We start from the raw sequence: 72,089 nt of genomic DNA, 5'->3' as shown, positions 1-72,089 counted from the left end.
GGACACACTGGAGTTACTATGTGGAAAACCTCACATCATTTACTATAATAAGCCCCACATGAATCTTCAACTTATTCATCCGTTTTGGTTATCTATTATTGCATAACAAATTACCCCAAAATAGTGGTATAAAACAACTATAATAATTTATTTTGCTTTTAGGTTTTCACCATTGAGTAGGATATTTGCTTTGGATTTTTCATATATGGCTTTTAATATGCTGAGGTAATTTTCTTCTAGTCCTAGTTTGTTGAGTATTTTTATCATAAAATGGTGTTGAATTTTTTAAAAAGATTTTATTAATATTTTAGAGAGAGAACATGAGTGGAGGGAACGGTAGAGAGAGAGGGGAAGAGAGAATCTCAAGCCAACTCCGCACTGAGCGGGGAGCCCGACACAGGGCTCAATCCCATGACCCTGAGATCATGACCTGAGCAGAAACCAAGAGTCAGACGCTCAACCGACTGAGCCACCCAGGAGCCCCAAAAGGGTGTGGAATTTCTTTTCAAATGCTTTTCAAATGCTTTTCCTGCATCAACTGAGATAATCAGGTGGGTTTTTTCCCTTCATCTTGTCAATATGGTATATTACACTGATTGATTTCACATACTGAACCATCCCTGCACCCTAAGAATAAACTCCACTTGGACATGGAGTATAATCCTTTTAATATGCTGCTGAATTCAGTTTTGCTAGTATTTTGTTGAGGATTTTTACAGTGATGCTCCTAAGAGGTATTGGTCTGTAGTTGTCTTGTAGGTTCTTTGTCTGGCATTAGTATCAGAATTTTGGGTAGTGTTTGGTTTGGTAGTGTTTCCTTCTCTTCAATTTTTTGGAAAAGTTTGAGAAAGATTCATGTTAGAAGAAGATCAATTTTGCCTTTTAAAGAAGTGGAGAATATCATTTTGGACTGCCTTGAGTATGCAAAACTGAAATAAAGGGGGGAAAATACCTTTTAGGCAGTCAAATGTACCCTGTCCTTCTAGTTTTTTTCTGTTTCAGTGTAAATGGGCCAGGCTCAAATTAGGACAACACTTTCTCTCTGAGGGCATCATGGCTGAGAGGATTCTCTTCCTCACTCCTTTCTAAAAATCAGCTCCAGTGTCATTTCTTCACCTTAACAAAAAGTTAACTCCTACATTAATTATCCACCTTGCCTCAGACTGGACACTGAGGGGATTTGGTCATTCCCAAAGTTCAAATAAAACTCAAAAGATAAAAAAATAACCTCTTTGAGAAAACTCAGAAAAAATTGAGAATAAGACTTCTGGAAATTATCAGACTGTAGCTTATTTCTAAATGCCCCTGGGTTGGGGCGCCTGGGTGGCTCAGTTGGTTAAGCGACTGCCTTCGGCTCAGGTCATGATCCTGGAGTCCCTGGATCGAGTCCCACATTGAGTCCCACATCGAGTCCCACATCGGGCTCCCTGCTCGGCAGGGAGTCTGCTTCTCCCTCTGACCCTCCTCCCTCTCATGCTCTCTGTCTCTCATTTTCTCTCTCTGAAATAAATAAATAAAATCTTTAAAAAAAAATAATAAATGCCCCTGGGTTATGTGAGATATCCCTATAGAGTTATAAAAACTCCTCATATACTTGGTTAAGCCAGCTAGAGTTGGATTTTGGTTAGTTGCAGTAAGAATCTTAGCTAATACACTGTTGAATTTGTTGAGACCTGACATTGACTATGGCTTGGTTCAGTGCACCATTTACACAGTGACCTTGTGTAAATATTTAGAATACTTTGGCTATAGTTCTCCCTTTCTGTTGCTTTTTTTTTTTTAAATAATAGTTTTATTGGGACATAATTGACATGCCATGAAATTCACCCTTTTCAAGTGTACAATTAAGTGGGTTTTAGTGGGGCGCCTGGGTGGCTCAGTTGGTTAAGCAACTGCCTTCGGCTCAGGTCATGATCCTGGAGTCCCGGGATCGAGTCCCGCATCGGGCTCCCTGCTCGGCAGGGAGTCTGCTTCTCCCTCTGACCCTCCTCCCTCTCATGCTCTCTGTCTCTCATTCTCTCTGTCTCAAATAAATAAATAAAATCTTAAAAAAAAAAAAGTGGGTTTTAGTGTAGTCACAAAGTTGTGCAACCATAGCCACAATCATTTTTAGAATATTTTCATTACCCCAGGAAGAAACTCCATACCTTTTATCCATAACCCCTAATCCATCTCCCCCATCCCTAGGCAATCACTAATCTACTTCCGTCTTTATAGATTTGTTTATTTAGCCATTTAGGACCATATAAGATATGGTACTTTTTGTCTCACTTCTTTCACTTAGGAGTACTATTTTCAGTTTTCATCCATGTGTTGTAGCATGTATTAGGACTTCATTCCTTTTTATTGCTGAATAATATTCCATTATAAGGGGGGCGCCTGGGTGGCTCAGTTGGTTAAGCGACTGCCTTCGGCTCAGGTCATGATCCTGGAGCCCTGGGATCGGGTCCCGCATCGGGCTCCCTGCTCGGCAGGGAGTCTGCTTCTCCCTCTGACCCTCCCCCCCTCATGCTCTCTCTCATTCTCTCTCTCAAATAAAAAAAAAAATTCCATTATAAGGATATACCACATTTTTTTTATCCATTTCTCAGTTTATGGGCATTAGGGTGCTTTTGATTATTTTGGCTATTGTGAATAATGCTGCTATAAAGTTTCATACATAAGATTTTATGTAGACATGTATTTTTTTTTAAGATTTTATTTATTTATTTGAGAGAGAGAATGAGAGAGAGAGAGCATGAGAGGGGGGAGGGTCAGGGGGAGAAGCAGACTCCCTGCCAAGCAGGGAGCCCGATGCGGGACTTGATCCCAGGACTCCAGGATCATGACCTGAGCCGAAGGCAGTCGCTTAACCAACTGAGCCACCCAGGCGCCCCTGTAGACATGTATTTTTAATTCTTTTGGATATACACCTAAGAATGGAATTGCTGATTGTCAAATTGTTCTGGTCCTCCAGGTCATGTTTGCCTCTGTTTTTACTTCATATTCCTGGCTTTGGTAGGAGATTTTGTCTTGCCCAACTTCAGACATTGGTCCGTGGCCTGTTGCCTTTTTAGAGTTTCCATTATTTTCTCATGTGTTTTGTATATTCACATTTTGTCTACCTAAGGAGATCAGAAGCCACTTACATTTATCCCCCAAAACTTAGAGCCAGAATCAAAGTAGGGCCATTTATTGAGCAGTGATAGTAGACAATATAATGTACAAATGGGCTCTTCATGCTCAATGTGCATGATATTGGTGAGGTTATATTTGTAGGAAAGGAGTATGACATTTAGAGATAATTGACATTCTAATTATATTTAGCCTTCCAATCCATGAACATTGTGTATTTTTCTCTCTAGGTTGTCTTTGATATCTTTCGTGAGCACTTTGTAATGTTACTGTTATTAATTTTTATTTTAATTCCATTACGGTCAGAAAACATCTTTTGTATGATTTCAGTTCTTTTTATGGTAGTTGATAGTGTTTTTAAATTATATATTCTTGTCAATTTTCTGTCTGCTTGTTCTATTGGTAACTGAGAAGAGTGTTGAAGGCTCCATAATTGTGCATTTTCCACATATTCTTTCAATTCTATCATTTTTGCTTTTATTTTGAAACTCTCTTGTTAAGTACATGCACCTTTAGGAATGTTATGTCTTCTTGGTGAATCAACTCTTTTATCATTATGTAATATACCTCTTTATTTCTGGTAAGTTTCTTTGCTTTGAAGTCTATTTTGTCTGATATTAATACAGCCACTCCAGCTTTCTTTTGATTGTTTACATGGCGCACCTTTTTCCATCCTTTTACTTAAGGATGATCTTAAGTAATCATATCATTTCACCACCACCATATCATTTCACTTAAAGTAAGTTTTTAGTAGACAGCATACAGTCAGGTCTTCTGATTTTATTAAATCTGACAATCATGTCTTTTAGTAAGTGTGTTTGACCATTTACATGTAGTATAATTATTGATATATTTGGATTTAGGTCTATTCTACTTACTTTCCATTTGTGACTTCTTCTGTTTTCTCCTTTCCTGCTTTTTCTTTGGATTATTTGATTTTTTAAAGGATTCCATTTTAATCAAATCCATTATTTTTGTTTTTGTTTTGCTGCATCCCTTTGTACTTTTTTTTTTTTTTAGTGCTTGTCCTAGGAATTACAATACATACTTAACTTTCACAATATTCTTAAGAATTAGTATTTACCACTTCAAGCAGAATGGAGAAACCTTACCACCATATAAGTCTCTTACCCTCCTTTATGTTGTAGTTGTCACATATAACACATTTATATATACATTGAAAACCCTACCAGACAATATTGTAATTTTTGCTTTCAACTATCACATATACTTTAATGAAGAGGAGAAAATAATGTACTATATTTTCCCAGACTTACCATTTCTATTGTTCTTCCTCCATTCCTGAAGTTTGAAATTTCCATCTAGTATCAACCTCCTTATACCTAAAAAAATTCCTTTAGCATTTCTTTTAGAGAAAATTTGCTGGAAACAAATTCTCTTAGTTTTCTTTTACTAGTGAATGTCTTTATTTTACCTTGCTTTCTGAAGGACGTTTTCATTGGACACAGAATCCTGGGTTGACAGTTCTTTTCTTTCAGCACAGTGAAGTCTTTGTTCCAGTGCCTTCTGACCTTTACCTCTACAGATTTCTAATAGGAAATCTGAAGTTTTAAAAATAATTATTCTTCTATAGGGGTGCCTGAGTGGCACAGTCAGTTAAGTGTCCGACTCTTGGTTTTGGCTCAGGTCATGATCTCAGGGTTGTGAGATCAAACCCCACATTGGGCTCCATGCTATTCACAGAGTGTGCTTCAGACTCTGTCTCCCTCTGCCCCTCCCCATTGTGGGCACTCTCTCTCTGTGTCTCTAAAATAAATAAATAAATCTTAAAAAATAATTATTCTCCTATATGTAATGCATTGTTTTTCTCTAATAACTTCAAGATTTTATTTTTATTTTTATTTTTTAAAGATTTTATTTATTTTCTTTGTCAGAGAGAGAGACAGAACACAAGCAGGGGGAGAGGCAGGCAGAGGGAGAAGCAGGCTCCCCGCTGAGCAAGGAGCCTGATGTGGGACTCGATCCCAGGACCCTGGGATCATGACCTGAGCCAAAGGCAGTCGCTTAACCGACTGAGCCACCCAGGCGTCCCAACTTCAAGATTTTAAATTTGTGTTTGGTTTTCAGTAGTTTGACTATAATGTGTCTCGGCATGGATTTCTTTGAGTTTAACCTTTTGGGGTTGGTGGGGTTTCTTGATTCTGTATATTTATGCTTTTCACCAAATTTGAGAAGTTTTCAGCCATTGTTTCCTCAATTTAACTTTTGCAACACACACTTTCTCCTCTCCTTCTGAGACTCCAGTGATACAAATGTGAGATGTTTTTATATTGTCCCAAAGGTTCACTATGGCTCTGTTCATTTTCATCCCCCCTTCCAATGTTTTGTTTCTCTTTTTTTCAGATTGCATAATTTCTATTGCTCAGTCTTCAAGTTCATTGACACTTTCCTCTGTTATCTCCATTTTGCTATTGGATCCATCTGGTGAATTTTTAATTTTGGTTATTATATTTTTCAGTTCTCAAATATCTGTTGCATTTATTTGCTTTATTGAAGTATAGTTGACATAAAATGTTACATTGGTTTCAGGTGTATGACATAGTGATTTGACAACTCTATATGTTATATTATGCTCACCACAAGTGTAGCTACCATCTGTCACCATACAATGCTACTACAATATCATTGACTGTATTCCCTATGCTGTGCCTTTCATTCATTCCCATGATTTATTCATTCTGTGATGGAGAACCTGTACCTCCCACTCCCCTTCACCCCTTTTTGCCCAGCCTGCATGGCCCTCCCCTCTGTCAACCACCAGTTTATTCTCTGTATTTATAGTTCTGTTCCTGCTTTGTTTTGCTTTTTAGATTCCATATATAAGTCAAATCATATGATATTTGTCTTTATCAGTCTCTTATTTCACTTAGTTTAATACCCTCTGGGGCCATCCATGTTGTTGCAGATGGCAAGATCTCATTCCTTTTAAGGCTGTGTAATATTCCATTGTATGTAATTACCACTTCTTCTTTATCTATTCATCTATCAATGGGCACTTAGGTTGCTTCCATATCTTGGCTATTGAAATGCTACAGTAAAAATAGGGGTGTGAATTGGTGTTTTTGTTTTCTTTGGGTATTTCTATTTTTAATTTTTTGAGGAATCTCCATTTTGTTTTGCACATTGGTTGCACCAATTATTTTCCCACCAACAGTGCATGAGGGTTCCTTTTCCTCCATATCCTCACCAACACTAGTTATTTCTTGTCTTTTTGATACTAGCCATTTGGAAAGTGTAAAGTGATATCTCCTTTGGTTTCAATTTGCATTTCTCTGATGATTAGTGATGTTGAGCATCTTTTCATTTGTCTGTTGACCATCTGTATCATTGGGTTCATTTGTACACCTTCTATTTCTCTGCTGAGATTTTTTACCTTTCCATCCATTTCAACAATGTTCACCCTACTTCTTGGAGTATGGTTATTTATAATAGTTGCTTGAAAGCATTTGTTTGATACTGGGTCATCTCAGAGTTGGCTTCTGTTGGTTGTCTTTTCCCTGGTGAATTGTTGAGATTTTCCTGGCTCTTCTATGTTGAATAATTTTATTTTATTTTTATTTTTTTTAAGATTTTATTTATTTGACAGAGAGAGACACAGTGAGAGAGGGAACACAAGCAGGGGGAGTGGGAGAGGGAGAAGCAGGCTTCCCGCAGAGCATGGAGCCCGATGTGGGGCTCGATCCCAGGACCCTAGGATCATGACCTGAGCCGAAGGCAGGTGCTTAACGACTGAGCCACCCAGGCACCTTATGTTGAATAATTTTAGATAGTATCATAGACATTTTGAAAAATATATTATGAAACTGTGTTTCGTTTAAATCCTATGGAGAATTTTTATTTTTCAATTATTATTATTGTTGTTGTTTAGTAGGAAATCAACCTGATCAGGTTCAGGATATAAGTTATAACTCACCTTCTGTCATTTCAGTGTAAGTTCATAGTTTAAAGTTTTTTGTGGTGCTATTTGGATCAATCCTTCTCATGTACCACCCAGGGACCAGTCTGCTTCCTGAGCAGTGATTTACCCCATAGTACATTTCTCAAAGCCTTGCTATTCTATTTAATATCAGATCTATGCATCCACAGCTATATGAGTATAAGCCAAGGAGCTCATGCAGAACTTTTGTTTAGCTCCCTCTTCTCCACAATCTCCCTACATTCTCCAGCATGCGGGGAATCCTCCTTTTGACACCCTGGCTAGAAAGTTGGTGCTTTATTCTTCCAGCTTCCCATAGTTAGATTTGCCTCTGGGACTGAGGAATTGCAGGCTCATTAGAGAAAAAATCAACAGGAATTCCTGCACACTCTCTCTTCAGACCAGGGTTCCTCTAATCAGACAGAGGTATTCCCTTATCTCAGATTTTAGATATCTCAGATTTTAGATATCTGTATGACTTCCACTGCCTACACTAACCACCACCACAGGATTGCAACTCAAGACTGGGGATTGCCTGAGGGTGTGGACAGGAGAAAAAGAAAAAAGAATATTTTCTCCACTCTCTTTGACCCATGAAAGTCTTAATTCCATCCCTTTATCCAGAAAGAGAGGGCTTCTCTTGAAACTTGCTGTCTACAACTGGTGCATAGTTCTGGGATTTGGGCTGCCTTTGCATTCAGGCTGGTAGATACAGGAGAAGAAAAATCAGGAAACTTATTGCTGAATTAGTAGTACTTTTTAAAAAAAGATTTATTTACTTTGGGGTGCCTGGGTGGCTCGGTTAAGTGTCTGCCTTCAGCTCAGGTCGTGGTCCCAGGGTGGTCCCAGGGTCCACCAAGAAGGCCCCCTGCATTAGGGTCCTTCTCAGTGGGGAGCCTGCCTCTCCCTCTGCCCCTTCCCACACTCGCATGCTCTCTCTCTTTCTCAAATAAATAAATAATAAACAAATTAATAATTTTTAAAAAGATTTATTTACTTATTTCAAGGGAGAGAGAGAGAGCATGAGCAGAGGGAGAGAATCTCCAAGCAGAGCCCCCACCCCCCCACCCCACCACTGAGCATGGAACCTGAGCTGGGGCTCAGTCCCACAACCCACAAGACCATGACCTGAGCCGAAACCAAGAGTCATAAGCTCAACTGACCGAGCCACCCAGGGACCCCAGATTAGTAATACTTTCAGTTTTGGTTTTCTTCATCAATTTGTCTGCTATTATTCACTTTTTTAGAGCCTTCAGTCACACCATGCGTTCTCTCTGTGTTTCTTAGTTGCATTCAGTGGGAGAGCTGAGAGAGTGTGCTTATTCCATCTTAACTAGATGGTTAAATTTATGGTTTCTTCTAGAAGCTTTATAACTTTATCTTTTTAAATGTACACAATTCATCTTAAAATAATTTTTGTATCAAATGAGGTAAAAGTCAAGGTTCACTTTTTCCATATAGGTAACCACTTGTGTCAGCACCATTTGTTGAAAAGAGTTGTTTCCCCATTAAATTTCTTTGATACCTTGGTAAAAAACCAATTGACCATATAAGAGTGGGTCTATTATTGGATTATGTTATCACCTACTGACATATTTTTTATGTCAATACCATATTGTCAGTGATTACTGCAGCTTCAAAGTATATCTTGAAACCAGGAAGTATATAAGTCCTCAAAATGTCTACTTTTTTATCAAGATTGTATTGACTATTTTATTTATATTTCCATGTAAATTTCAGAATCAAGTATTCAGTTTCTTTTCTTTTTTTTTTTTTTAAGATTTTATTTATTTATTTGAGAGAGAGAGAATGAGAGAGAGCACATAAGAGGGGGGAGGGTCAGAGGGAGAAGCAGACTCCCTGCCGAGCAGGGAGCCCGATGCGGGACTCGATCCAGGGACTCCAGGATCATGACCTGAGCCGAAGGCAGTCGCTTAACCAACTGAGCCACCCAGGCGCCCCTCAAGTATTCAGTTTCTAAAAAAAAATCTTTCTTGTGGAAAATTGACATCTTAACCTTGATTTTTTTTCAATCCATGAACATAGCATGTCTTCCCATTTATTTAGGCCTTTGAGTTTTCTCAGCAGTGTTGTGTAGATGTTAGTGTAAAGATCTTTCACATTATACTGGAGGTTCTAGCTAATGCAATGAGAAAAAAAAGAAAACCATACATATTGGAAAGGAAGAAGTAAAACTGTCTTTATTCAAAAATTACACGATTGTGTTAACAGAAAATCTTAAGGAATCTATAAAAGCTATTTAATAAATTTAGCAAATGTCAGGAAATAAGGTCAATATATGAAAGTCAATTGTATTTCTATACAGTAGCAATGAGAAAAGAGAAAAAAGAAAATTAAAATTTTAAACACCATTTACAATAGTACCCAATATACCTCCAGTATAATGTTGACTAGAAATGACATGAGTGGACAGCCTTGCCTTGATCTTGATATTAGGAGAAAAACATTCAGTCAGACCACTAAACATGGTCATAGATGCCCCTTATCTGATTGAAGAATTATTTCCCTCTATTCCTAGTTTGTTGAGTTTTTGTCATGAGTGTGTGTTGAATTTTGTCAAATGCCTTTGCTGCATCTGTTGAGATGGAATTTTTCTTCTTTTTTCCCCTCTTTATGTGGCAAATAACATCAATTGGTTTTTGAATGGTGATCCAAACTTGTATACTTCAAAAAACTTGTTTAGTTGTGATGCAGCAAATTTTTATACATTGGTGAATTAAATTTGTCGTTATTTTGGAGTAGATCTTGCACTTATGTTCATGAGGAATATTCACTCTGCAGTTTTCTTTTATTATAATGTTTTCATCTGGTTTTGATATCAGGGTAATGCTGTTATCATAAAATGAACTGAGAAGTGTTCTATTCTCTATTGACAAAAAAAGTTTGTATAAAATTGTATTATGTCTGTCCTAGATATTTTTAAATAAATTTTATTTATTATTTGTCAGAGAGAGAGAGAAAGAGCGCACAAGCAGGGGGAGCAGCAGGTAGCAGTGTCCCCTCTGAGCAAGGAGCCTGATGCGGGACTCTATCCCAGGACCCTGGGATCATGACCTGAGCCAAAGGCAGATGCTTAAGTGACTGAGTCACCCAGGCATCCCTCTCCGAGATAGAATTCACTAGTGATGCTAACACTAGGTCTGGAAGTATTTTTTTTTTTTTTATGGCAAGATTTTAAATTACAAATTCATTTTTTTAAATAGTGTCTTTCAGTACTGTCTGTAGGCTCTGTAATGTTTCCTCATTCATTTCTGATATTAATAATATGTATCCTTTTTGTTCTTGGTCAGTGTAACTAGGGTGTAGCAATATTGTTAATCTATACAAAAATCGAACTTTAGTTTCACTTATTTTCTCTATTTATTATCTAATTTTTGTTCCATTGATTTTATTTCTTTTTTTTTCTTCCTTCTGCTTATTTTGGGTTTAATTTGCTCATTTTTTTTTCTAACTTCTTAATCATGGAAATTTAAATTATTGATTTTAAGTCTTTCTCCTTTTTTAGTTGAAATCGTTTAATTTATAAATTTCCTCCTAATCACTGCTTTAGCCAAATCCCACAAATTTTGATATGATATATCTTTATTAACATTCAGTTTGAGATTTTCTAATTTCCCTTACAATTCTTCATTGATCCATGGGTTAATTAAAGCATGTTATTTAATTTCCAAATACTTAAAGATGTTCCAGATATCTTTCTGTTATTGAATTCTCTTTTTGTTAAATTGCAGTCAGAGAACAAAGTCTATATCATTTCAACTTTTAAAATTTATTGTGTCTTATTCTCTAGGCCATTTGTGATAAATGTTCAATGTACACTTAGAAAGAATGTGTATTCTTCAGTCATTCAATATAGTGTTCAATAAATGTCAAAAGATTGAATTGGTTTATGGTGTTGTTCAAGTCTTCTGTAGTCTTACTGATATTCTATCCTATTAGTTCTTGAGAGAGAAGTGTTGAAATCGCTAAATATAATTATGAATTTGTATTTCATTTTTTTGGTTCTGTCAGTTTTGTTTCATGTATGTTGAAACTCTGTTATTAAAGTGCATACAAGTTATGATTATGTGTCTTCCTGATGAAATGATCCTTTTATCATTATTAAAAGTCCCTCTTTATGTCTGGTAATCTCCTTGTCCTGAAGTCTGTTGTTTGATACTATGATAGCCATTCCATCTTTCATAAAAATAAGTGTTTGTGGGGTGCCTGTCTGGCTCAGTTGGTACAGCATGTGACTCTTGATCTCAGGGTTGTAAAATTGAGTCCCACATTGGGTGTAGAGATTACTTAAAAATAAAAAATCTTTTAAAAAAAGAATAAGTATTTACATAAGATAATTAGTGTTTGCAGAGATTTTCATAAGATTAGTATTTGCATGATATATCTTTTTCTATTCTTATATTTTTAATCTTTCTGGGTCATTTACTTAATGGGAACCTCTTAAACAGCATACACTTGGTTTTTGCTTTTTTTAAAAAAATCTAATTTGATAACTTCTGTTTTTAAGTTAAAATATTAATCAATTTACATTTACTGTAACTTTCAATGGCTGGTTTTAAATTACCATTTTGCTATTTGTTTTCTGTGTTGTTGTTTTTTTTTAATTTGGTCTTTGCTTTTCTCCTCTTCCTTCCCAACCTACTTTTGTATTATTTGTGTTTTCCAGTATCCAAATTTATCTTTACTATTGACCTACTAGCTGTACATATTCTTTGTTTTATATTGTTAGTCATTATTCTAGGATTTACAGTGTTCATCTTTAACTTTAATACTTTACCTTCAAATAATATGAATTCATATATAATTTAAGAACCTTATAATATGTATTTTCATTCCCTTCCATTCTTTTTGGTGTTGTTTACATACATTTTACTTCTACATTCATCATAAATCCTGCAGTACATTGTTATTTTGTTTCTTGAAACAGTTATCTTTTAAATAAATTAAGAAATGAGGGAAAACCGTCTTTTACGTTTACCTTTCTATTTACCTGTTCTACTACTCTTTATTCTTTATTCCTTCATTTATTCATTCATGCTTCCACCTGGCATCATTTTTCTTTCAGACTGAAGGAGCTATTTAAAATGTCTTATAGAGCATGTCTATAAAAAGCAAAATCTATTGACAATGAATTTTCTGAGCTTTGTTTGTTGGAAATGCCTGTATTTCCTCTTCATTTTTAAAGGATATTTTTGCCTGATATAGATTCTAGTTTAACATGGTTTATTATTATTTTTTTATAACACTTTAAATGGTTGTTACATTGTACTCTGGCTTGCATTTTTTTTCCGTTCAGAAGCCAAACATAATTCTTATCATTATTCCCTTCTGAATGCATTTTCCCCCATCTGGCTGCTTTTAAGATTCCTTTTTTTCACTGGTTTCCAGAAATTTGATTATAATGGTTCTTCAGTGTGTTTTCCTTTATTTTTATCCTTCTTAGAGTTCTTTGGCTTTCTTAGATCTGTGAGTTTTTATTTTGGAAATATTGCAAAAAAAAAAAGACCATTATTCAAGTTCTTGCCTTTTCTTCTGGTCCTTGAATTTCACATATAATTATGTCTTGATATTGTCCAATAATTGGACAATTTGTTAACAATTTCCTAGACTTCTTTCCTCAGTGTGCTTCAGTTTTGATCATTTCTATTATATCTTTAAATTCTCTCATCTTTCTGTGTCTCTGTCTGCTGTTAAACCTATTCAGTGAAATTTTCAATTAATATATTTTATTTTTGGATTCCAGGATTTATATTTGATTTTTTTTGCACTTTCCAATTTTCTATCAAGATTTCCTAATTATTTCTTCATTCTGTTCATTTTTTCCTCAAAGTGGTTAAACTTGTTTATAATACTGTTTAAAAAATTTTTTTTCAGTATAGCTGACTCAATGTTACGGTAGTTTCAGGTGTACAACATAGTGATTCAACTTCTCTAAACATTATGCTATGCTCACCACAAGTATAGCTACCATTTCCCACCATACAACACTATTACAGTATCATTGACTATATTCCCTATGAAGTGCCTTTTATTCCCATGACTTATTCATTCTGTAACTGGAAACCTATACCTCTTGATTCCCTTCACTACTTTTGTCCATCCCTCCCTACCTCTCCACTCTGGCAAACCACCAGTTTCTTCTCTATATTTATAAGTTTGATTCTGCTTTTTTGTTTGTTTTGTTTTTTAGATTCCACATATAAGTTAAATTATATGGTATTTGTCTTTCTCAGTTTGACTTATTTCACCTAGTTTAATACCCTCTGGGTCCATCCATGTTGTTGCAAATGGCAAGATCTCATCATTTTATGGCTGTGTAATATTGTATGTATGTACCACTTCCTTATCCATTGACCTATCAATGGAAACTTAGGTTGCTTCCTTATCTTGGCTGTTGTAAATAATGCTGCAGTAAATACAAGGGTGCATGTATCTGTTTGATTTAGTGTTTTCATTTTCTTTGGGTATTTTTATTTTTTTGAGGAACCTCTATAGTGTTTTCCACAGTGGCCATACCAATTTATATTTCCACCAACAGTGCATGGGGATACCTTTTTCTCCACATCCTTGCCAAACACTTGTTATTTCTTGTCTTTTTGATTTTAGCCATTGTGACGGGTGTAAAGTGTTATCTCATAGTGGTTTTAATTTCCATTTCCATGATGGTTAGTTATGTTCAGCATCTTTTCATGTGTCTGTTGGCCAGCTGTATGTCTTCTTTGGAAAAATGTCTATCTTTTTTAAAGTTAGTTAGTTAGTTAATTAATTAATTAATTAATAAGTAATCCCTACATTCAAGGTGGGGCTTGAAGTCACAATCCCAAGATCAAGAGTCACATGCTGTTCAGACTGAACCAGCCAGGTGCCCCAGAAAAATGTCTATTTTAAAATTCTTGTTGATAATAACATCATTTCTATCATTTGTGGGTGTATTTCTATTGAATAGCTTTTCTCCCAGTTATGAATTTACTTTCCTGCTTTTTCACATATCTAGTAATTTTTTATTATATGCTTGGCATTATGAATGTTACCCTATTGAGCACCTAGATTGGGATTTTGCTCTGTCATAGAGTTATTGACTTGGCAATTAGCTTAACCTTTTGATACTTAAAGTTTTTAGGATTTGTTAGGATGGATCTAGAGAAACATTTAGATTAGACCAGATTAGTTTTTCTTCTAAGATGTGTCTTTCTGAAGCCTCTAGTAGGGTATCATTTTTGTAAGGTGTTTTTGCTTAGGCTGGCTTAAAATTGAACATTTCCTACCCTCTATGATATTCAGTAGTTATTTAGCTCACAGCTAACTGATAGTTGTTCTTTGCCCAGCCTCCTAGAGCCTTGTCTTGTACATACACAGTTTAATATTTGGCCAGACTCAAGAGGGTCTCTATGTACATTTCTGGAGTAGCTCCTGGGTACTGCTCCTTTATCTTTGTTACTTTGCCCACAAATTTCAGATAACTACATATCTGGTTTCTATTTTGTTAAATCAGGGAGACTGCTGTGCTCTATTTAGGTAACCCCTCCTTACACCACAGTTCAGAAATTGACTCTAGATAGAAAGTCAGGGAATATGAGGCTCACCTCATTTTTTTCACTTTTCCCAGGGATCATGGTACTATATTACCTGTTATGTAAAATCTAAGAACAGTTATTTTATGTATTTTATCCAGTTTTTTAAATTTAATTTAATTTTTTTTAATTTTTCTTTTCTTTTTTTTTATTCTTATGTTAATCCCCATACATTACATCATTAGTTTTAGATGAAGTGTTCCATGATTCTTTGTTTGTGCATAACACCCAGTGCTCCGTGCAGAATGTGCCCTCCTCAATACCCACCACCAGGCTAACCCATCCTCCCACCCCCTCCCCTCTAGAACCCCCAGTTTGTTTTTCAGAGTCCATTGTCTCTCATGGTTCGTCTACCCCTCCAATTTCCCCCACTTCATTCTTCCCCTCCCGCTACCTTCTTCTTCTTCTTTTTTTTTTCTTAACATATATTGCATATTTGTTTCAGAGGTACAGATCTGAGTGTATTTTATCCAGTTTATAGTTGTTGTAGTGGGAGGGCTGGTTGAATATCAATTTCTGTCATGGCTAGAACCATAAATCTTTGACTCTTGTCTGATTTTATATTTTTAATTTTGGGAGGTGACGGAAATGTTCTAAGTTATGATTTTAGTGGTGGTTACATGACCATATCCTTGTCAGACCACATTGATACTTTAGTACACAAGAGTGTACTGAAAGCTGGTAAACTTTATTATATATAAATTATACCTCAATAAAACTCATAAAAAGGCAAAATAAAGACTTTTGAGACCAAGTGATAATACTATTAGATTTTTTCAGGCACACAAATAAGTATAGAGAAAAGTATAGGAAATGCCCTTACAGTTATCACTCAGATTACAAAATAAGATAATACAACCAAACACAACCAGAAGCTCCCTGTGGATCCCTTTCTCTCTTGCAGAGTTAACCACTATACTGAACTTTGTGTTTATTATCATCGTGCTGGTTTATGTCATCTTACTACATGTATTTGTAACATCTTACTTAATATGTATGTATTTTGACAAGTATGATATTGTTTCCCCTGCTTTTTAAACTTGACATAAATGTTTCATCCATCCAGCTGATTTTAAATGCTGTGATAATAAATAGGCAAACCCACAAGCATAATTATAGTTTTATAACTTCTAGCATTAGGTCTGATGTTTATACTTGGGCCTGACATGCACAAAGCTTACCAGACTATACATTTTGAAACAACTACCATTCTCTCAGGAGAGAAAGCCACGGGACTCACAATCATTTATTCCTCTGCCCAGGGGGAAGAAAAACTAGTGAACACTCATGCTTGGCAAGTGACACGAAAGGCAATTTGCAAAGGCTGGCCAGGTTCCAACAGCTGTAGTAAAGACTCATGTGCCCAGGGGTGACGAGGTTTTGGCTGCTTCTATTGCCCTGAGTCAGCAGGCCTGCTGGTGCCTGGTGTCAGCAGTTTCCGGTCAGAGAGTGACCTGCTGGACACCCTCCTGCTTTCTGCTGGATGGCAGTGAGTGTCTCAGAAAAATTGATTCCAGCCCCCAGATCCAGGCTGGACCATTAACTCCGTAAATATTATGAATCCCTTAATAAGTGTCAGAAATATCTGTAATTCCCTCCCAATGTGACTCCTTTTTATGAGGTCCAGCCCCTATGCGCTGCCCATTCTCCAAGGATAGGCTCCCGTGGCATCTCCTTCCTCACAGCAAGCCTAATTCCCCTAATTCACAAGGATGGCTATTGCTTTCAGCTTGCATCTGTGCCTTTTTTTTAAATCATTTTCTACATGTGCTGTATTTCTTTCACCACCTGTGTTGTTTCCTCTGTTACAACCAGGGACCTGCATATGCCAGTTTCTCTTGGTATCCGACTGCTTGCCCCAGCCTCTTACCCTCAGTCTCGGTGCTTGGTGGAAGAAGATCTAATACAGTAACTGGTTGTTGAATAAATGAATGATTGACTGTAACAGATATTCATATTTTGTCTCAGTTTATCATACCAAATTTAAAACAGCAGAAACCCTTTGCTCACAAAAAGACTCTGTGTACAGCATAGCATTTGTATTCTCTCGTTTAATCCCTAATTCCATGCTTTTGGTTCATGCAACTCCTCAAGAACAAGCCAGTCACTGCAATCACCAGCAAGACCACAGCTCATAAACACAGCCAGATCCTCCAGAATAAGTTTTATTTTCTCGTAACCTTTGCTTATTCTAAGTAGAGTTTCATTTTCTTTTCCATTGTTCTCTTGAGCTATAACAAGCCCCTCCTTTGTCCATTTCTTGATTTCCCAACAGGTCAGTTTTGATCACTAGCAGGGTGGTTAAATTTCCTGAAATGCCACACAGCTGAGCCAAAAGTTCTCAACAGAAACAAGAGGGACATCAAACAGAAGAACCTTCTTTCAAAGTTCCCAGACCTCATGAAATTTGGAAGCATTAAACAACCTCTTTGTCAGTTAAGGAAAAATTTAATCAGGGAAAGTGATGAAAAGCATGTCTACCTTAGCGCCCAGGCACACATTACCTGTATGCACATACTTTTGCATACTTACTGTTCTTTTTACTTCAAGCCAAGCCTAATACATTTCTATATCATTCGGTGAAATCAGTTTCTTCAGTTGGAATGTGGGGAATTCTCATTAATAGGTAAATAAGGGAAGAACAGAATTACTTTGTTTATAATTTATTTTATGAAAGGTATTTTTGTCAAAATAACTTAAAAATCATATTTAATAAATAAAAATGCAGGAGACTCTATCCCTTTCTTCCTCTCTCAGTTCTTTTTCTCAGAGACAACCAGCAACCCCCATTTTACCTTTCTGTCCTAGTATTTCTTCTAGTGAATCCCTCTATTTCTAAATATTACGTTTATATTGTTATTTCTTACTGTTTCAGTTTTAGACATTATCCATTTCTTGTTATGGAAGTTGAGATCTTAGCACCCTTTACTTATATATCTATACTTTTCTTCCCCCCCGTCCTCTCAATATAGGTATATCACAATTCTCAGTGTATTAATATGCAGTGTTTACCTCATTATGACTGTGTCAGTATTGTTCACTTCTGAGTCAAGTACTGTGATATATTCTGAATGGCTTTTTTATTGTCCTATTTTTCTCCAGCTTTACAGAGGTTTAATTGACAAATAAAAATTATATGTATTTAAGATGTACAATGTGATGTTTTGATATATGTATTCATTGTGAAATGATTGCCACAGTCAAGCTAATTTAACATATTCATCACCTCATATAGTTACCTTTTTTGTGTGTGAGGAGAACAAATGAGATGTATCCTCTTAGCCAAGTTCAAGTATATAGCACATTAGTATTAACTATAGCCATCATGCTGTACGTTAGGTCTCCAGAACTTATTCATCTTGTGAGTGAATGTCTGTTCCCTTTGACCAGCATCTCCCCTTTTCCCCATCCTCAGCCCCCAGTAGCCACCGTTCTACTCTGTGTTATCACATTACTATGAGTTTAACATTTAACATTTTAAGATTCCACAAAGAAGTGATACCATGCAGTATATGTCTTTTTGTGTCTAGCTTATTTCATTTAGCATAATGTCCTTCAGGTTCATCCATGTTGTCACAAATGGCATAATATCCTTCTTTCTCATGGCTGAATAATGTTGCATTAAATAGGTATATGCCACCTTTTTAAATCATGTATGTGTTGATGGACACTTAGATTATTTCTATATCTTGGTGACTATGAATAATGCTTCAGTGAACATGGAAGTGCAAATATCTCTTTCAGATAGTGATTTCATGTCCTTTGGATATATACCGTATAGTAGCATTGCTGGATCAGATGGTAGTTCTATTTTTAATTTTTTGAGAAACCTGCATACTGTTTTCCGTAGTGACTGCACCAATTTACATTTCTTTTTTTTTTTTTAAAGATTTTATTTATTTATTTGACAGAGAGAGACACAGCGAGAGAGGGAACACAAGCAGGGGGAGGGGGAGAGGGAGAAGCAGGTTCCCCGCAGAGCAGGGAGCCCGATGTGGGACTTGATCCCAGGACCCTGGGATCATGACCTGAGCCAAAGGCAGTCGCTTAACAGACTGAGCCACCCAGGCGCCCACCAATTTACATTTCTAATAGCAGTGCACAAGTGTTCCCTTTTCTCAACATCCTCACCAAAACTTGTTATTTCTTGACTTTTTGATTATATCTATCTTGACAGAAGTGATAATGATATCTCATTGTGGTTTTGATTTGCATTCCACTGATGATTAGTGCTGTTGAGTATGGTTACTTATGTATGTTGACCATCTGTATATCATCTTTGGAAAAATGCCTTTTCACATCTTTTATCCATTTTTAATCGGGTTGTTTTTTTGCTATTTGAGTTGTATGAATTACTTATATATTTTGGTTATTAACCCCTTATTGGATATATAGCTTGCAAATATTTTCTTCTATTCTGTAGGTTACCTTTTTGTTTTGTTGATTGTTTCCTTTGCTGTGGAGAAACTTGTTAGTTTAATGTAGTCCCACTTGCTGATTTTTGCTTTTGTTGCTTGTGCTTTTGGTGTCAAATACAAAAAATAATTGCCAAAACCAGTCCCATAAAGCTTTTCCCCGTTTGTTTTTTTCTAGGAGTGTTTTGGTTTCAGGTCTTATGTTTAACCTTTAATTCATTTTAAGTTGATTTTGGTGTATGGTGTGAGATAAGGGTCCAATTTCATTTTTGTGCATGTGGATATCCAGTTTTCCCAGCACCATTTTTTGAAGAGCCTGTTCTTTCTCCATTGTGTATTCTTGGCATTATTGTTAGTTCACTTGGTAATGTGTATTCCTGGCACTAAGATTAGTTGGCTGTATATGTGTGGATTTATTTCCGGGCTCTCTTTTCTGTTGCATTGGCACATACTTCTGGTTTTATACCAGTACCATACTGTTTTGACTACTATAGTTTTGTAATATAATTTGAAATCAGGAAGAAGTAAGATGCTTCCAGCTTTGCTCTTGCTCAAGATTGTTTTAGCTCTTTGGGGTCTTTTGTGGTTCCATATGAAGCTTAGATTTTTTCTATTTCAGTGGAAAATGCCATTGGAATCTTGGTGTAGGGATTGCTTGAAGTCTGTAGACCACTTGGTAGTAGTTTGGGTAGTATGGACATTTTAACAATATCAATTTTTCTGATCCCTGAACACATGATATCTTTCCATTTGTATCTTTTTTCACTTTCTTTTATCAGTGTATTATAGTTTTCAGTATACAGATCATTCACATTCTTGGATAAATTTATTTATAAATATTTTATTGATTTTGATGCTATTATAAATGGGATTATTTTCTTTATTTTTTTAACATAGTTTTTTCTTTTTTCTTTTTTTAAGATTTTATTTATTTCTTTGAGAGAGAGAGAGCATCCGTGTGTGGGGCGGGCAAAGGGAGATAATCCTCAAGCAGACTCCCCATTGAGTGGGGAGCCTGATGTGGGGTCCAATCCCATGACCCATGAGATCATGACCTGAGCCAAAATCAAGAGTCAGATGTTTAACTGACTATCCAGGCACCCCAATCATGATTCCTTTTGCTAGGTTTTCAAATTGTGGCTTTAAAAATTTGAGATATAGTTGACATGTTGTGTGAATTTAAGATATGATGCATTGATTTGATACATTTATATATTGCAATGTGATTACCACCATAGCATTAGCTAATACCTCTGTCACGTAATTATCATTCCTTTTTTGTGGTGGGAAGAATTAAGATCTACTCTCTTAGAAACTTTGAACTTTATGATACAGTATTGTTATCTATAATCACTATGCTATGCATTAACTCTCCAGGACTTATCTATCTACTAGTTGCAAGTTGGTGCCATTAAATAATATATCCCCAATTCCCCTACCCTGTAGCCCCTGGTATCCACTGGTCTACTGTCTGTTTTTATGAATTCAGCTCTTTTAGATTGATTCTACATATAAATGATACTATGCAGTATTAGTGTTTCTCTCTCTGACTTACCTCACTTGGCATAATGCCTTCAAGGTTCATCCATGTTGTTGCAAATGGCAAGATGTCCTTTCTCATGGTTGAATAACATTCCATTCTATATTTTTTACACCACATTTTCTTTATGCATTTATCTACTGTCAGACACTTAGGCTGTTTCCATATCTTGATTGTTGTGAATAATGCTTCAATAAACATGGGAGTGCATATTATCTCTTCAATATCCTGTTTCATTGCCTTTGGGTATATACCCAGGGTTGCTGGATCAGGTAGTAGTTCTATTTTTAATTTTTTGAGGAAACTCAATATTGTTTTCCATAGTGGCTGCACCAATTTACATTCCCACCAGTAGTGAGTGCAGGTTCCCTTTTCTCCATATCTCGCCAGCAGTCATCTGTTATCTTCTTGATAATAGCCGTTCTAACAGGTGTGAGATAACCTCTCATTGTGGTTTTGATTTGCATTTCCCTGATGATAAGTTGAACATGGTTTCATATACCATTGGCCTTTTAGATGTCTTCCTTGGGAAAAATGTTTATTAATTCCCCTGCCTATTTTAAAATTAGATTTTTTGTTGTTGTTGTTAGCTATTGAGTTATAGGAGTTCTTTCTATATTTTGGATGTTAGCCCTTATCAGATACATGGTTTACAGATATTTTCTCTCATTCCACAGTGTGCCTTTTCATTTTCTTTTTTATTGTTTGCTTTGCTGTGTAGAAGCTTTTTACATAGTCCCATTTGTTGATTTTTGCTTTTGTTGCTTATGCTTTTGGTGTCATATCCAAAAAAATCATTGCCCAGACCAGTGTCAAGGAGCTTCTTCCCCATGTTTTCTTCTAGGAATTTCATGCTATCAGGTCTTATATTTATCTATTTTGAGTTAATTTGTTTGAGTGGTATAAGAAAGGGGTCCAGGTTTTCCAAGTTTTCTGCATGTAGTTATTCTGTTCTACCTGCACCATTTGTTGAAGAGGTTATTCTTTCCCCATTGGGTGTTCTTGTCAAATATTAGTGAACTATATATGCTGGGCTTTATTTCTGAGCCGTTTTGTTATTGGTCTATTTGTCTATTTTTAGGCTGGTACCATACTGTTTTAATTACTGTAGCTTTGTAGTATAGTTTGAAATCAAGAAGTGTGATGCCCCCAGCTTTGTTCTTTTTCTTTTTTTAAAGATGTATTTATTTGAGAGAGAGAGAGAGAGAGAGAGCATGCACAAGCGGTGGGAGGGACAGATGGAGAGAATCTTCAAGCAGATACCAAGCTTGGAGCCTGACTCCAGGCTTGATCTCATGACCCATGAAATCATGACCTGAGCCGAAACCAGGAATCAGACGCTTAACCGACTGCGTCACCCAAGTGCCCCCACCCAAGTGCCCCTGTTCTTCTTTCTTATGATTGCTTTACTAGTTGAGTTTTTTATGGTTCCATACAAATTTTAGGATTGTTTTTATATTTCTGTGAAAAATGCCATTGTAATTTTGATAGGGATTGTGTTGAATCTATAGTTGGCTTCAGGCAGTATGATATTTTTCAGTATTAATTTTTCCAATTTATGACCACGGGATATTTTTTCATTTGTCTTCTTCAATTTCTTTCATCAAGGTCTTATAGTTTTTATTGTACAGATCATTCAATTCCTTGGTTAAATTTATTCCCAAGTATTTTATTTTTTATGCTATTGTGAATGAGATAGTTTTCTTATTTTTTTCAGATAGTTTATTGTTACTGTATAGAAATATAACTGATATTTGTATGTTCATTTTATATCCTCCAACTTTACTGAATTCCTTGATTAGTTCCAGTAGTTTTGGGTGAGTCTTTAGGATTTCTTTTTTTTTTTTTTTAAGATTTTTTTTATTTATTTGAGAGAGAAAGAATGAGAGACAGAGAGCATGAGAGGGAAGAGGATCAGAGGGAGAAGCAGACTCCCTGCTGAGCAGGGAGCCTGATGCGGGACTCGATCCTGGGACTCCAGGATCATGACCTGAGCCAAAGGCAGTCGCTTAACCAACTGAGCCACCCAGGTGCCCCTGGATTTCTTTTTTTTTAAGTTTATTTATTTATTTAAGTAATCACTATACCCAATGTGGGGCTTGAACTCATGACCCCAAGATCAAGAGTCACATGCTCTTCTGACTGAGCCAGCTAGGCACCCCTAGGATTTCTATATATAAAATCATGTCATCTACATATAACAACAATTTTGCTTCTTTGTTTCCTATTTATAAACCTTTTATTTCTTTTACTTGCCTACCTACTCTGGCTAGGACTAACAGTGTGGTGTTGAGTAAGAGTGGTAATAGTGGGCATTTTTTGTTCCTGATCTTAGAGGGGAAGCTTTCAATTTTTCATTACTAAGTGTAATGTTAGCTGTAGATTTGTTATATATAGCCTTTATTATGCTGAGTTATGTTCCTTCTATACCCAATTTGTTGAACTAATTTTGCTAAATTCCTAAGTTTTTATATATTGTGTTTCTATTTTGTTTGCTTCAAGATATTTTAAAATTTTCCTTGTGATTTCTTATTTGACCCATTGGTTTTTCAGGAGTGTGTTGTCTAATTTCTACATATTTTTAAAATTTCCACTTTTCCGCCTGTTACTGATTTTTAGTTTCATACCAGTTGTGGTTGGAAAGATACTCAATATGCTTTTCAGTCTTTTAAAATTTGTCAAGACTTGGGGCACTGGCTGGCTCAGTTGGTAGAGCATACAACTCTTGATCTCGGGTTCTAAGTTTGAGCCCCATGTTGGGTGTAGAGATTACTTAAGAGCTATAAATGAGGGACGCCTGGGTGGCTCAGTCAGTTAAGCGTCTGCCTTCGGCTCAGGTCATGATCCCATGGTCCTGGGATTGAGTCCCACATTGGGCTCAGTGGGGAGCCTACTTCTCCCTCTGCTTGCTCTGCCTGCCGCCTCCCCCTGCTTGTGCTCTCTCTCTCTCTGACAAATAAATAAACAAAATCTTAAAACAAAAATCCATAAATGAATGAAAGAAAGAAAAAGAAAGAAAGAAATTTTGTCAAGACTTGTTTTGTGTCCTAACATATGATCTCCACTGGAGAATGTTTCATGTGCACTTTGAAGACTATGTATTCTGGTGCTATTGCATGGAATATTTTGTTATGTTCATTTAGCCTGAAGTATGGTTCCAGTCCAATGTTTCTCTATTGCTTTTCTGTCTAGATGATCTCTCTGTTGTTGAACATGGGTTATTGAATTCCCCTAATATTATTGTATTGATGTCTATTTTTCCCTTCAATTCTATTAATATTTGCTTTATGTATTTAGGTCCTCTGATGTAGGGTGCATATATGTGCAATTGTTATATTCTCTTGATCAATTGAATGAATGGCTTTCTTATCTCTTACAGATTTTGTTTTTTATCCTAGAGTTAAAAATCATTTTATCTTTTCATTTTCAAAGGTTTTCATGTGCATGTAACTAAACTTCCTCCAACTATTTGGGAAAATAACAAATCTGTTAAAGCCTCTCAATATTTTTCTGAACGAAAAAAAACACAATTTCATTTTCCCATAGAGACTTCCCTCCAGTGTAGACTTGGGCATCTCTAGGCTGGAGATGTCACAACTGACATACTGGGCTTCCCTTGGCTGCTTTTCTGGCTGGGATGCTCAGTCTCTTGGATCGCATTCCTTCTGCTTTCCTGAGTTATGTCCCAATTTTGCCAAAGCACATCTTCTAGGAGATTCCTAAAAAATCATGTAGGGAAAAAAAATATTTTTTAAGATTTTTATTTTTTTTAAGTAATCCTAACCCAATGCGGGGCTCAAACTCACAACCCCAAGATTAAGAATTGCATCTTCCACCAACTGAGCCATCCAGGCACCAGGGAAGAAAATAATATATATATTTTTTTTTCAAAGAAGGAGAGTCTTTTGCATGTTTGGAAATATTTTTATTCAATCCTCATACTTAAGTTTGAGTGAGTATAGAATTTTAGGTTGAAAATAATTTTTCCTCAGAATTTTAAAGGCATATTTCTCCACTATTTCCTAGCATCCAGTGTTGCTCTTGAAAACTACCGTGCTATTCTGATTCTGTTATCTGGTTCTTTGGGATTTTTAAAAAATTATTTTTAAGTAACCTCTGTGCCCACTGTGGGGCTCAAACTCAAGACCCCAAGATCAAGAGTTACATGCTCTACAGACTGAGCCAGCCAGGTGCCCCTATTATCTAGTTCTTCGAATGAGACCTCTGCTTTCTCTATTTCTGTCTCTATCATCTCTCCCTCTGCTTCTCTCCTTCCATCTCCTTCTGTCCCACTCCATGCTTTTATGATTTTCTTTAGTATTCTTTAACTTCCGTGACATGGATTTATGGGCTGGGTACTCAGTGGGCATTTTCAATATAATTATTACTTCAGTTCTGGGAAATTGATTTGTATTCTACCTTAAATAATTTTCTCCCCTCCATATTCTCTGGTCTCTCTTTTGGCAAATTCTATTATTCTCCATCTCCTGGAATACTCTTAATTTCTTCATTTCGCTCAGACTTTCCACCTCTTTGGTTTTTGTATTATACTTTCAGGGAGTTTTCTTCATCTTTATCTTTCAACCTTTTGTTGAACTTCTATTCCGCCCATCGTATTTTTAATTTTGAAGAGTTCTATCTTGTTGTCTAATTGTTCTTAGTTTTAGGTGTAATACTTATTCATAGCTGTAATATTTTATCTTACTACTCAGATGTTGTTAATGGTAATTTTTAAATATTTTCTTCTGTTCCCTGTGTGATTTGTCTTTTATCCCCCATTTTAGTTTAGCTTTTTAATTGAGGTATAACTTAATGAGATGTATACAGAACTTGGTTATACAACTTGATGAATTTTGCATCTGATTAAACTCCTGTAAGCACACCCAGATCAAGATATAGAATATTCTAGTGACACAAAAGTCTCCCTCATGACCCTTTCCAGGCAATATAACGCCCCAAGGAATAATCATTCTTTTGATTTCTACCAACAACAGTTTGTTTTGCTGGTTTTCAACTTCATATCAGTGGAGTCATATGGTATGTACTCTTCTTTGTCTGGTTTATTTCTTTCAACAATATTAAGCCTGTTTGATTTATCCATGTAATCAATGTAGCAGTTGTTAATTATTTTTTATTGCTGTATAGTATTCCATTGTATAAATATACCACAGTTTTACTTTCCTGTTGAAAGACCTTTGAGTCATTGCCATTTGGAGTCTATTATGAATAAATCTAAGAATATTCCTTTATATTTTTATTACAGATATAAGCACTCAGTTCTCAGGGACATATATTCAGTAGTGAAATTTCTAGGTCATAAGGTTTATAAATATTTAGCTTTAAAATATATTGTCAAATCGTTTTTTAAAGTGGCTGTACCAGTGGAAACTTCTGCCTGAAATGTATGAAAGTTCCTGTTGTTCCACATCCTTATCAACACTTGTTATTGTCAATTTTCAAATTTTAGTCATTCTAGTGGGGATATAGCAATATATCATTGCAGCTTTAATATGAATTTCCCTGCTAAGCTTATTAGCTATTTGCATATCCTTTTTTAAAAAGTATTTTATTTTTAAGTTATGTCTACACCGAATGTGGGGCTCAAACTCACAACCCTGAGATCAAGTGTCACATGCTCCACTGACTGAGCCAACCAGACATTCCTGCATATCCTTTTTTTTATAAAACTTTTAAAAGATTTATTTATTTACTTGAGAGAGAGAGCGAGCGTGCATGAGCAGGAGGGGTAGAGGGAGATGGAGAGAATCCCAAGCAGACTCTGCACTGAGTGTGGAGCCATATCAGGGGCCCAGATATGTGGAGCCACAACCCTGAGATCATGACCTGAGCCGAAACCAAGAGTTGGATGCCTGACTGCACCACCCAGGTGCCCCTGTATCCTTTTTTTAACATGAAATTTCTGTTCAAGATTTTGTCCATTTTTTAGAAAATTGGGTTGTATGTTATCTGAGTAACAAATTACCTCAAGACATACTGGCTTAAAACCCCAGTAAACATTTCTTATCTTGGTTTCTGTGGGTCAGGAATTCTGGAATGGCTTAGATGGGTGCTTCTGGCTTCTGCAGTCAAGAGGCTAACTAGGGCTGCTATATTCTACAAGCTTGAGTAGGTTTAGAGGATCCACTTCCAAGATGGCTTACTCACATGGCTAGGAAGTTGGTGCTGGCTGTTGGCTGGAGGCCACAGTTCCTTGCCACAGGGACTCTCCATAGGGTGGCTCGACACTTCTCACAACACTGTTACTGGCCTTGCCCAGAGCAAGTGACCCAGGTGAAAGTAAGGCAGACGCTTCCATGTCTTTTCTGACCTGGCTTTTGAAGTTACATTTTGACATGTGTGTGGCATTCTTGGTTGCCTAAGTCTGTCTAGTTCAGTATATGAGAGGACTAACTAAATGAGGGTGTGAATATCGGGAAGCAAAGACCAATGGGGATTGTTTGGGGAGCTGGCTTCCACAGGTTGTCTGTCCTTTTCTACATATTCTGATTAGAAGTTCTCTGTTAGATGTGGCAACACTGTCAGAGTGACTTGCCTTTTCACTCTCTTAATACTGCCTTTTGGTGACTAGAATTTAACGGCTTAATTATTAAGATAAAATTTATCCATTTAAAGTATAATTCAACACCTTTAGTGTATTCACAAAGTTATGCAACTATCACCACAATCAGTTTTTGAGTATTTTCATCATCCTTAAAGGAAACCCCATACCTACTACCAGTCACTCCCCATTCCTTCTGCAAACTCCCAGCCCTAGAAAACTGGTAATCTACTTTTTCTGTTTATAAAGTTGCCTGTCCTGAACATTTTATATAAATTAAATTATACAACATATGTTCTTTTTTGACTGGCTTATTTCATTTAGCACAGTGTATAGAGGAATTATCCATGTTGTAGCATGTGACAGTATTCCATTCCTTTTTACTGCCAAATAATATTCTGTTATATGGACATACCACATTTATTCATTCAAGAGTTGAAGGGTCATTTGGGCTGTTTCTACTTTTTGGCTATTTTGAATAGTGCTACTATGAACATTCATGGATAAGTTTTTGTATGAACATATATTTTCAGTTGGGTAAATAACTAGGGGTGGAATTGTTGGGTTGTGTGTAACTGTCTTTAACTTTTTCTTTTAAGACCTTATTTTTTTTTTAATTTTAAAAAGACTATTTATTTGAGAGAGAGATAGAGAGAGAGAGAGAGTGAGAGCACAAGTCAGGGGGTAGGGGCAGAGGGAGAGGGAGGCGCAGACTCCCCGCTGAGCAGGGAGCCTGATGCTGGGCTTGATCCCAGGACACTGAGTTCATGAACTGAACTGAAATCAAGAGTTAGACGCTCAACTGACTGAGCCACCCAGGCACCCTGCCCCTATTTCAAGATTCTTTTTTTAAAAAAAAATATTTATTTGACAGAGAGAGAGAGAGAGAGCACAAACAGGGAGAGCAGCAGAGGGAGAGGGAGAAGCAGGCTCCCTCCTGAGCAGGGAACCCGATGCAGGGCTCGATCCTAGGACCTGAGAGCATGACTTGAGCTGAAGGCAGACGCTTAACCGATTCAGCCACCCAGGCACCCCAAAACCTTATTTTTTTAGAGCAGTTTTAGGTTCACAGCAAAACTGAGAGGAAGGTACAGATTTCCTATATACCCAATGTCCCCACACATGCACAGCCTCTCCCATTATCAACATCCCCTACCAGAGTGGTGTATTTTGTTACAATTGATAAACCTACATTGAAACATCATAATCACCCAAAGACGTCAGTTTACATTAGGATTCACTGTTCGTGTTGTACATTCTGTAGGTTTAGAAAAATGTATAAAGTCATGTATTCATTATTATGGTGTCATACAGCACACTTCCACTGCCCTAAAACTCCTCTGTACTCAGCCTATTCATCCCTCTCCCTGACCCTGAACCCCTAGCTGTCACTGACATTTTTAGTGTCTGCAGTTTTGCCTTTTCCAGAACATCATATAGTTATAATAATACAGTATGTAGCCTTTCCAAATTGGCTCCTTTCACTTAGTAATATTCATTTAAGTTTCTTTCATATCTTTTTTTTTTTTTTAAAGATTTTATTTATTTATTTGAGAGAGAATGAGAGAGAGCACATGAGAGGGGGGAGGGTCAGAGGGAGAAGCAGACTCCCTGCCGAGCAGGGAGCCCGATGCAGGACTCGATCCCAGGACTCCAGGATCATGACCTGAGCCGAAGGCAGTCGCTTAACCAACTGAGCCACCCAGGCGCCCCTCTTTCATATCTTTTTAAGATTTTATTTATTTGAGGGAGAGTGAGAGAGAGAGAGAGAATGAGAGAGCGAGAGTGCAAGCACACAGATGGAGAGGGAAAGGGAGAGCAGAAGAAAATAAATAATAATATTTATCTCTCCTGAGCAGAGCCCAATGTGGGGCTGGATCCCAGGATCTGAGATCATGACCTGAGCTGAAGGCAGTTGCCCAATTGACTGAGCCAGCCAGGCACCCCTAAATTTTCAATTTCTTTGGGTAAAAAGACCAAGGAGTGTGCTGGATCATATGGTAACAGTATGTTTAGTTTTCTAAGAAGCTGCCAAACTGTTTTCTGAAGTGGCTGAACCATTTTGCATTCCCACCAGTAGTGAATCAGAGTTCCTGTTGCTTCACTTTTTCATCAGCATTTGATATTGTCAGTGTTTTGGATTTTGGACATTCTAATAGGTATCTCGTTTCAATTTGCATATCCTGGTGACATATGATGTAGAGCATCTTTTCATATGCTTTTTTTCATATGCCCATTTGCCTTCTGTATATCTTTTTGGTGAAGATGGCTGCTAAAGTCTTTGGCTCATGTTTTAAACAGGTCATTCATTTTTGTATTGCTGAGTAAGAGTTCATTTTTTTGTGAATGTAAATGGTATTGTTTTTTGTTTGTTTGTTTTTTTAAAGATTTTATTTATTTATTTGAGAGAGAGAATGAGATAGAGAGAGCATGAGAGGGGGGAGGGTCAGGGGGAGAAGCAGACTCCCCGCCGAGCAGGGAGCCCGATGCGGGACTCAATCCCGGGACTCCAGGATCATGACCTGAGCCGAAGGCAGTTGCTTAACCAACTGAGCCACCCAGGCGCCCCAATGGTATTGTTTTAAATTTCAAATTCTACTTGTTAATTGCTGATATATAGGAAAACAATTGACTTTTATATATTAACCTTGTATCCTGCAATATTGCCATAATTGCTTATTCCAGTTTAATTTTTACTTTTTTTGTAGATTCTTTCAGGTTTTCTACATAGACAGTTGTGTCCACTGTGAATAAAGACAGTCTTATTTCTTCCTTCTCATTAGTTATATTATTATTAATTTTTAAAGATTTTATTTACTTGACAGAGAGAGAGAGAGACAGCGAGAGAGGGAACACAAGCAGGGGGAGTGGGAGAGGGAGAAGCCAGCTTCTCGCTGAGCAGGGAGCCCAGTGCGAGACTTGATGCCAGGACCCTGGGATCATGACCTGAGCCGAAGGCAGACGCTTAACGACTGAGCCACCCAGGCTCCCCTCAATATGTATTTTTTTTTTTTAAAGATTTTATTTATTTATTTGAGAGAGAGAGTGAGCACAAGAGGGGGGAGCGGGAGAGGGAGAAGCAGACTCCCCGACGAGCAGGGAGCCTGATGTGGGACTCAATCCCGGGACTCCAGGATCACGACCTGAGCCGAAGGCAGTGGCTTAACCAACTGAGCCACCCAGGCGCCCTCAATATGTATTTTTTAAACTCCTTTTCTTGTGTTATTGCCTAGGATATCCTAGGACTTCAAGGATGATGTTGAAAAGAGTGATGTCTTGTTCTTGATTTTAGTGGTAAAGCTTCTAGTTTCTCACCATTAAGTGTGATGTCAGCTGTAGCTTTTTTGTAGATTATCAAGCAGGGAAAATTCCCTTCCATTCTTAGTTTACCGAGAGGTGGTTTTTGTTTTTTTTTTAAGTAAACCCCATACCACATATGGGTCTCGAACTCACAACCCCAAGATCAAGAGTGACATGCTCCACTGACTAAGCCAGCCAAGCACCCCAGTTTATTGAGAGTTTTTATCATGAATGGGTGCTGGATTTTTTCAACGCTTTTTCTGCATCTATTCATATGTGATTTTTCTTCTTTACTGTGTGGATGTGATGGATTACATTATTTGGTGTTTGAATGTTGAACCAGTCTTGCAACTGGGATAAATCCCACTTGGTTATGCTCTAAAATTCTTTATATACATTGTTGGATTTGATATGCTAGTATTTTTATATGAATGTCCATAAGGTATTGATCTGTAGTTTTCTTGTAATGTTTTTGTCTGGTTTTGGTTTTAGGGTAATGCTGTCCTAGAATAAGTTAGAGAGTATTCCTTTTGCTTCTATCTTTTAAGAGAATTGGCATAATTTCTTCTTTTAAGTGTTTCGTAGAATTTACCAGTCAATCCATGTAGGTTTGGTGCAGTTTTGGAAGGTTATTCATTATTGATTCAATTTCTTTAATAAATATAGTGTTATTCAGATTGTTTCTTCTTGTGGGAGTTTTGGCAGATTGTGTCTTTCAAGAAATTGGTCCACTTCAACTAGGTTATCAAATTTGTGGACATAGAGTTGTTCATAGTATTTCTTTATTATTATTTAAATGTCCATGGGATCTGAGGCAATGACCCTTTCTTCATTTCTGATATTAGTAATTTGTGTCTTCTCTCTTTTTTTCTTAGCCTTACTAGAGGTTTATCAATCTTATCAATCTTTCCAAAGAACCAGCTTTGTTTTCATCAATTTTCTTTTGAATCCTTATCCTCAATTTCATTGGTTTTTGCTAAATTATTATTATTTTTATTATTTATTTTCTTCTGTTTCCTTTGCATTTAATTTGCTTTTCTTTTCCTAATTTCCTAAAGTGGAAGCTTAGATGATTGATTTTAGACCTTTCTTCTTTTCTAATATATATATATGGTCAATGCTACAAATTTCCCTTTAAGCACTGCTTTCACTGCATCATCCAAATTGGGTAAGTTGTGTTTTCTTTTTCATTTAGTTAAAAATATTTTTAAATTTCTATTGAAATTTCTTCTTTGACATGTGTTATTTAGAAGTGTGTTGTCTAACCTCCCATTATTTGGGGATTTTCCAGCTGTCTTTCTGTTACTGATTTCTAGTTTAATTCTGTTTTAGTCTAAGCAGGCATTGTATGATTTCTGTTTTTTAAAATTTGTTTTGATTTATTTTATGGCCCAGATGTGGTCCATCTAGGTGAATATTCCATGTGAGTTTGAGAAGAATATGTTTTCTGCTGTTACGGGATGAATTAGTCTACAGATGTCTATTATATCCAGTTTATTGCCGTTATTGTTGAGGTCAACTATAACTTTACTGATTTTCTGCTTGCTTGGTCTGTCCATTTCTGATAGAGGGGAGTTGAAGTCTCCATCTCTACTGTTGGAGACATCTATTTCTCCTTGCAGTTCTATCAGTTTTTGCTTCACAGATTTTGGTGCTTTGTTGTTAAGCATGTACACTGAGGATTGTTTTATCTTCTTGAAGAATTGGCCCCTTAATGATTATGATTTTTATTTATTTATTTTTTATGCCTCTTTTTATCCCTGGTAACCTTCCTTACTCTTAAGTCAGCTGTCTGAAATTAATATAACCACTCTTGCTTTCTTTTGATTAGTATTAGCATGGTATATTTTTCTTCATCTACTTACTATTAATGTGTATTTGTCTTTGTATTTTTAAAAATTGTATTTATTTTAGAGCGGGCAGAGAGAGAGTGTGTTGAGTGGGGGGAGCGGCAGAGGGAGAGGGGGAGAATCTCATGCAGACTCCATGCAAGGCTCAATCTCATGACACTGAGATCATGACCGGAGCCAAAATCAAGAGTTGGTTGCTTAACCAACTGAGCCACCCAGGTGCCCCCTCAATATTTTAAATATCTCAAATTCCTTTCTTCTTGCTTTCATTGTTTCTGAGAATTGAGATGTAATTCTTACTGTTGCTGCTCTATAAGTAAGGTTTTTCCTCTAGCTTCTTTCAGGATGTTTTCCTCCATCTTTGATTAACCGTAATTGGATAATGATCGGCCTAGGTATAGCTTTGTTACTGTTGTTTCGGGTTTGTTTGGCATTTATCCTGTTTGGTGTAATCTGAGTTTTCTGGATTTGTAGTTTGGTGTCATAGTCTGTTCGGGTGGCTGTAACAGAATACCATAAACAGGTGGCTTATAAACTACAGAAGTGTATTTCTCACAGTTCTCTAGGCTGGGCAATCCAAGATCAAGACACTATCAGATGCAGTATCTGCTGAGGATCCACTACTTGATTCATAGGTAGTCGTTTTGTCTTTTTGCTGTGTGCTAACATAGTACCAATAGCAAGGGAAGCTCTCTGGGCTCTTTTGTAAGAGAAGCCATCCTTACGAGGGTCCCATCCTTATGACCAGATTGCCTCCCAAAGGCCCAACTTCCAAATAACACGACATTAGAGATTAGGTTTCAACATGGATCGGGGCGGGGGGGGGGGGGGCGGGAACAGTTTCCAGCAGCCTGGTATAAACTTGGGGAAATCCTCAGTTATTGTTGTTTCAGAGGTATTTCTTCGTTCCTTCCTTTCTTCTTTTTGGTATTACCATTCCGTTAAGTTATACCTTTTGTAGTTGTCTCATAGCTCTTGGATATGTTGTTCTATTGGGTGTTTTTTTTTTTCTCTTTGCATTTCAGTTTTGGCAGTTTCTATTTGAGCATTCCTTAAGCTCAGAGATTCTTTCCTCAGCTAGGCCCTGTCTATGAATAAGCTCATTAAAGATACTCATTTCTGTTAGTGTTTTTGATCTCTAGCATTTCTATTTCTTTCTTAGAAGTCCCAACTCTTTGTTTACATTGCCCATCTGTTCCTGTATGGGGTCTACTTTGTCCATTACAGCCCTTAGCATATTCATCACAGTTGTTTTAAATTCAGTCTGTTAATTCTAACATCCCTGCCATATCTGAGTCTAGTTCTAATGCTTACTATCTCTTTAAACGCTGGGTTTGGCCTTCAGTTTGGCCATTACAATGCCTTATAATTTTTTTCTTGATAGCCAGACATGAATGAAAAAAGAATTGTTGTATGCCTTTAGTAATGTGGCCAGGTGTGGAAGAAAGTGGTCTCTAGTCCTATGATTAGGTCTCAGTCTTTTAGTGCGTCTGTGTCTCTGCGCTGTAAACTTCACAGTGCTTGAGTTCCCCTGTCCCCTGCTCCAGTCCTGCCCCCCCTTCTCTCCTTCTCTTCCCAAGTGGCTGGCTTACTGTTGGAGCTCCTGCTGCATGTTACTAAAACTGAGGAAGCTCCTGCTTCTGGTATTCAAAAGAAGACAGTGAGTTGCAAGAGGAGGTTTGGCGAGACCTGGTGGGTTAGGGGCTTGGCTAAATAATGAAGGTTCTGGCAGGCTACTAAGAGTTTGGATTTATGTCTAAATGCAACAGGAAGCCATCAAAAGATTTCATTATTTTTTTCTTTTCACATCAGACAGGCAACGTGATGAGGTCGTGACAAGGTTTGAGGGAGGCACGTTTCAAAGCAAAGGAGTGATGTGATCTGATTTCCATTCATATTTTAAGACATCCACTTTGTTAAGTGAAGAAGGGATTCAAAGGGATAGGAATTGAGACTAAAGATGGCTACCAATTAGGTGTCACAACTGACACCTGAGTATTATCAGTGAAAACTCTTGGTTGTAAAAAATAGAAAATGCCAGCTGATTTAAGCAGAAGAGGAGCTTGTTTTATTATTTTTTAAATAGAACCATTTGGTAGTTTGCAGACTGCAGGAAGGGGGGAGAACCAGGCTTGGAAGGAAGTTTAACAGCCAAAGTTACCCCAGTCAGTTCAGTGTGGTCATTGCCACTGCCAAACCACAGCTCGCCCCACTGCTGCTGACATACACAAGCAATCTGGCTACTGAAGCTAGAAGCACCTCCCACTCCCAGCTTCACCCCTTCCCTCCTCCCCACGTTTGAGGCGCTCTTAGCCACCCTGTCCACTTGAATAATTTCTACTGTCCTTACTTCTTGGGGTTACTGGTTACTGATGTCAAGTTTGGATGCATCTGATTGACCAAGCCTAAGTCACAGGCGTATGCACTACAAGCAGAAAAGGGTGGGTTTACCTAGGATTTTCTGCATCTTTGGTGTTACATAGTCTCCCAGCAAAACTCATTGGTATCCCAGACCCATCTTGTCTCCTGAGAAGCTAAGAAAACGACACATCCAATACCAGCAATGGAAAACCTGGTATGGCAAATTGAATTATTGAGCCTTCTCTGTTTTATCTGTGCCCTTGGCATGTACCTCTGCAATCCCTCCAACTACCTTTGTGTATTTCCTCATCCTGTGGCTTTTTCCTTGGCCACATGATTTGCTTTTACCTTGGAAAGTTGACAAGCAGAAGCCTGAAACGTACTTGTGCGATTGATCTTGTGTTTCCGCCATCATGAGAGGAACATGTGCTGGCTTGCCCCCTTTTCCAAGGAGGCTGAGAAGTGGAGCAGGCCCACACACCTGCAGTGTGAAGCCAACCTGTTTCTGCCACTGCAGTCTAGATTAACAAACACCAGCTGTTCTGCAGATGGGAGCCTGGCTGAGATCAGCAGCTAAATACTTAGTGTATGCCTCTGAGTTTCTATGGTTTATTATGCAGTAATAGCGGACTAGATACAACTGAGGTTACCTGAAGGAACTCCACAAAGCTGAAAAGGTTGGCAAGTATAAGGTTTTAATTATGGAAACAAGAAATGTTTCAGAGTGCATCAGTCGAAGAGACTGGTCTACTAAATTCTGAGTGACCACTCAACCTTCATATGTATGGTTTTCAAAAGTCTCTTACATTTATATGCTGGTCTTACGGCTTACAAAACACTTTGTAAACATGATCATAAACCCAGGAGTATTACTGTCATCTGACCCAAGCCTAGCCAGGGCCTCTCTACTGGGATGTCATAGCACTCCAAATGTATCCAACAGATCTTCTACATTATAACAAAATCACCTCTTATGTACCTTTTCCAACAGATGAAGACCTCATTCTATTACACATTGGCACTCCAGAGTTGAGCTTTTGTTACCAGCTCACTCTTCTGCCCAACACCGCCAATGGTTCTTCATGCCATCGTAAAACCCAAATTTTCCTTAGTGTCTACAAAAATCACAAATTGATATGGCTCTTTACTTACCCACTTAATCTTTTTTACTCACATTGGCCTCCCTGGTGTGCCTTAGATTTGAACAAACCAAGGAACTTAAAAGTCCATCAGTATTTTCCCCAGATTTACATATGGCTTTCACCTCTTTTCTCTCAAATGTCATACTAATGTAGTCTTCCCTGACGAAGTTATTTATAAAAGTTGAATATGTAATGTTAAACTAATGTAGGGTTAAAACAGATGGCATGTCTTCACCGCTTAGAGCTCAATACTCATTCTAACAATGGTTTTCCTATTAAATGCCAAAATTTATGGTGTAATTCTATCATCACATCATAGTGGGGAGTATCAGAGTAATGAATGAAATGGATAATGGAAGATAGTCATTCTCTATTCCCAGTGTTACTTGTCCTTGGATGCACTGAATTAAATTTTAAGAGGCACAAAAAGGCAGGACTCTTCATACCAGGTAACCCATTTTTCTAAAACTTCAGTGGTGGTTTTACCTATCGAATTTGAAATGCTTCTAGGATGATTATACTTAACTGTGGTTAAGACTAAGGGTTTAGGCATTTTCATTATTTGCCGGGAGAAGGGTAAATGTTCATACAACTTTAGGACTGAAGTCCATTTTAGAACTTAAGAATGGGGGAATAGAAATTTACAGATTAATTTCTGGTAATGAGTCTAAAAATTTTAAAGACTTAAGAATTCTCAAATGGATGTTTTCTAAAGTATTTTTAAAGGCATGTTTAAGATATGGTAGTGAGAATGTAAAGTGAATTATATAGTTTATATTTAAAAGTGTCTAACACACACACTTTCCATTTTCTGAAGAACCCTGAATAAACCCAAGCTGTGTGGCAGATATTAGCATGTCAAGAAATCCAATTCCAGCATTCTATTTGCAATTAAAACTACTGTCCCCTTCACAATGGAGCTCAATGTAACTACCTAGTGCATTAATTCCAAGTATTATTTCACACTGGAGCTCAGGGCTGGTTATTACTGGCAAGATAAGGCTCTTCAAAGTGGTTAACGTTTAGCCTAAGTGAATAATCAAATTAAAAAAACCCTCCTATCCTACTTAGCCATATATTAAAGGTCACAAGACACTGTCTAGGAGATAGTTTATCTAAATTTTAGACCAAGACAGTGGAGGTACACAGTACTCTTAGTTCTCACTGGGAAAACTGCTGTTAATCATCAGGGTCTTCTGAATGGGTCTTTAACAGTCTGATTCTGGCTGAAGCACAGAAGGTAGAGAGCCACCTGTAAATCAGGCTCAGGTAGGATGGGGAGGTGGATGAGTTACCTGTGGACTTAAAATCAGCAAGCAGAGATTTTCCTGTTAAGAGGTCAGCAATTTGCAGTTTTCTGGGTCAAATGATCTGTCCCAACTACTCAATGCTGCCATTATAATGTGAAGGCAGTCATATACATTAAGTGAATGGTGATTAGCTGTAAAAACTGGAAACAAACCAGCCAGATTTAGTACAGTGTGTGTAGTTTGCCTACCTTTGGGAATTCAAAAATTTTTAAGATGTAAAGGTGAATTGCTCTCCTTCCCACACAAATGCATATTGCTTGATATTGACCAGAATGGTGAAAAAACCTTTTTAGATTTTAAGGACTAAGTGCCCTATTTGTCCCAATGAGGAAAATTCATCTGAATTAGCACCCATGTTTAAAATGACCACTTAAAATGTCCACCGGTCTACACACTGGCAAAACTAAGTGAATGGAAAATGTATGCATTCTCTAAGATTTGCCAGAGCCACCACTACTACCCTGTAATCCTCAGGGACAGGATGACTTTTATTAAGTCCTAAATGGCTTCCCTTTGGCCTTTATCCCAAGGTTAAGAGGATCCTCCTAGTTGGGGACACTAGTTAAAACGTGCACAGGATTGCAGGGGGGAGGGGGAAGAGAACCTCCCTCCCTCCCCCCAGGATGATTTGGAGTTCCCCCGGACTTACCACAAAATGAATTTCAAACAGAATCCTCTTCATCCCCTCGTTCCAAGCCCGTTTTAACTTTTTTTCGGTCACAATAGTGTCTGTCCCTGGTTCCCATGAACTAGTTTAACTGTAAGCCAGTATCTAATATTTCTGGTTAAGTTTGGGTATTTTTTTTCTACTGTACATAGTTAAGTGCACAAATGATTGCACAACCCCTTGGCAAAACTGGTAAAGTTCATATGCACAGGTGGTTCTTATTTGGGGTTTCTGGCCTCTTCTTCAAGTTCAATGTCTTATGAATTCTCTATTGTGTCAGGCCTATGTTCACAAGATCCAGTTTTTTTTGTTATATAATCAAGATCTGTCTGTTGTCTGAAGCAAAACTGTGGGTGTGCACTCATCAATAAATCCTTCCCTGTAAAATTTACCTAATTTTGATAATGTAAATAAATTTCACCTTCTGGATGAAACTTTTGTTCCCAGTCTAATTCATAATTTCTCCCCTTGAGCCTTTGCAAGTTGAAATACTGATTAGCAGGAAATGAGGGTTGAGAATTGTTAGTTTTATCCTGAGGCATACTTTCCTTATGCAAGGGAAGCAACTAAAGACCATTTTGGAGGGCTTGGGGTTCTCAAAGGCCTCCAAAAAAGAACAAGAAACAAAAACTTACGCCAATTGTTGGGATCTGACATTTCCTGAATAATGTATGCTTTCACAAGACCCTAGTAAGATTATGAATTTTAACTATTTTAATTCAGCAGTCCTCCAAATCAACCTTGCATTTGGTTTCAATCATCTCAGGCCTGTAGTGGTAAACAATGTATTGTTAGTACTGGCATTTAAAAACCTGGGTTCTTTTGCCTTGAGGCAAGAATTTCAAGATTTAATTTATCCAATCCCTAAGTTATCCAATGGCTCTCCTATGGTTCTGACATTGTCTCTTTAAATTGGTGTATGCCAACAGTTAACCCAAGGGACTCACCAGATGACCACCATCAGAGGCACATGAACAGACTAGACTACTTGTTTCCTCTCCCAGAATAGGAAAGGAGTCTCCACCCATCAAACCCGGTAAATTCTAAATTTTCTTCAAGGTCTGCTGCCTGTAATACACTCCTGGTAGCAATTTAGAAGTCAAAATGCTTCCAGATCCAAAAGCCCAACTGATCGCTAGCTTTAAAAAAACCCACTTTATTGGCAGGATAATGGGTGGCTTACATGAATTAATTGCAAGCCAACACCTTCTGGGATGCATCAATTAGGCATGGTTGCTTTCTGAAGTTGCTCTAGACCTGAGGCCAATTAGAGGGCTGGGAAATCTATTTCTTACTCCATATACTGTAATGCAGTAAGAGGTTAGGTATTTGTGTAGGGGACCTCATTCAGTGAGACCTGCACTGGATGCCCACAGTTCTCACACCCACTGCTTTGGTGCTGGTCTACCCTTTCCCCTAGCAAGACAGCCTGTAAGTGGTATGTTTCTTCAGGTACACTCTTAGCACTACAAAATTATAATCCAGCCCCTTCTGGACCATATTCTACAACCATCTGAGGGGCCAAGTCTTCCTCTCAAACTGGCTGACAATAAATTTGAAACAAAGTTAGTTCCAGGTGCTATTCAGAAACACAAACATGCAGAATTTTAAAATCCATTTGACAGTTTCCAAAGTATGAGAGATACCACCCAGTGGGACAAATTAAGGCCTGCAAATATTACCTATGAAATATATATATACATATATATATATATATTTCAAGTAGGCTCCACACCCAACATGGGGCTTCAACTCACTACCCTGAGATCAAGAGTTGCATGTTCTACCAACGGAGCCAGCCAGGCACCCCATGACCCCCGCTTTTTTTTATTCATCTTGTTATCTAGAGTATGGCAGAATGGCATCATGAATGAAAGTACAGACTGTGGATGGACATCTGCCCACATATGGATTACCATTTAATAGTTGTTTTAACTTAAGGTAAGTTACATCTCATGGCTGCTACAGACTAAATGAACTGTTTTACAGATACCTGGGACATACTAAATGATTTTGATAAATTACCTGTCTATTGCATTTTCCACTGAATTGGCCACCCTCTGGGCAAGTGTGGAGACTAGACTTATTTAATATAACTAACATCATCCAAATGAAGACAATCACTCAAGTACCTAACTCCCCTCTTAAATGTATTTTCCAGGAATGTACAATTTATCTATTAAAAAAAAAAAGGCAAAAAGAATACATTTCAGCCTAAGGGATACTGTACAAGGGACTAAAAACTACTTTAAAAAACCCTCCAATTATAAGTAACAAGGTTAAAACAAAATCTTCTATGTCAACTGAGTTGTACCAGCCTTTTACTCTTTTCATTTGCATTTATTTAAACACAGTTCTCAAAACATTTGAGTGAAATTGGGCTTCCTTTGGTAAGCAAAGGACCTGAAAATAATATTTAAAAAATGAACAGGCAAAGTCTTCAGTTCATCCACAACACAGGTGTAGTGTTCCCTTTCTCTTTTCCCGAACTCTGAAGCACTTAATTTTTTCCATAGTCTAAAAGCTAGAAGAACAAGAGTACATTTGTGGTGGAATGTATTGTCACTTGCTGATAACTAGTTGAAATACCATTATCCCCTTGTAACAGCTTTAAGAAATAGCCTTTTAAAAGGCATACATCGTGTACCTCTTTTCTTATCCCCTGCTTTATATGATACAGATTACATAAAGGCTGACAAATCCACATTTATATAAGCATTAAGCATTGGCTGTATTGAAAGTTCTTTAGTTCTAGTACTAGCAGTACAGGGTTACAGAGCATAATTTTTAACACTTAGTTGCAGGTATATTAAGTATACTATGTTTCATGGATTGGAGGAAAATGGGTATTTTTGTCTTGAGATTTACTACTGACACAACCTAATCTGAACAGTTTTGCTAAGCATTGATGTTAGAAAGAAAAGTAAAAACCAAACTTTATTGTTGCTTTTTACCATTTGGTAGCATTTTACACACAGGCTTCGATCTTCAGAATACCCTGGATTCAGTAGAAAAACCTTTTAAATGAAGTTTTGTACAATAGAAACTTCTCAGCAGTCAAAATTTAGACTGTAAAAAAATACATGCAAAACATACTTTTCTGAAAACACTTAACTTTGAACAAAGCACCGAACTACACAAATGCAGAATGAAAACAGCATTTCAACTCCACCAAAAGTAGTCATCATAAAAGGTGTAAAAGTCACCTAACTTCACTAGGCACTGTTCACTTTTTAAACAGGAGACAATAAAAAATATTGTCCACAAACAATATCCCAACTCTAGGGCAGGTTTCAGAAAGTCTTCAACTTCATGCTTTAATAGCGACCTAGGAAGAAATAATAATCAGTCTCTCAGTATTGAAGCATATTTATCAAGTATACTTTAATGTTCAGACTTTTTATTCTACCATTAGAAAATTCTATGCACCAGATTCTCTCCTATAAAAAGGGTTCCCCTAGGAATCAAAGAACCAACACTGAACAAAAGAAATAGCTGGGAAGTATAACTCAACCCCCAGGAGCTAAGGTTTTAAAGTCACCCAAATGTTTCCAGGCTGTACATAAACTGCAAGCCCTCCTGAAAAGAAAGGTACAAATGGTAACCAGAATGTATTATACATTTACTATTTTAATTAGCAATAAGATTCCAAGGATTTTCATATACTTCCTTGAACGGTACATACAAAAACCAAGGGTGGGTGGGTGGATTATAATATAGATAAAACTACTTGAATTAACCCACTATCTACTGTAGTTTGGTAACTTCAAGCCATACTATTATAATATATAAAATCGTATCAAGTTAGAAACTTACGAGGTGAGTATGATCGAGATCTAGAACGTGATCTGTATCCTCCACGACTATAGTAAGGAGAAGGTGACCGCCTTCTGTAAACAAATGCCAAGACCGTCTAAGACTCCATAGATTGAAGTTAGACTAAATGATATATAAGGATTGCAATAGTCATGGTATTTCCAAAGTCTGTTTTAGATAATAAAACCACTAATCCCAAGCACACCTTCACGAACACCCAAAACAAATTTTACTAGTGCTTCAAAGCAGTTTTCTAAGACTGACTTGAATATTCACTTGCTTACTAAGATGCTCGTTAAAAGCTAACAAAAATGCAATAGTACCAGAAAATAGCAGTAAGGAATAAAGACTAAGAGTATTATGGATGCTTATCACTGACCTTAATTTACACTATCATCGATTAAGGTACAAAATGGGGCCATTGAGTAATTACCTAGTATAAGCCCAATTCATTTCTGTAAACACACAAATGAAGCCATGTATACACTATTACTGGTTTCAGTTGCAGTATTTTATGAATTTCATGCAATCCAATTTGTGTGATCCAACTTTTAATAACCCCCAAAATATTAGTAACCAAGTGTCTTTAGGTAAGCCATTCTACTGTGTACCATGTACATTTAAAATCCTCTCCTGCCATACCTGTAAATCTGATCCCTGTCTTGAGCAGCTCTCCATCCTCCTCCTCCTCCACCTCCTCCTCTGTGAAGGCAGAAAAGCAACACACATTCATTTTTTTTCAAGTTTTAAAAACAATATTTATGCAGTATAATTAAAACTCCCACGGAGAAATGAAAGGTCATTTTTTTAAGTAAAGTGATTAAAGCCCTAACTTTTGTCACCCTTTTTACAAAATGGCATAGAGCTCTCTCTGGTGGCTAAAATGAGTAACAGAACAAATTACACTTCTAAAGTAAATGCTCAACTGAATTAAAACCTGAATGTTTAATCTTCCCAGCCTCCATAGATTAATCCCTAAGAGTGCCAATTAACACACAAATGTTCTTTCAAAAAAGGTTTTTGTTGGGGATAAAATGCTGGACCATAGTGTCAAAAGCAAGCTTAAGGACTCGCTTCCACAGTCGGTAGTTGACAATCAACTTCTTTAAACATTCAAAACAGTGTACAAAAAAAAAAAAAAAAAAAAAAAGACAGCCACACCTCAATAAGGCACCAAGGATTAATCATACAATTTACATTTTCATAAGCAAGACAGGGTCTAAATTGCCCGCTGCAGGTAAAATAAAGATTTTACTTCATTTTATCTTCCAAAGTGTTTCTCAGCACGACAGTTATTTCCCTATTAATCACCCCCAAAAAGGTTCAATTTTTTGGTAATAAAAAAACCTTTAGCCATTCTTATACCAAATTATTGCCCTTCAACAAATTTCTTTGGACTCTTCCAAGACTTAGTTTTCCCTATCTAGAGAGCATCATACATTAGACACCAAAAATGCTTTATAAAGCAATGACTTGAAAAATGCAGCTTATGGAACTTAAGAACAAGCACAAAGGAGTGAAAAAACTGAAGTATGGTCTGTAATTTTGGTTCCACTGCCATGTTCAAAACCAGGGATTTCAGTTGGTTTACAACTTGACTTTTTAAAAAAATACACGTATTAAGTTAAACTGACTAGACACATAACCTAAAAATCTTTAGTTTTAACTCTAGCCCTACGTTTCTTAGTATAAAAAAGATTTTATTAAACACTAAAGTTTAGTGTTAAGGTCCGTGCCTTAAATTAGGATTCAGGAGAAGAGACTGGTACCTCCCTTCAAATTTTTGGCAACTTAAATCTACTATGGTTAACTTACCTGTATGATCTGCTGTAGTAGTCTCGATCATCATAGCCTCGATCATATCCTCTGTCATAGTAATCCCGACGGCGTGAGCTGCCACTATGAATAATATATCTTCATAAATATATTTCATCCAGTGAAATACATCTTCATAGAGTATCTTCATAAAATACCACGTGGCCTTCCTTCCCTATCTTCCTACATACAACTGTTATTGTTTAAAGCTGTTCAGACAATAGCACAGCAGCATGACTCATTTGGGTCCTGGGAGCCACAGCTGAGCTAAGGACATGACTGGGCAACTGCTCCAAGTATAATCTCTCTACTCTCTTATATTGAGCAAAAATAGTATCTACTAACAACCCCCTAATTATTAATTCATAGACAGGCCTTTTCTAAAAGAAAAGTTACCCGGAAAAGGATTATTATTCCTATTTAAGAATTCACTGATACGGGATAAACACTGTCCTTTTTCTCTGCTCCCTGTAACAATGTACATAAATGTATTTTCCTAAAGGAAAATAAAATATTTGCAAGAATGTGGTTTCAGGAGTGGAAATATTTAAATTAAAAACAACAAAAAACCAAAACTTCAACACAGAGCTTTTGACCAATATAGAAACACTGGTGAGAATGATGACAAAGGAAAAGAAATATCCTATCATATAGTTCAATGTGAAAACTGTTTTCCACTCTGCTTAACAAAAACTAAACGCACAGGAGTAGAATTTGTTATAAACTTGACTTTTACCTAGAACGGTTAAGATTCCATTACGATAAAAATGGTCTAAGCAAGAATATTAATTACCAAGCAAAGCCAGATATATGGCCTTTCTGTAGGATATGGTGGGATGTCATCTACCAGTGTGCAGCACAAATACAAGATTTCCATGGAATATATTCTTTTGAATAGTCTTACCCAGTTAAAAAAATAAAACAGGAAGAATGATTTGTACTGTGGCAGGACTGGATGAAATGTCGAAAATTTTCCCCGGGTACATGGTAGTTCTTAGAGAAAATGCACTCAGCCATCAATCTTTATCTTAAAAGTAAACTTACTAGGTAGGTCTTCCCATGTAAATTCCTGGTGTTGGGGTATGTGGTCTTTTTGTTATAGAGAAATCAACTCTGATCCTACGTCCATCAAGCTCCATTCCATTGGCACGCTCTTTTGCCTTGGAAAGATACATTAAGTTATTATATACACCTGGGACAAGGCCACAAATATCCAGTATAAATACTTTTGTAAATATTTACAAATATTTGTAAGTAACTATAAATATATCTTATTTACAATATAAAAGCGAAAATTGTCCTTATCCTTATGTTCATCTGTACTTGGGAGTCAACAATAGGACTATTTTAAAAAGATACAGGTTAAAAAAAAAAGGGGGGGGGGCGCCCGGGTAGCTCAGTTGGTTGAGCAACTGCCTTTGTCTCACGTCATGATCCTGGAGTCCCGGGATCGAGTCCTGCATGGGGCTCCCTGCTCAGCGGGGAGTCTGCTTCTGCCTCTGACCCTACCCCCTCATGTGCTTTCTCGCTCTCAAATAAAATCTTAAAAAAAAAAAAAAAACACAAAAAACAAAACAAGGAGGGCGCCTGGGTGGCTCAGTCGTTAAGCGTCTGCCTTCGGCTCAGGTCATGATCCCAGGGTCCTGGGATCGAGCCCTGCATCGGGCTTCCTGCTCAGCGAGGAGCCTGCTTCTCTCTCTCCCACTCCCCCTGCTTGTGTTCCCTCTCTCGCTGTGTCTCTGTCAAATAAATAAAATCTTAAAAAAAAAAAAAAAAAAAGATACAGGTAGACTTTTACTTACTTCCTTGGCATCATCTACATTTTCAAAATATACAAAGGCAAATCCTCTTGAACGTCTAGACTGCTGGTCATATACAATAGACACATCAGCAATGGGGCCATATTTAGAGAATACTTCTCTTAGATCTCTTTCTGTAGTGTACAAGCTCAATCCAAATACTCCAAGACAGCAGTTGGGATCAGGATTTGCCTAGAAATGGAAAAATCAATTTTAAACCTTAAAATTTATCATAAACCAAAGTTAAGAAAAAATGCATAAAAATTACCCAAAATGTCACTAACAATAAAGCAGATTTAAATGAAAAATTAAAATTTAAAATCAGTGTTATGGCAATAGCTGCAAGCATTAATGGGCAGAAAAGGGGTGCCTGGGGTGCTTCAATCAGTTAAGCATCGGACTCTTGATTTTGACTCAGGTCATCATGTCAGGGTTGAGATCAAGCCCAACATCTGGCTCCAACGCTGGCCATGGAGCCTGCTTCTCTCTCCCCCATGGAGCGCCCAGGTGGCTCAGTCATTAAGCATCTGCCTTCGGCTCAGGTCATGATCCTAGGGTCCTGGGATCAAGCCCTGCATCGGTATCCCTGCTCCACAGGAAGCCTGCTTCTCCCTCTCCCACTCCCCCTGCTTGTGTTCCCTCTCTCGCTGTATCTCTGTCAAATAAATAAATAAAATCTTAAAAAAAAAAAAAAAGATTCTCTTTCCCTCTGCACCCCCTCCCAAAGAAAATCCTGTGAAGAGCATTTCAACCTCAGAATTAAGTGTGTGTGTGTGTGTGTGTGTGTGTGTGTAGGGAGGGGGAAATAGGGACTCATACTAGTGAAGACCAAAACTGGCATTTTTGTGGGGGGAGACTGGAGAGCAATTTGCCCAAGGGATTCACCTCCTAGGAATTTATTCTAGGCGTAAGAATAATGAGTAGCATTATCTCTATAAGCCAGAGGGAATAACTCTTTCAGGGAAGATAAGCCCTAATACCCGAAATAAACGCGCTTAAAATTAAATGGAAAAACCAAGAAGCATTCTAAAAAGAGTATTAAAGCTAACCCAGAAAACTTCAGTAACATTAATATGGCACATATAGACAGTAATGCACAATGGGGATTTTTTATTTGATGAGCTGAGCTACACCACTGCCACAGTATTTTGCTTACATATGACTGATAGCTCAAATGTAGACCATTTACAACATAAGAAATACTTTTAAATAGACTAACCTCAAAACACTAAAAAGTCTCTAAAGAACTTGTGTGTTCACTGCCAGAAGTCTGTCAAATGTAATCAGTTCTAATTTCAAAACAGAAGAGACATATTGCTTTAGCAATTTTTTCATCTTACCCGATTCCCAACATGACGCCTGCGAGTAGACATGGGAGAATGACTGTGGCTATGCCGTCTTCGATAATCTCGACTGTAAGACCTGCTACGGGATCGTCTATGGGAGCGGGACCGAGATCTTGATCTTGTGTAATGCCTTCGAGAACTTCTTCTGGATCTAGACCTGTAAGACAAAAGCTTCAGGGTTATGACTAAATAACTGATTGATACAGCTTTTAATTCTTCTAATAATCTAGAGTTAAAATCCAAAAGACGGAACACAATTCAGACATATATTAACATTAAATTGAGGTTTTTCTTCTGTATCTACAGTCATCTCAACTCTGCTAGAAAGAGCTCCAAACCACTATCAGCTCTCTTCCATTTCTTAAGATAAAGGAGATCAAAATTAACATACTGAAGATCAATTAACACACTAAAAAATTTGGTAATCATTAAAACATGCAGCACTTCCTACTAGCTTGATTTGTGCCCCCCTTTCCCTCAGTATAACACCCTCTATTTTTTCGGCCTCTCCCATTATGCCCACCATTCACTTAAGATAAAATCACCATCACCATAGTTTTGTCCAGCAGTGTTTTAAAACCAATCAATCGCTCTTAACTAGAGTGATATGAAGTGTCATCTAAACCAGACAGGACACATTGTAAGAGAGAAAAGAGGTGCTGTTAATTATGCCTGATAATAGGCATAAACTGGGGCTGTCCTGGGCAAACCAAGGACGTATAGCCTACTCTAGACCAACATTAAAAAAAAAAAAAGTGCGCTGTGTTATGGTATTATTTTTGTTTTATACACACATGTATATAATATTAGACACTACACCTATTTATCAAGAATTGCAGTTATGAAAGCCAATGTTCTGCAGTCCATTTGTTATACTTAAACTCATAGCGAATCCTCACAATTCTGAAGAACTAGTACTAACTCGCCTTTTAAAGATAAGGAAGCTAAGGTGGAAAAAGGTTAAGTAATCTGCCCAAGTCAGAAAAAATAGAGGTAAGATTTGAACCCTAACGCCAAAAGCCCAGGCTCTTAACCACTTAGTCTTCTGTCCCAGAACTTATGATTAAGTACATTGCTAGTACCAATATTAAATAAGCCAACAAATGATCTAACCCTCTCTATCTTCCTAATTTACAAAGCACACACCAATTTCAGAGCTAAGAGTAACAGAAGAAAATCCCAAGACAGTCTTTCTTACCTAGATTCAGATCTGGACCTGGACTTTGATCTGGAACGCCTGGAATCTTCCTTGGAGCGAGACCTTGCTGGGGTATGCCTTGCAGATTTCCCAGATCCATGAGCACTTCCACTTCTGGAAGCAGAACGGGATTCCTACACGTAGATGTCAAAAGTTTAATTTGTATACTTTCTGGGCAACTTTAAAAACAAATAAGCTGCTGTGAGATAAATGGTGAGGGAAAGCAATCCCCTTCCAAGATAAGAAAACATAGGTAAGGGCAGGAACTGAATATACCTGGTATATTTACATTGCTCCAACTGACATAAGCCAATTAACTTGAACTTCCACCTTTTCTGGAGCAGGGTTAAGAGTTAACTGACCCCACTCTCTTCAGAAAGGGGTGCCAAAGCCAAGCAGTTAAGGGAACTGTCCAAGGACTGTGTTTTGGGATTTACTCCATAAAGACTAGGGTGAGAAAGAATCTTATTAACTATGACACCTATACCTTATACCTCTATTTCAATCAAGTTGCCATCAATAAAACAAAACCCTATGAAAGTCATAAAACTTACTTTTAAAATGCCTTTTTTTTTTTCCCAGTAAGACCTTAACTTCTCAAGTTTTATTTATTTTTAAGTGGGGAAAAGAGGCAAGGACAATCTGTTTCAAGTCCTAGCAAAAGGCAGAAACCTAGTGGAAAGCAAGGACCAGCCTGAAGGACACTAAACCCTATTCCATCTAACCATGGTGGGAAGCCCCTAAAAATCTCAAAGCAACCAGATGGAACCACGGCAGAAAGGCAGTGAACTGTGCAGAAGAGCAAAGACAGTGCCAGAGATCTACAGCTTTCTGGGCTAAATGGAGATGAACCAGGGCAAACTGATGGGGATCTAGGAATAAGTAGCTAGGTAAGTTACATAAAGGACCTATTAAAACCAGAACAGATTAAATCAGGGGCTCCTATCAAGGTCCATGAAGGTAGGGAGTTCAGAATTGCATGTAAAAACCAAAGTCTAGGTATATACTATACAGCCATGGCTTTCCCAATCAAAACTAGACTACCTGGTAGGTAAGTGGCACAGTAAGGAAAATCTCTAAAGAAACCAGCAAAAGAATGGGGAAACAGGGTAACTGGCTCACCAGTGAGTCAAAACATAAGTCAACTCATAAGCAGAAAAGACATACATATAAAATAATGGAACCAAGGAAATGTCCTGCCAAGGCACCAAAACAGAAACAACGGATTAAGAGAACAAACCCACTCAGTCTAATAGCAAAGGTGTTATCATCAAGCAAGACAACCGTACTTTAGGCTCCAACTTAAGGCAAATTAAAAGGCATAAAGTCTAGTGAGTCTTTCCACCCAAGATAGAGCAGAAATGGCCAGACCCAAAAAGAACCAAAACAGTACAGTAAGTCTGTACTTACTGTAGGAGTAAGACTCAATGTTGAAGCTACTGGATAAAAGTACCACTGGAGACCTCCCTGTGTGGTAAACTTTCAGAATATTCTGGCCATTCTTGAAAGGATAGAATAGGATTTTAAATTATAGCTATAGCCTTTTTAGATTATGTTCTGTGATCTACAGCTTGATGGGAGAAAATTTGGAAGATCATTTCTATGATGCTCAGGGCAAAAATTTATATGCAATATAGAAGAAACAAGTTTGAAGTTTAGGACAGTAAAGAAAAGAGTAACTCAATCAGTAAAATAAGTTCTGGTCTCTAGGCCTGAAAGAACTCTAGAAACTTCCCAGTAAGATTTCAGTCATTATAAAACACAGTGTGAAGGGACATGAAATGTGACAGCCCCCTCTCTCCATCACCCCCATGGGTTGACTGTAAAAAGGTTCAAAGAAAAAGATACTCATTAGTGAGAACAGCTACCTTTAACAAGGAATGGTTAAAGGGTGTACTACAGCTTTGGGGACCCCAAATAACAATCTCTTGGCATTCTCTGGCAAATATTCTGCACACAGACATTTAAAAGCACAATCCACCTCCCTCCTCTCCTTGGACAAAGTAGTTCTCACAAAATGGGGGTGGGGTGCAGTTTCCGGCATCTTTACCACAGGCAAAAGCTAACCTAGAAGAGAAAATAGAAAAAGGGACCCCAAAAGTTAACTGCCTTCGTTTATTCCAATGTTAGAAAAGATTACTTCATGGAATGATTATAGCTTTTAATGGAAACCAAAGAAAACAATTTACTCTGGAAAGGAGAGCTGAATATGCTCACAGTAACTCATAATAAAAAGATTACCAATAAAGTAGTTGTAGTTAATATCAGTCAGCCTAGGAATTGGAATATAAAGGAAGAAATGGTAGAAAGCCAAGATCTCCTTTTAAGCCTCTTGCTTCATTAAACAGAAAAACCTTATCCTAACCTACTCTACCTGTCTGCCCAATGGTAAGAGATTGTACTTTTAGCCTAGCAGATCAAGGGTCAAAGATACAGCGTCTATGAAATTCTAAGACTTTCCTCTCAGCCTCTTAAGACTAACTGGCTATATGCATATATATTTTGTGAGCAATCACTTCCTAGGCCAGGAATAGAGGAAACACCAGCTAGAATGCAAAGATTTTCCCTTTTATACTGATATTTGGCTAGGCTAACACCTAAACAATGCCTCCACCTCCTCCTACCTTTCTTGTCAGGGATGTTTCTTAAAGAAGTTAACCCCCTTTTTGTAGTTATGTTGGCCCTCAGCTTGTTTGAAAATATATATTCAAGGAAATTTAGCCTGTCCAGAAGAAATGATACCTAAAATTATTAGCCAAATCTAAAAACAAAGTTAACTTAAACCAACATGGGCAAATCTACACAACCAGCTGGGAAATTCTCCACATAAAGAAAACTCAAGTCCATTCTTAGGGCTAAAAATTGTGTGTCAAGGCATTAAAACCCTACCAAAAAACCCCCCACTACTCTGGACCTTCAATACCTCAACGAAAAGGATCATGAACTTAAAGTTAATACAAAACCAAGAAATTCCCTGAATTTTTGCCCAGGGAATCAAGTTTTTATAGATTGATCTTAGTCATATAACAATATACAACTTCAAAGGAGCAGGTCAGAAAAAAACTCAAGGCTTTCAACAAAATAACCTTCATCTCCCCCTATTCCGAGAAAGGCACCATCTTAGAAAAACATTTTGAGAGATAAAGGAAGTAGAAACCATCTGGAACCATCAAATCACTAGGTTTCTTCTGTATTATTTTAGAAACTAGATGCAGTAAATTAGATTTTGAACAGTGGCTCTTAAACAGGTATGGAGTAAACCTACACAGCATTTAAGAATACAGGTCCCTAAACTAGAGCTCATTTTAATAACTCTGGAGTTGGTCTTCTACATTTCTTAGAAGTACCATACATATTTATGATGCTAAGTATCATTGCTTTATTCAATTTCAGAGTTTTATGCTTCCTGCCTATTGATTTTTCTTGGCAAAAGCATTGTCTTGGAACCTTGTTTCTCTCATTTTCTCTGCTCCCCTGCAGAGGCCTATCTCCCTCTTACCTACCCAATAGCCAGAGTGGGGGTGAGAGGAGAAAGCACGGTCAAGACTCAAAGATACTTTGGCCAACGGGTGATAGTGGGGGGAACCTTGAATGGATGGGATGGTCCACCAGCATCAGTGTTTAGTTTCACCATACATCTATCCAGCTTAGACCATATAATCAAATTCCAAACTGCTTTCCTTCCACTTAGAGGCTTAATAGATCTTTCCTCTTTTGGACCCCACGGACCTTTCAGGTCTCCTGATAAAAGAATCCATGGACTTGAAGAGAAATAGAATATCCATTCATATCTCTCTGCCTAATCTGTAAGTAATTCGGAATGCAAAATTAACATTAACTTAATGTTATTAGTTTATACATGGCAAAAAATTTTTACAAACCAATAATTGGGACAAAGCAAAAGCTGGAAACTACTATAAATGGGAATAATTTTCTTCTCCTTGAAAACACAGAAATAATTACAAAAAGCACAGATCTCACATTGGCCCTAAAACCCCAGAAAACAGATCCTTCTAGAAATGTCATTTAAGTCACTTTTTCCAAGAGCTGGAAGATCTAATAACTCTCAGAGAAAGTTTTTTAGGTTGTCTTCATTTCAGGAAGGAGAAGTGGTAACTTTGGCTTTCCCAACAGAGGGCAACTCTTGGTTAGCTACCACTGGGTATTATTCTGACATGTGTACTTGTCCCATACAACTGAAAATAACATTACACTGATCATTTGATTCTTTTATTTAACTAAAACAAAACACACAGTTGGGGAAATAATAGAACTTTGAGGTTTCTTTTTTTCCAGGAAGTACTGGGAGTGTGGAACCAGAATAAAGCTACTTTATAATATAATCTATACCTCTCACATCATTCTAACAATTAAGTGTTAATAGCAGAAAATGAGAAAAGGGAATAAAGCTGTTTACTGAATAAAGCACCTAACACTATTGCCGCTTTGAGTTAAGAGAGATCCTGTTCACTTGTGTGACCCACCTCATTCTAAGGTAAACTTTTTTTTTTTTTAGCAGTAATCCTAGTCCTTCAGCTGGAAAAGGCATTAAACAGCGAAGAATTAAGACTCATCCTTGTGAATTTAGAACCTGCATCTTAAAAGGTAGGGCCTAATTGGTCATAGCTTTCCACTATGCCATCTGGAAAGAAAATATTTTCATAAATGCCAAAAGGAGCTGGCTAACCTGTTCACTGGTTTGCTTCAATTTTGAGGGTTCGGTTCTATAACCATCCTGGTGACATTCTTTAGGAAAACTATGACAAACATAGAAAACATTCTATTATACATTGCTCAGTACTGAAGGATAGGGATCAGTGAATTTTAAGAGTCCATGGAGGTGGCACAAACCACCAATTCCAACTCTGGAGGTACTCACTCATACCCCAGGACCAGCAGAGTTAGATGAAAAAATCTAGAGGGACAACATGAAGCCAACTGTTACCCATGCCAGAGAGCTCATTCCTGCCTCATATTTGACTACAAAGGATTATTATTTTTTTAAATTGCATTTCAATCATTTGACTAAGAAGTTAAAATTAGAATTACCTAATTTAAACGTTTCCCCTGGAAGGCACGTCTTTGCCCTGTATATATTTTCTTCTATTAAACAAATAATGCATGCATGTTTAGCAAAATATACAGGGACACATAAACAGACTAGTAATTACTTAGCGTAGTGCTTTCTGATTCCAGATTACTTCTTATCTTAACTTCATTTTTATTTCTTTTCTTCATTCTTCCGTTTCAAATTCTGACTTCTTTCATCTTCCCCACTTCACACAAATTGCTCAATATTCTACAAGTGGGACTTCTGGTCTGATAATTAGCATGCATTCTTTCTTTTATTTTTTCAAATTTCAGCTTCACTTATTCCTGAGCTTCAAATACTCATTTATAAAACTTGTCAAAGGACGACTTCCGCATTTTCCTTCTTCAACATTAACCTTAATAGAAAAAGAACAGGATGAAGATATTTTAAAACTCCAGGATAAAATCCAGTGCCAAAACTGAAACTAGAAAAAAAAAATCCCTTTTTCTGGATTTAAAAAAAAAAAAAAACAAAAACCCTAGAATATGCAGCTCAAAAAACTGAAACTAGCCTCCTGTTGGTTCTAAAATATAAGGTAATCAACCTCAATTGTCTACTTCAAATAGATTTATCATGCTTAAGCTGAATGCGAAGTGCGCAACTGAACATTTGCTGTTCATCTAACATTTAAGAACTTTAATTACATTTCACACTTCTACTTATTGTATTCATCAATAGAAAATGTCAAGTGTCAAAAGCACATCTCTAGTCAAAAAGTGACACATTAATACAAAAGTGCAAGAAAGGAAAGCATGGACAATTCATTTGTACAATGATGACAAGGCTCAGGATTGGAGAGGCTTACAACTTGTGACTTGACTAGATAATAAAGAAATGTATTTAACGTCACAGTAAAGGAATGTATTTAATGTCACACATTTTTGTACTGCATATTTAAAGAGCTCTGAGAAGACAATGTCAGGGAAATCAGAAAATTTGGACTAAAGTGCTCAAAACCCACCCCTAGAGAAAGCTGCTCTAGTGACATTTTAGAATATGATTGGTTCAACTACTAAATTTAGCACTGAAAGCATAAAAAGACTGTCAACCAACTACTATATCCAAGTAGCTATGAAGGAAAGCAGAACAAACTTGAATTCAACAGTGGTGTTTAAATTCCCCCTCAATGAACAAAGTATTAAAATCTTCTGCAGTCCAAAGGAGAAATCCTACTTTTTAAGGTGGCAATATTGGTAGAAAATTATAGCTCACCTCCTGAAATTATTTAAAAAACTCAACATCACTTAACAGATCAATGAAGTATAATTGTGTCTGTTGAACACCCTGAACAAAATAGTCCTCACAAAACATCCTTGTTCTCCTTGTTATCCTGTACTTCACCTTATGATCTTTCATTTGTCAACAATTTCCTCTCTACTAGTTTTATTTTCTTTTGGGGTGACTGGGGTTAATTAAAGGTTTCTTGAAAAAAGAAAAAAGTTCTTATAAATCTATCTGGGTATAAAGACAACCATGGCTATCATGGGAAGTGTTGTGATGTCTTTCCTAAGAAAGCACAATTTTCAGTCGTCTTTTTTTGAAAAGTCAATTATTGTCTGTTTAATCCAGGAAAAATTTTAAATAGCTTTTTATTTAAGGGAGTCAATTAATTGATTTTCTTTTTATATCCATCACTAAAATGTAATGGGAAATGTTTGCTGGCAGCACAAATGTAATCGTGGAATCAGAATGCCCAAGCAGGTTTCCTCTTTATGGCCTCCTAAAGATAACACAGATACAGGGCTTAAATACTAGAATGGAGACCAAAGCTCTAGGTATCAGAACTTTTCAATATGGACGCCTTCCTGCCCCCCTTTTTTTAAATTACCCCTTCCCAACCATCTTCCTCCTTTTATATTCGAAGATCAAAACATGTTGCTAGATAATGTAAATATTAGGTTTATTTCAACTCAACTACTAAGCTCAAGTGGCCACTTTAATAAAACCAGATGACCAACTACTGGGCTAATGTTAAGAGATCCAACTTAGAAATAAGCAGAAACTTCTCCCATCATCAACACAATTTTTGTTAAAAATCGATTCTAGGTATTACGGCTGGAATTCAAATAACATTAAAAACATATACAAACTCTGCAGGTTGCTGACAGGGTAATATCTTAAAAATCGTTAACAGGGCAAAGAAAAATTTGTTGATCCTGCTAGAAATATAGTCACATCAATAGACTAATTTTATTTTTCTGTAGTCAAACTCTACCAGAAGGTTGGGTGGAGAAAAATCTTCAGAAGACTGAGAAAAATCCCTGGAGGTGGGGCAGCGCCCCCTCATCTGACTTGCCTAAATCAGTTGTAAGCCCATCTCTTGCATCAATAATACAGACTCTGAAAAGGGGCCTCACGCATGCTGCACTATCGGGCAATCTATGTTGATCAAAGCAGCATCTGAAAATAACCTCCACAACCTAATTCAGAAAGATTTTGGGAATTTGAAAAGTCCAATTTGCTATAGTGAAAAACCTTTTTTTGGCTTGCTTAAAAACAAGACTAAGTGACAACAATACCTGAAATTCAATGTAACCCACACCTCAAAAAACTAAGTTGGATAAAAACACTTAAAATTTCCTAAACTTCAATCACCATCCCTTCTAAAAAAAAGAATACAATTAGGAATGAAAACTGATCAACATAACACAGAATGCTAAGGCTCAAAAAATACAATTGTAGCTCTGTCCTCTTAGGCAAAATGTGAACTATGAAAATGTTAATATTTACCACTTAGGTTTTGGCCTTTATTGGAGATAAAGGGGGGAAAAGTAAATACTATTAACATCTCTCACCACCTGAATTCCTCTTTAATCTTTTACAAAACCAGAGTACTTACCTTGTAATCACTTGTAATTTCAGTTTGAAAATGCCACCTTCTAGTTCCAGACATCCACAACATTAAAACATTCTCAGTTAAAACCAAGAAAAATATTCTTCAACCTGGTTTCTTCAAGAGACTCATACCTAACCAGACTCACAGTGAAACAATGCAAACTATTTCCTCCCACTGGAGGAAATTCAATCCTTTATTAAAGGAATTGGTGCAATGGCTGTAATTCTTTAGAAAGAAATAGATTCAGATGTTTCAGTTTTTGAAAATCAGAATTCAGAGTTAGGGGCTAAAAACAAAGAATACAGAAAGACAATGCAAGATTAAGCAGAAGAGAAAAACTGCAGAAATCTGAAAAGCAGTTTGATGGGATGGTATCCAGATGCTATTCATCTCCATAAAGAATAAGACTAAAGATAATATATCTACATTGCAAACATTATTTCTACAAAAACTATATAGCCCATATTCTACCAGAAAATTTTCTTAAACTGCTTGGTATTGTAATCCTGACAGCAGGACAGAAATCCAAACCATCTGGTTCATACAACAGTGTTTCCTTAGTTTCTGGATTCTCTAAGTATAGACGCATTTGTAGAATCTTGAAGAAATTACAATCATTAGGAAGGCAGAGCATTAAACCAGTGCCAAGACCAAACACACAAACATTGCATACTCTAAATAGTGTGACCATTAGTGGACCTTAAAGATTATCCCCCAGTATTACTATGCACCTCCTAACTTGCTACTCTTTTATCATTCTTACTCATCCAAATTGTGACATAGCTGCTAAGAATACTTTTTGCAAAGGTGCCGGTCAACCCTTTCCCAAAAAATGTTTGCAAGCATTTTTTGGAAAGTACTGGAAAAGAATTGAATTTGGAGATCAAAAATAATTTGCACAGGTTCGGCTACATCAAGGAAGTCAACTCTAGAGACAGATTTTAATTTAAATCAACTTTCACATGAAAAAACCCCACAAATAAAAGTAAAAGCTACTCTGCCGTAACTCAAAGTGTGACGTGAACCACAAAAATTCTAGAAAGTACCCTAAGTATGCATTTAAAAGAAAATAAGGGACACACTTAACCACACTTGTGTCAATATAGTCACTCAATAAAGGTGATCAAACGGAGAACAATCTACTGCACACATTCAACCAGTCTGTTTAGGAAAGGAACTTCAAAAGTCTAAAGAAATAAGGTAAAAAATATTTCTAGAACTATGCTGGGGCCGCAGGTACGGGAATGTCTGGATTCTGGACAGCTAAATTAAGTGGGGGATGGGATTCCAGCCAAACTGAGGAGATTTGTATTAGAAGTGATTACATTAACAGTACTGATTAGGCTTGTTATTAATGATTTACATTAATAGTTTGAAGTGTTTGAGGGCCTAGAGTGGATTCACAGTAATTTTTCAGGTTCCAGAGAAGCTATTCATACCAGGCATGTCCAAGATTATTACCCTGAATGCAACTTTTTCCACAGCTTTCAGGCACTTTCGAAAGGAAGTTTTTAGCCAATCAGACCTACCTGTTATGTACACTTAAGTCTTTTTATGGCATTGTATCTTATCTGTTCCATTAAGCTTTAGGGTTTTGCCGGATGTTCTTTAGGAACCTCAACGTGCCTTTTTTTTTTTAGGTCTATTTAACCTCTTCAGGTTCCAATACACCAATTGGAAAGCTATCTACATACAAAACAAAATGCGAAATAAACGTGGAAGTATTCCACTACCTCGAAGTTTAGAAACACTTCCAGGATTCAGGACTCTTATGTAAGATAGAAATTAATTTCCAACATGCAGCTTAAAATTATTTTATAACTTTCCTTCCATAAGAATTTAGTGAATACCTAACCTATATAAACAAGATAGGGAAAAAACTAGGATGTATGTTTCACTACTAGGAAAAAAAACCCAATTCAAGAATGCCAAATAATTGGGATGACGCCTCTCAAGCCAGGAACCTACTTTCAACAATTGTTTCTTATGTAAATACGCCTATTTTTGGACAATTTTCGTCTTCACAAGTACACCATTACAAGTAACTTATTCAGGTACGTTCAACTGAGAGCTCTTCTACTCAGAAACCAGCCATTTTGTATTCTCTCAGTAGCGCAAGAAGTACTCAGTAATTGTTTAGAAAACTGAAGACTTAAATTTATCATTTGCTTTCCAGTACAAACACCAGTGACTAGTTTCAACAGTATAGTCAACTGGTAGAATCAGAAATCACAGCTTTAACAATCTGTGAGCTCAATCGAAACTTTACCTTAAGAAAGCAAGGGCTTAAAAATAATGGTAGACGCACCGGTGACGGTGTCATCAACCGTCTTAGAGAAAAGCGTAAAAAGCCAATATTCCTCTGTACAGGTAAAGCCTGGTTATTTCAGGCTAAATAAGATTTGGCTCCAGTTACACAGTTAGTTCAACAACGTTCCAGAAGCTAAGATAGGGAAGTTTTGTTTTTTTTTAAATGCCCTCCTAATGAAGGGCCCCAAATCTGTTTTATAGCAGTTTGCTTGCTAATATATTTGAATAGATTTACCTGACGACTGCTACTGAGATCTTAGGATGACACCGGGAGAAAGGGAAAACCTAACAGGTCAACTGTAAAAGAACCCAACTTACTCCTTACCAAAGTTAAAAAAATCGCCTTCTTAAAAAAAAAAAAAAAAGAAAGAAAAACCAAAACTATTTCTATGGTGCTTTTTATTAACCTCCTAAGAAATTCTCCGTGGGTGCCTGGGTGGCTCAGTTGGTTAAGCGACTGCCTTCGGCTCAGGTCATGATCCTGGAGTCCCGGGATCGAGTCCCGCATCGGGCTCCCTGCTCGGCAGGGAGTCTGCTTCTCCCTCTGACTCTTCTCTCAAATAAATAAATAAAATCTTAAAAAAAAAAAAGAAATTCTCCGTAACTTCCAAAATGCGCAAGATTCTGACAAGCTTTGTATCACGTTTAAGCCCGGAAACTGTCGTATTCCTGTAATTTAAGCCCCACCGAACTCCACATTTGGGAGGTGGAGACTCAGAGTAAAAGTGCACCAACAGAAGCTGTGGTTCTCAGACTTAGAATGCCTCAAAACAAAGGAAATAACGGCGCCATAAACTATTGCCCGCCAGTTTCTTGTACACAATCCCGTGAAAAATACCCACTCCATAAAAGAAGAGCTCTGCGGCCTCGGGGCTAGCTAGTCCACTGGATGCTCTGGTAACGATTTTTCGTTTGAAAGCACTCTTGGTATTGAAGAAAAGCACTCCATTTAGGCCAAATACAAAGCCCGCGCGAACCCCCTCTAACGGGCCCAGAACTGGTCTACCTCGGATTCGTTTCCCCCACCCTAAAAGAGGCCCCCAGAATACCCTAGATTCCGTCTTTCTGGGGTCCATAAAACGATCCTTTCTTAAACTAAACGCCGGGCGAAACCCCCCAGAGAACCTCGCCTTTCTCTCTCCACCCCCACGCGGCCTTGTGAGGCGCGGGCCCGCCTTGGCGCGCGGCTCCTCCGCCATTTTGTGCCTCTGGCAGCGCGCCCGGCCCGCCAGCCCAAGATGGCGGCAGCGAGGCTTCGCAGGAGAGCAACGGCGAAATAAGATACCGCTCCCCTCCCCCAACACCAAGGGAACGCAGCGGCCATTTTTTATCTTTCCCCCTCTTCTAACGGAAAAAAACCCGCCGTCTCGGGTAGGGGGCCACATAAACCCGTCGGTGGCCTACTTAACGCCTAAAGACACTCTCCGCAAGGGCTTTTTAAACCCAACTCCCATGCTTCCCAGCCTCAGACTTCGGAGCCTAAATCGTCCCTGTCTCCAGGTCCGAGGCCGACGGGCCTGGGAAGAGATGCAAGCTGGAACCACACAGCCGCCCCCTGCACCACCTCTACGTACCCGCTCGCCGTAGTTCTGCTCGCCGCTGTCGCTCATGACTCCTAGCTGCTGTCGCCGCTCGACGTGCTTCAGTCGAAGCTGCCAACCTCTTGCGCCTTCTATATGGAGGCTCCGCCGCAGCCTCACAAAACGCACAGGTTCCCGAGCCGCTGAATACCGAAGCGTTCTGCACCGCCTCCGCACGGGCTCTAAGTCTGCCGGACGTGACGAGGCGCTCCTTAACCCGGCCCCTCCCCCTTTCCGAACGCGCGCTTTCTTGGCTCCGCCCCTCCGCGCTCGGCCTTCCCTTTCTAGCTGTGGCGCGTCCGGAACCGGACGTGACGTAAGTCCCGCGGCTCGCGGGGCCCTACCCACCATCTCTGGGTTTCAGTGAGGCGGGAAAGTAAGTGTGGTGGATGGCCTGCTCTAGTGGTTGGTGGTCGCCCGGGGTGCCGTGATGTCACCGGCCACACCCGAATCTCTTTTTGAACTTTCCACGGAAACCGTCCTGGCGGTGGGAGGGAGGAGATGCCCTTTTCTCACATCCTTGATTCCTTTCTTCTTCTTTATTAATTTTTGCCCTTTTTTGTGCCGCCTTTTGGTTGGAGAGGGCAGATATCCCTACTGGGTCTCATGCTTTACTTTGCGTTTATTTAAATTCAATAGGGGATGCTTCCTTCCTGAGAATAACCTTCATTTGAGCACCTATTAAGTGCCCAAGCACTCCGTCAGTTCTTGATGTGCTGAAATTAGACGCAATCACTATTCTGAAAAAGTGCACTGTCTAGTAAGGGAGAACCATTAAACACATGTATAAACTATGATTTTAAGTGCTAGAGGTATCTACTATAATGATGTCACAGGAGGGATGATTAATTCATTTATCACCCAACAAAAGCAGGATGCATAGTGGATTCTTGAACAACATGGGTTTGAACTACTCTGGTTCACTTACACTTGTTTTTTGTTTTTGTTTTTTTGATAAATACAGTACTGTACCGCCCAGACCTTATCCTCTGCACCTGTCATTTACCCACCCATTAAAAAAGAAGTATGGTACCCGGCTGGTGAGGTAGTTTGGTACCTGTAAAGAGCCATTAAAACAGCTTTATTAAGGTATACTTTACAAGCCGTGCAATGCTTCCATTTAAAGTGAATAATTCAAATGTTTTTTTATTGTATTTACAGAACTGTGCAAGCATCGCGGCAACAGTTTCATCACCTCTAAAAAGAAACCTGTACTGATTAATAGTCATTGTACATCTCCCTCTCCACTGTCCTCCTGCAACCCTTCCATCTCTAAGGAATCTGAAATCTACTTTGTCTCTATGGTTTTGCTTATTCTGGACATTTCATATAAATGGAATCATATAATATGAAGTCCTTTGTGATTGGCTTCCTTAATGTGATGTTTTCAAGGTTCATCCATGTTGTAGCATGTATCAGTATTTCATTCGTTTTTATTAGTGAATAATACTTTATTATATAGATATATCACGTTTTATTTATTCATTCATCAGTTGATAGACTTTTGCACCCAAAAGTGCACTTTACCACTTTTTAGCTATTATGAGTCATAATAGCTGCTGCTATGAGTATTCATGTACAAGTTTTTGTCTGAACATACATTTCTAATTATTTTGGGAATATACCTAGGGGTGGAATTGCTGGGTTGTATGGTAACTCTATGTTTAACTTTTTGAGGAACTGCCATTTAATTCTAGCTACCCTAATGAGTGTGAAATGGTATCTCATGGTGGTTTTGATTTGCATTTTCCTAATAATGATGTTGAGCATCTTTTCATGTGTTTATCAGTCATGTATAGATCTTCTCTGGAGAGATGTCTATTCAGATACCTTGCCCATTTTTTAGTTGGGTTATCAGTCTTTTTATTATTGAGTTGTAAGAATTGGCAATTTGATTCTTACTTGGTACAGCATCAGTATTTAAGGCACCAGAGACCCAGAGGTTTGGTGATGACTCAAGGTGACAATTGTCCTTTTCTTACACTCTCTAGAGCCATCCTCAACTGTTTTCATGGTTTCAATCGGTGACCTACATGCTGCTGGCTTCCAATTTTATGTTTACATCTTTGAACACCCTCCAGTTTTGTGCTTAAATTCCTGTTGCCTGCTTGAATTTTTACCTGGATATTTCAGAGGCTTATAAAAATTAACATGTCCAAAATTAATCATTTTAATAATCTCCTCCTCTGCCATCTAAATGTCTCTGCTAAAACTTTCTTACCAGGGGCACCTGCGTGACTCAGTCAGGATTAAGCGTCTGCCTTCAGCTCAGGTCATGATCCTAGGGTCCTGGGATTGAGCTCCATGCCGGGCTCCCAGCTCTGCAGGGAGTCTGCTTCTCGTTCTCCCTCTGCCGCTCCCCCTGCTTGTGCTTACTCTCTGTCAAATAAATAAATAGAATCTTTAATAAAAAAAATAAACTTTCTTCTCTCTTCCCCTCCTTATTTAATTAGTTAACATAGCTCATCAATTCTACTTCCTGTATAATTAAATTTTTTTTTTTTTCTTCTCCATACCCCTTGCCTCATCAACTCCACCTACCTGGAGAATTTCCAATTACCTTAGAAACTAAATTAGTGTTTGTGGAGTTTTCACAGCTTTAAGCACCTTAAGCAGCTTTATTTCAAGTTCTAATAAGAAAAAATAGTGATTAAAAAGATTCAAACCATTACTTTGGACCTGGAGTCATAGTTTATAAAGATGAAATGGGATAGGGTGTACCTGAGAAAAAAATTCTAGTACACTTTCTCCCAATAATTGTGTTTTGAATTTTGCAACGATCCCTTGTGTTTTTGTACACTTAGTAATTTCTAGCCGTTTTATTGGCCAGGCTGTATCATTTCTAAACTTCCCTGTAGCCTCCCTGGGAAGAAGAGATTAAATTTCTTTCCTCCTTTTTAACACCTAGACACTGTCAATGTGATATAATTTAAAAATTAAGTCAGGAGCAAACTGAGAGGTGTTCATTGTACAATTCTTTTCACTATGTTTGAACATTTTCATAATAAAATGTTGAGGGGAAAAAAACATAAGTCAGTTCATGGTACCACATGCTCTAGAACCATCAATGGCTCTTCATAACTTTTAGGATAAAGTTCAAAGACCTTAATATAAACTGCAATTCTCTGCATGATCTGGTCCTTATCTGCCACTCTCCCATTTGTTTGCTATGCTGTAGGCACACATTCTCTCACACTCCTTGTATCCTCAATCTTAGACTTTTGAATAAGCTGTTACCTCTTCCTGGGACATTCAACAACCACTCTTCCTCTCAACACACACCTACACTTGGGCTCCTACTCAGATCTCAGGCCTTGCCTTGCTTCCTGGTTTAGATTAGTTTAGATCTCTTATTTACATACTTTTACAAGCACCCCTGAAATCATTCAAAATGATTGTAGTTAAACAGTAATAATTTTATAGTTATTTCAGTGATTTTGGCTTTTATGTCTGTCTTCCTCACTGGACTAGGTTCCTTGAGGACAGGGCCCATGTCTGTCTTATCCACCGCTTTATACCTAGTACCAGGACCTGGCATGTTAAGCCTTCAGTTACACTTGTTGAGTGAATGAAAGTGAAGTATGAATTTAGAAATGAATGAGTAGGCAACAGGTGCTTTTTAGGTCCCTGAGCAGGGGAAAAACTCGCTGAAAGCAAGGAAGATTGTCCTGGCAAAGACATGGAGGTCATTTTGGAGGGCTTATGTGTCATTCATGTCTATATCTCCAGCACCTAGTACAGGGCCAGGCTGTTGAATGAGGGACTATGTGGCATATGGTTCCCATACTGTAAATACAAGGTGGAGAGGACTGGTAGAAAGAATGGAGAGGAAACAGTGAATGGGTAGACTCTCAGAGGCTGGGCCTCACTGATTTTGATGATGGGAATATGTGGATAAAAGGCAAAGAGATAGGGAAAAATGACCATAAAAACTTTGTCTCGGTAGGGGAGGTATATGCAAGAGGAAATAATGTGCCTGCTTGGGAGTACTCTCTTAACTGAGACTTACTCCCACAGCTTAGAGAAAAGTCAGAGGCTGCCCCAAATTTGATTATTGTTAGTCTTTATAGAGACTAGACCCTTGATGTTCAACTTCTGTCCTGAAATTCATGAGTTCTTTGATTGATGGTTTCATTTTTGTTCATTTAGTTATTCAATAAACTGGAGAAGAAAGCAAAAGGCAGATCACAGAGGACTTTGTATGCCTTTTTAAGGAGTTTAGATTTTATTTAGTAGGTAATAGGGAAGATCTGAGGGGTTAAAAGGTGAGTTATATTGTCATGTTTAGGTTGTAGAAAAGTGGTGGCAATCTGGAGTGATATGGCCAAGGAAGACTGGAGTCTAGGGGCAGATGAGGAACAAGACCTCCGCTGTCAGCTGTGCAGGGCATACCTAGCCAGGGTCCATGAGAGCTGATACCCAGGCAATGGGCTTTGTACACCCAAAGGAAAGCCCTTCTTTTGCAAATGCACACAACATCATCATCTGGGTGAGTGGTAGCCAAGCCAGGAGACCAGTTCCTGGACTCTTTCAACATTCCAGACAAGGAATAAAAAGAGAAAGTGAGCAAGTGAATAAGTCTAACACCGTGGCAATGGTGTTAGAGAAGAATGAATGGACCTGACTTCCTGTGCTCGTTGCTCCAAATTCAACCTTTTTGCTTGCTCTGCGAAAATAGATGTGACCCTTTAAATATATATATATATATTTAATACGTATTAAATATATATTTATATATATATCCTTTTTGCCAGTTGGCGCTGAAGCTTTGCAGTATAGGGCACTGTGCGGGCATTAGAGGAGGAAGGGGTTTACTTCTTAGTTCTAGACTGTTCCACAGACTGCTGCAGCACATGAAGCTTCCCCAGTGACCAGCTCCTACAGAGATTATAGCCCTCTTCAGCTCTGAGCTTCTGCAGTATGTTGGCAGCATCCCCAGATCCCAGCTCCCGGTGCTGTGCATGGCTACAAGCAGCTCCTAGCAGCCAGCAGCTTCCTCTAGAGCACCCACCCCCAACTCCAACAGGTTTTGTAGCAGAGCCTTTTGGCTCCTGTAGCAGCTGCAGCTTTTCCAGTGCTCTGCTCCTGTAGTGCACAGTACCCAGCAGCACCCAGCGGCACCCAGCAGCACCCAGCAGCTGGTGGCTTTCCCTGGCATCACATCAGATGGTGGTTTTGTAGGTGAGACACTGCCCCATGAACAGCTTTCCCTGGCATCCTAGAGGGAAGATTTCTGAAAAATTCTAGAGGGCAGATTTCTTTCCTTTTTTAAAAATTTTTTATTGTTATGTTGATCACCATACATTACATCATTAGTTTTTGATGTAGTGTTCCATGATTCATTGTTTGTGTATAACATCCAGTGCTCCATTCAGTACGTGCCCTCTTTAATACCCATCACCAAGCTAACCCATCCCTCCACCCCCCTCCCCTCTAAAACCCTCAGTTTGTTTCTCAGAGTCCATGGTCTCTCATGGTTCGTCTCCCCCTCCGATTTCCCCCCCTTCATTCTTCCCCTCCTGCTATCTTCTTTTTTTTTTCTTAACATATATTACATTATTTGTTTCAGAGGTATAGATCTGTGATTCAACAGTCTTGCACAATTCATAGCGCTCACCATACAGCACATACCCTCCCCAATGTCTATCACCCAGCCACACCATCCCTCCCACCCCCCACCACTCCAGCAACCCTCAGTTTGTTTCCTGAGATTAAGAATTCCTCATATCAGTGAGGTCATATGATACATGTCTTTCTCTGATTGACTTATTTCGCTCAGCATAACACCCTCCAGTTCCATCTACGTTGTTGCAAATGGCAAGATCTCATTCCTTTTGATGGCTGCATAATATTCCACTGTATATATATACCACATCTTTATCCATTCATCTGTCGATCGACATCTTGGCTCTTCCCACAGTTTGGCTATTGTGGACATTGCTGCTATAAACATTGGGGTGCACATACCCCTTCGGATCACTATATTTATATCTTTGGGGTAAATACCCAGTAGTGCAATTGCTGGATCGGACGGTAGCTCTATTTTCAACTTTTTGAGGAACCTCCATACTGTTTTCCAGAGTGGCTGCACCAGCTTGCATTCCCACCAACAGTGTAGGAGGGTTCCCCGTTCTCTGCATCCCCGCCAACATCTGTCGTTTCTAGAGGGCAGATTTCTATTATGTTCTGCCAGGATGGCACCTCAGCAACTTCTGTCATCCAGTGAGCCACAGCTGTGCTCTCTACGAAAAGGTCTGGACCTCAGCTCTTGAGGAGAGGAAGGTCTTTTTGGGGGGACTCTGTGATAGACCTACAGGTAGGGCTTCTCCTTATATCTGCTCTTCCTATGTTCTTTGGCAATTTCTTTACTTCTTCATAGTTAGTATCTCATTGTCCCTATCCCCAGTTATAGTTCATAATTCTTTATATTAAAGGTTTGAGGTGAGAGTGAAGTGTCAGGAGAAAGCCTGGCTTTGCAGATGGAGGAAGGGGCCATGAGCCAAGGAATGTGGTTGGCCTCTAGAACTGGAAGAGAACCTTCTGGAACAAACAGGCAGATCAAACAGGAAGTTGCTGCTGGGGAATTCCGTGCTGGGTAGAATGGCGTGGGCAGGCTTGCTGCTTTCCTACCTCAAATCCCAATGTTTCAGGGCTCAGCATGACTCAGGGGTATGAACTCTGGAGGGTCTGCCCTGGAATGTGACTCAGGAACTCTGACCAGTCTCTCTTACTCATATCTGAAACTGGCAAGTTTACAAAACCCAAAAGCTCTTATAATCAGAAAAGATAAATTCCCTGTAAGGAAGAAAAACACCACGGAAAATTCCATGGGAAATATTTGAAATTGCCTTATTCTTGTGTCAGCAAGAAGGAGGTCAGATGTGGCCAGATGGATACCATGGCTGTATAGCTGGATAAAGCCTGTTCTTCTAGGAAGTGAACACCTGGAGGGTGCTTCTGGTTCTTAAAAGTTATTTGAGAACTGCACACAAACAAAAAAGTTCTCTGTTCATGTTACCATGTGGCTTTTCTCTCCTGATTGGACCCTGATTCAGTATTGCTCCCAGGAATGGTCCCCTAAAATTCTGCTGGGGTGTGGAAGTGAAGGCAAGAGAAAAGCTAGACCAACATCTAGGTTTAGCTTGGGTGACAAGGTGGAAGGACAATGGTGCCATTAGCTAGGGAGGAAAATAAGGGCAAGTGGGCAAAATGATGAGTTCAGTTTGGGACATGTGGAAATGAGGTTTTGCTGGGACATCCAAACAAAGATGTCCAGTGAGTACTGGTTATTGTAATCTGGGACTCAGGGGAGATCTGGGTAGAATATATAGAACTGGAATTACCAGTATAGAGATGGTCAAGGAAAACTTCCACTGGATAAGCAAGATCCTTGGGAAATCGGAGGGAGGGATGAACCATGAGAGACTATGGACTCTGAGAAACAAACTGAGGGTTTTAGAGGGGAGAGGGGTGGAGGGATGGGTTAGCCTGGTGATGAGTATTAAGGAGGGTACGTACTGCATGGAGCACTGGGTGTTATACGAAAACAGTGAATCATGGAACACTACATCAAAAACTAATGATGTATTGAATGGTGACTAACATAACATAATAAAATAAAATTAAAAAAAAAAAGCAAGATCCTTAAAGGAGTGAAGTGGGAGTGTCCTCAGAGAACTAATAGTAGATCTAGTGACTCAACACCTGTCCATTGCTTGGAAACATGAATGTAGAAGTCAAAACTTGGAGACTTAGTTAAGGCAGGTTTTCATGAGCCAGTTTAGAACTGAGAGGAAATTAAGGAAACAGCATGACGATTATGGCTACATAATATAAATAACTGTGGTGAAATAACCAATCACTTTGGAGTGTCCTGAGCACTAAAGAAAAGCTCAGCTTAAAAAAAATAAAATAGAGACCTTCTCCAGCTACTTAGAGAAATCTGGGAAAGAGATAAAGGGCGCAAAAACTAGAATACCAAAATAACAACATTTAGAGCTCAGACATTTAACTTACAAAGAAAATGTTTGCCTTAGAATTCTTATTATATGAATAATACAGGTTGAGGATATAAAAAAAACCCCAATAATAAGTGTGCAATGTAAAAAGTGAAAATCCTCTTTCCCATTCTCCTTTCTTTCCTAGTTTTATTACTCAGCTTCCCCAGTTAAATATTTAGTGTAAAAACACTAACTTTAGATGTTTGATAGACAATTTTTTTTTTACAAAACACATGGAATCATGCTCTACATTTTCTTTTAACATGCTATTCTGCAACTTGCTTTTTTCACTTAGCAATCTAAAATACACTAAATATTTTTCCATATCAATACCCATAGATTTAGCTCGTATTAAAAAACAGTTGCAGGGGCGCCTGGATGGCTCATTCGTTAAGCGTCTGCCTTCGGCTCGGGTCATGATCCCAGAGTCCTGGGATCAAGCCCCGCATGGAGCCCCGCATCGGGCTCCCTGCTCAGTGGGAAGCCTGCTTCTCCCTCTCCCCTCCCCCTGCTTGTGTTCCTCTCTCGCTGTGTCTCTCTGTCAAATAAATAAAATCTTAAAAAAAAAACAAACAACAGTTGCATGGTATTCCATTGTAAATATATGTCATGATCTTTATGCCATGCCTTTTAAAAAAAGATTTTATTTATTTATTCAACAGAGAGAGACAGCGAGAGAGGGAACACAAGCAGGGGGAGTGGGAGTGGGAGAAGCAGGCTTCCCGCTGAGCAGGGAGCCCGATGAGGGGCTCAATCCCAGGACTCTGGGATCAGGACCTGAGCCGAAGGCAGACGCCTAACGACTGAGCCACCCAGGCGCCCCATATACCATGCCCTTTTTATGAAGATGAGAAGCCAGCTGTTTCAAGAGCAAGAAAGCTGTGTTCTGAGGAGGGAATCAGCCAGGGCACAAAGGCACTGAGGTGAGAATGTTTGGCAGGTTCCAGGAGCCTAGAGACCAGACCACGGGATGCCTGTGAGCATGGCTGAGTAGTAATTACTAGGAGGCTTGAGGTGCCGAGAGCAGATCTGGACCAGATGAGGTGGAAGCCTGCCTCCTCGTGACCTGTTGGCAATTGGAACATTATAATTGGATTCTTTTCTCTGATTATAAAAGTGGTGTTATATCCTGCATGTATACTACTGGTTGTATAATATTCTACCATATGGCTGTACATAATTTAGCAATTTTCTATGTTTGTTTTGATTAATGTTTAATTTTCCCCAAACTCTAAGCTTTAAGAGGACAGGAATATTTTGCTCATCACTGAATCCCCACTCAATGAATAGCTGTGGAATGAATGGAGGACAAAATGATAGGAAGTGGGAGGAGAGAGGTACTATGATTGGCTAGGCTGGGTCATGTGCCCACCCCTATCCTGCGATGCAACTTTCTTACTGGCAAAAGATATAGTGGCACAAATATGGTCAATGGGAAATCACTGTGAGCTGGGTAGCTATCTCAATGTATGCTGACCACAAGAAATTATAAATTTTCATGTAATCAGAGCTACACATTTTGTTTGTTAGGAATTTTTTTTTATTCTATTTAAGCTGAGAAAGTCCTTTCTCATCCTGAGATAAGATAAATGTACCCTTACATTTTCCTCTAGGTTTTTCTTTTTTTTTTTTTGGTTTCTTTTAAACGTTTGACAGCAGTTGTACAGTTTTCATTATGACAACATAGGAGCAAATAAAGAAAACAGGGTTTGGCTGGCAGGAAAAATTTCCTGAAACCGACAGAAGTGAGAGAGAAGGTTAAAACTGATATTTGTCTTATCAGACAAATCTGATGTGAGAGATTTTCTTTTGCTGATTTGCTATGGGAAAATGAATGTCTTCATGTTAATAATGCCTCACCAGAATATTTATAGGGTCAATACCATTAAAATTGAATGTATAGAGGTTTTTAAAAAAATTAACACAAGTCTTCCCAGACCATATCAGCATGGTGAGGTGAGAAGTCGAATGATCAATTACAACACAGTATTTGATACTCAACCAGCTGAATCTCTGGAACCTTCCCTCCCATCCCCAATCACTCCTGATTCAGTGCAAGAAGGCCCTAGGGAGCTATCACTTGCCTCCTCCTTGTGGCATTCCTCTACCGCTCCTAGCCAGGACCGTGGGCATTGGAGGCTCTGATTCACACTGTGTAGCTTGTTTCTCAGCATCTGATGGAGACTCTGGTGCTGTAGCTCTTTTATTTGATCCCTTCCCTATTAAGGTGTCAAACTAGCTACCAGTGTACTGAGAAATTTTGTTTATGAATTTTTTATGAATTATTTATGAATCTTTCCATGATCATAAGTTACAAAGACGTTCTATACTTTGTTCTGTCTGCTGTTTTCAGCTATCACATTTAGGTTCAATTCCAAGTACAGTCTACTTTTGTGTGTGGTGTGGGACATAGATTGTTTTATTTTTTTTCCCCGTAGAGGTATCACCAGCCTCCCCAACATTGGGTATTAAATAACTTGTCCTCTTCTATGTGGTTCTGCTTTTATTGTAAATTATGTTCCCATTTGTTTTTTTGTTTTGTTTTGTTTTGTTTTTATTTGACAGAGAGAGATAGCGAGAGCAGGAACACAAGCAGGGGGAGTGGGAGAGCGAGAAGCAGGCTTTCCGCGGAGCAGGGAGCCCCATATGGGGCTCGACCCCAGGATCCTGGGATCATGACCTGGCCCAAAGGCAGATGCTAAACGACTGAGCCACTCAGGCACCCCTGTTCCCATTTGTATACAGGTTTATCTCGAAGCTGCCATTGTCCCCCACCCAGGGTCAGCAGTGTTGGTGACTCTAAGTTGCGGTGGCCCTGCTCAGGGATAGCAGCCCTGGTATCTTTGCCAGACCAGTTCTATGCATCATTCTGAGGCATGTCCTGACCATTCAGCCTCTGAGATTTGTTCTCAGAATTTCTGAGGTTTCTAAAATTGACTGATATCTTTTGAGTAATTTCCATAATCAGTGTCTGTCAATGAGAGTCCTAACCAATAAAATCTGGAATATACTAACATGGTTTTATTATATTTTATTCACCTTTATTTTTGTTCATCTTTATCTTACCCCTCAATAGCGACCCACCTGTATGTAAAGAATGATCTCAACTATATAAAGACAAAAATGAATAAAAAATATGGGACCAAATATGTTAAATGTGGTTCCCTCGCGGAAGGTAGTGCTATAATGAGGAAAGTGATCCTAATTTACACTTACTGGAATTTTCCAAATCTTCTTCAGGGGAATGCGTCATTTGATAAATAAGAAAAATCCGTTCAAATCTGAGAAACATAAACAAGCAAAGAACTTCATCTAAACCTTTTAATGCTTAAAGCTGTTATGGGCTTATAAAGCTTTATCCTTTGGCAGGAATATCTTTCTTACCCAGTTCTACAATCCTAATTCTTATCTGAACTAGATTAGATATGAAGCCTTTCATAAGTCCTTCCCCTGATTTTTTCCTTTTACTCTTCTCTCCAAGTGGTAAGTGATTTTTCCCTTTTTAGAACACCAATAATTTAGCTTAAGTTTACTATAATATTGAGAAATTATGGAACAGTTACCATGTCCTTCTTATATAGAAAGGGAGGCAGTGTGTTTATTGAAAACAGCATGGGCTTTGCATCTAGACAGAAAGAAGAACTTAATTCTAATCCCGGCTCTGCCCCGTCCTAGTTCTGTGGCTTTAGATGTAACTCACTTTCCTCATCTGAAAAGCAAAGGCAGTGATACCTAAATCACAGGGTTGGTGTAAGAAGAAGATATTTCGTTAATACCTAACATAGTGGCTGGGACAGAGTAGGCACACAACGTCTCAGCTGAGTGGACTGTGGGTGGATACTTACCCAAGTTAGGCTAATCATTTTTCTCCCCTGAGAATTTGTCCTCATTCTCAGGGGAGAGAACACACACACACACACACACACACACTCTTGCTGCTGTTGTGGGAAATGCAGGTATACCAAGGCTTAGTCTGCTCCAAAGGGAACTGGCAGGATGAAGGATCCTGGGCCAGGCTCCTACAGAAAGGGAATCATCTAGTTTAAAAAGTTGAAAATAGAGCTACCATACAATCCAGCAATTGCACTACTGGGTATTTACCCCAAAGATACAAATGTAGGGATCCAAAGGGGTATGTGCACCCCGATGTTTATAGCAGCAATGTCCACAATAGCCAAACTGTGGGAAGAGCCAAGATGTCCATCGACAGATGAATGGATAAAGAAGTGGTATATATATACAATGGAATATTATGCAGCCATCAAAAGAAATGAGATCTTGCCATTTGCAACGACGTGGATAGAACTGGAGGGTGTTATGCTGAGTGAAATAAGTCAATCAGAGAAAGACATGTATCATATGACCTCACTGATACGAGGAATTCTTAATCTCAGGAAACAAACTGAGGGTTGCTGGAGTGGGGGGTGGGGTGGGAGGGATTGGGTGACTGGGTGATAGACACTGGGGAGGGTATGTGCTATGGTGAGTGCTGTGAAGTGTGCAAGACTGT

At 38.2% G+C, this 72,089-nt stretch overlaps 1 protein-coding gene, 1 long non-coding RNA gene and 1 pseudogene across 6 annotated transcripts; all 3 read right to left on the bottom strand.

Annotated features, from left to right (window-relative positions):
* Nucleotides 1-34,113: 34,113 nt before the first annotated feature.
* LOC123840569 (small nucleolar RNA U13) lies at nt 34,114-34,240 on the bottom strand (annotated as a pseudogene).
* Nucleotides 34,241-40,106: 5,866 nt separating this feature from the next.
* On the bottom strand, nt 40,107-59,950 carry TRA2B (transformer 2 beta homolog). Of its 5 annotated transcripts, XM_064584028.1 has the most exons (11): nt 59,574-59,830; nt 52,933-53,208; nt 52,449-52,518; nt 47,762-47,895; nt 46,558-46,720; nt 45,221-45,409; nt 44,463-44,578; nt 43,419-43,502; nt 42,246-42,305; nt 41,604-41,677; nt 40,107-41,115 (listed from the first exon to the last, which is right to left on the bottom strand). In XM_064584028.1, the coding sequence occupies exons 5-11, from the start codon at nt 46,588-46,590 to the stop codon at nt 41,105-41,107; spliced, it is 567 nt and encodes a 188-aa protein (XP_064440098.1). In that variant the 5' UTR covers nt 46,591-46,720; nt 47,762-47,895; nt 52,449-52,518; nt 52,933-53,208; nt 59,574-59,830; the 3' UTR covers nt 40,107-41,104. The 5 variants fall into 5 exon arrangements, with proteins under 5 accessions (XP_064440098.1, XP_054362534.1, XP_064440099.1 ...); XM_054506559.2 differs by lacking the exon at nt 52,449-52,518; XM_064584029.1 differs by lacking the exon at nt 52,933-53,208 and having other exon boundaries at nt 59,574-59,713.
* Nucleotides 48,348-52,943, bottom strand: LOC135363549 (uncharacterized). Its single transcript, XR_010409216.1, has 2 exons — nt 52,811-52,943; nt 48,348-49,828 (listed from the first exon to the last, which is right to left on the bottom strand). It is a non-coding gene; the product is annotated as an uncharacterized LOC135363549 (long non-coding RNA).
* Nucleotides 59,951-72,089: the final 12,139 nt, after the last annotated feature.

Source organism: Mirounga angustirostris, unplaced genomic scaffold, assembly GCF_029215605.1.
Source record: "Mirounga angustirostris isolate CCGP_5_RB_7025 unplaced genomic scaffold, mMirAng1.0.hap1 SCAF_1, whole genome shotgun sequence".
NCBI lineage: Eukaryota > Metazoa > Chordata > Mammalia > Carnivora > Phocidae > Mirounga > Mirounga angustirostris.
This window is presented reverse-complemented; position numbering and strand designations above follow the sequence as displayed.

What these genes read in the sequence shown, in the direction of transcription:
- TRA2B (XM_045870316.3), bottom strand. Translation starts at nt 59,930, where the DNA reads ATGGTGGGTAGGGCCCCGCGAGCCGCGGGACTTACGTCACGTCCGGTT. An exon ending in AGCAGAACTACGGCGAGCGG is followed by an intron (nt 47,896 to 59,573) that starts GTACGTAGAGGT and finishes ATCTACGTGTAG; the next exon opens with GAATCCCGTTCTGCTTCCAG. An exon ending in ATGTAGATGATGCCAAGGAA is followed by an intron (nt 44,579 to 45,220) that starts GTAAGTAAAAGT and finishes TATCTTTCCAAG; the next exon opens with GCAAAAGAGCGTGCCAATGG.